This window comes from Conger conger, chromosome 3, assembly GCF_963514075.1.
Source record: "Conger conger chromosome 3, fConCon1.1, whole genome shotgun sequence".
Lineage (NCBI taxonomy): Eukaryota > Metazoa > Chordata > Actinopteri > Anguilliformes > Congridae > Conger > Conger conger.
Window position 1 is genome coordinate 55,040,819 of NC_083762.1, and position 72,089 is coordinate 55,112,907.

A 72,089-nucleotide genomic window follows, 5' to 3' on the forward strand; every position below is an offset into this window, starting at 1 on the left:
GATAATTACAAACAATCATTTCAGTTGGGTCGTGGCATGTGCATTCTAAGATGCCTCGTCTGCTTCTCTACTTTGAAACTGAATGTACAGTATATTCTGATAAATTAAACACTGGACACATTGTCCACAGACAAGCACTCCAATTCCAGAAAAGGGTTTCCATTTTATTTGAAGAATCCAAAAATCGAGGCCTGATCTGAATCGGGTTTTGACAATAAACATTCTCCCTTTCTTTAAAGATTGAGCCCATTGTGTCTGCAGTCTCATTAAATGCACGTACAGCTACTTTCCTACAATGCAGTTTTGAAATGGTGTGTATTTTAGTCATCAACTCATCTGAAAGCACTGCAGAGCATTCACATAATGCCTGTCAGATGTAACAAAGGGAAACATTCTGTTTTCATTCATCTCCTGACATGCAGTAAAATGGCTCAGCATGTGTCATTTTGTAACATTGCCTTTCAGCGCAGTTATACAAATACATGCAAGGCACATGGACACAACCATGTACACACTTTCACTACCTCGCTCATGGATGGCACGCACAAAACAAAAACACTTTTCTTTCCAATTCTCCTGCACCTGCTTTTCTACTCTGGCTCCCCCATTCTTCATTTTTCTACTCTTCAGTCTTCAGGATTCCAGCTGTTGTCCAGCCAAATGTCAGATTGGGGAAAAAAGTGCTGATCTCCTGGGATTTTCACAGATTTTCTCTGGAGTGCAGAGAATGGTGTGAAAAACCAAAAACATCCTGTGAGTAGCAGTTCTCTGGGCAAAAATGCATTGTTAATGAGAGAGGTCAGAGGAGACGGGCGAGACTGGTCGAAGCTGACAGGAAGGTGACCGTAATGCGAATAACCACACTTTGGTATGCAGAAGAGCATCTCTGAACAGACAGGCCGACATTGGCTCAGGTGGTAAAAGCAGTCATCCGGCAATCGGAGGTTTGCCGGTTTGATTGCCGCCCTGTGTCACAATGTGTCACAATGTGTCAAACCATTTAAGTGGCTAGGCTACAGCAGCAGAAGACCAATAATTCTAATAAATAAAAAATTTTGTCCAAACAAAACACAAAATCAATGACACTAATGTGTTCTCGCAATGGCAACCATTGAGCATATAAGAGTTAGGTAAAGATTAGAAGTCACCCCTGATGTTCACATCTTCCCAAAGCTTCCAGTCTTTAGTGTGCTGTGTACTGACAGGTGTGATGGGGATCAGAGTACATTGCACATTCCTCACATCTTACTGGCTTTGTGCTTCTGTGAAGCATGAAGAAAACATTGAAACCACGTCTGTTTTAAATCAACTCTAATGGTGTTTATATGAGTCAAGTAGGGATCACATTTACAGTTCAAGTAAAATGTACTGTAAAATAATTGATTTTACACTGAAATGTTAGATGTGTGGACACAGAAACGAGTAAGAGTATTGTGACCAGAATTTCTGTCATTTACACTTTCAATTATGACTGAATACTGTCAAATGCAATGTGTTCCAAAAATTGTTCATGTAAGTGCTTCCATGTGATTTTGTTCAAATGTAAAATTTGACCAATAGCTCCCCCTGTTGCATTTCAAGTGAAATTTGCTTCAACCTACAGGTGCTGCACAGCAAGCTATGTAAAATGTTTTATTTGCCCCCAAACACATGTTCCAGGAAAAGCTGATTCTGGATTCCAGCTCATTTCCCTTGTAGAACTACTGTTCAAAAACCATAGCACACAGGTAATGAGCAAAAAAGGTAATGTTGTATTCAGGGCAGAAGCTACCGCACAGGCTCATCTGCATCTGTTAATCCAGCCAATAACAGTCCAGCATGCATAGTCTTATACAGTCCGCTCCAAGAGTATTATAACAGCAAGGCGAATTCCTTTGTTTTTGCAATAAACTGAATACATTTGGGGTTGAGAAAAAAAGATGAACAAGAGACAAGAGTTCAGAATTTCAGCTTTTATTTCCTGCTATTTACACCTAGAAATGCTCAACTACTCAAAACATTGCACCTTTAGGATCAGAACACGCAATTGTAGGCTTTTGTAGTGACTGTACATGTAACTGCCTTAGGAAAGAGGATTATGAATTGTGCAGAATGCAAGATGGTTAATTTCTTTTCTTCTTTTTTTTTTTTCTTTTTGTCCAAATTTCTTCTGAACTTTGGGTAACCTGTTTTCTGTTGTCTGATTGGTTGAACATTTCAGTTTGTTACATTGTTTAAATTAATGTCTGGGTTTCAGTTTTTTGGGGGGTGTGGAAGAGTGTGGGGTTTCAGTTAGTTTTTTGTTAGTCATGAAGAAAGTTGGAGAGCGGACTGCAGATACAGAACCAGCAGGTGAGTTTGCAGCTGAAAATTCTAGAACTGGGGGGATCAGGAGGGGGAATTGTGTTGTGATTTTGTACAGCAGGCAAGTTTGCAGCTGGGGGAAGTTCTGCCAGAAAACCTGGAGAGAATCTAGGCCTACCGAAAATTATCTGCAGGGGCTGTGATTGCACTGTCCACTGGGCTCCAAGGTTATTTAAAATTATATTTTATTTAGGACATTTCTTTTTATGTGCATTTGTCTAGATACAAAATGCAGTATTCTTAATTTGGAAAACTTAGTTTGAGCTGTTAATGTATGTATATGGCAGCTCTTCTATTGTTTTAATATCCGCAGGTTTATTTAGTACTGAAGAGTAGCTGGCTAACAGCCATCTACATTGCTGCTTATTTTACCATCTGCATTGCTTCCGAGGCCCCTAGATATGAGTCATAAACGGCATACAGTTTGGATGTTGCTGCCTGGGTTTGTTATCCGGGCAATAATTAAATTTAATATGAGTTAAAATGCAATCTTTCTTCTGCTGGTTCCCATCGAGACAGGTGTTACATAAAATGCTGGGCAGGCCTGCATGGTTTCCTGTAATTACAGTTACAGGGCTCCAGACTAACTTTTTACTTTGGTTGCACCTAACTTTTTCATTTATGTGTGCCAGCACATAATTTAGGTGCAAGCCAAAATCTTTCACTGCAGCTTTTGGCACTGCAATAATACATTTTACCCGTTACCTTTTTTATTGGTCATTTCTTAACACATTATGTAAATAATTGTCAACATGAATTATTCTACAAAATTTTATTGTGCTAATGTGTTCTGATTAATAAAAATGTAACCATTTTGAGCCCCCAAATAAATTATATTTCTTATTACTTGAACACACTTGTCTTTCATTTCGTTGAAAGCCTGTGTGTGCAGAACCCTGATATTAGGTCTACCATACCTATTGCTCCTGAGGTCAAGGACCAACTATTTAAAAAATAATAATTTCTCAGTGGTTCAATTTCTGTTCTTTTGGCTCTGTAGTCGAGGAAATTGGATTTGAAATGCAACAATGAATATGGGGTTAGACTGTCACCTTTAATTTGAGGTTATCTATATTGGGTGATCCATGTTTTACAAAGAGAATTACATCCCTTTGTACACATAGTCACTTCATTTTAGGGGACAAAAAGTGACTGGACAGAATTCCACACATCCACCTCATTATTGTTATTGACATATTCATGGAACCACTTTGGGAGGATGAAAATGGATGCACGTGGCCCAAAACAATGCTTTGGTATGTTCACACTCAAATGCTCCATGCTCAAGTTGTGTTAAGGGGCCTGATGACTGGCATGAAAACATTCCATTACACCACTGCCAGCAGCCTGCACCGTCAACACAAGTCAGGGTGGATCCATGCTCTTTATGGCAGATTCTGACCCTACCATCTGAATTTCGTAGCAGAAATCAAGATTCTTCAGACCACGTGATGTTTCTTCAATCATCCGGTTTTGGTGATCACATGCTGTTTGCCTCATTACATTATTGGCATCCAGAGCAACGTACAGTTGATTAGAATAAGCAGGAGACAATCCTCCCCTGGAGCAATGCAGGGTTAAGGGCCTTGCTCAAGGGCCCAACAGCTGTGCTGATCTTATTGTGGCTACACCGGGATTAGAACCACCGACCTTGCATGTCCCAGTCATTTACCTTAACCACTACGCTACAGGCCACCCCATGTCTCATGGGGTGGCCTCATGTTCTTGTACTTAGCTGACAGGAGTGAAATGCATGTGGTCTTCTGCTGCTGTCAAATGCCCATCCGCTTCAAGGCTCGAGGTGTTGTGTGTTTAGAGATGCTCTTCGGCATGCCTCTGTTGCAAACTGCTGTTATTTGTGACCTTTCTGTTAGCTTGAACAAGTCTTCCCACTCTCCTTTGACCTCTCTTATTAAGAAAGTGTTTTTGCCCACATAACGACAGAATATCCTCCTAAAACCTGGTCTCAATCCCAAATAAAATTATATTCTACTTTGCTGAAACTACAAGGGAGTGTCAATAAAAATAACATATCTCAAAATATTTTCACTACATGTCTGTGTTGTCCAAAACACTAGTTACACATTATGTCAAAAATATTAAAATATTGAACCTTTTTTCCGCATTGAAGTAAGAGAATTTTAAACACTGCTCTTTGTGAAACAGGGTCTATTTACACAGCAGTGTCGAAAATAATTCCAATACTTCTTACATTCAAACAGGCAGATTTAACAAAGTGTTCAATGCTATGACACAAGCAACCTAGTCATCCCACATCACAATGTTTTTGGTCTCGCTCCTTTTCTATCCAGTAGAGGGCACTCTAAGCCTCCATAACAGAGGTGTCACTGCTAAACTCCATGTCTGAATGTATCTTCTGTTATTTCCTTTCAATCTTCGAGTGTACTGCATTTGAGTGTACTTACATTTAATTTTACATGCAGGATAAAATAAGTAATTGTACAGAGAAAAAATGTTGTGCTGCTAAACCTGGGGTGGGCAAAATAGGGGTGTGCTCTCCAAAAATTGGGGCATGACACTCCCCTCCACTACCAATCCTTGTCCAGTATTTTAAATTTAATTTTTAATACAATATAGAAAAAAAAATACATATTTGTTTTCTTAATGTAAAGTTTGCTTTCGTTGAGAGTGCATGGCAGTTTGACCCTATACCCTATATACACCCAATATCCAGGGAGTTCCTGTTGGTCTGGTGTGTATGCTGTCTTCTGTATGAATCAATTATCCTGTTAGCTAATTTAGCTGTATACACCACTGGCAGTTCATGTTGAGTAAAATACATGAATGTGTTAGCCCAAAACGTTTAATAAGGTACACAAGAATAGCATTCAGCTGTTGTTTCATCACCTTCACGACAGCACTTTAACATTTAACATTTAATTAAATGTAAGGACGTAAATGTCTGGCTGTCCTAAAGCCATAGTTTCCCAGTACTAACCCTGACCTTTGGACAATCTGAGTGGGTAATCTGATTTGATTCATGCTTACAATCAGTAAAAGCATTACAATAATTCCCATTTTCAGTTTAGGCACCAGTAGCCTACCAAAATAAATCAACTGTATAATTGTAAGTTAGAGAATAAAACATATTTCACAGCTGCCCTCCGGGCACCATCATTATCAGATTTCCGTTAACGTTTGGAAGGCTGAAAAAGCAGGGGATGATGTCTTCACTGATGTTTTCTTTTTTTGCATAATTCCTAGATGATAGGAGAAGCAATTACTTGAACATGGATGAAGTCGTGGATTAAGTAGCGATCTCAAGACATCGGGAAAGTCAGAGTACAAAGCGAAGGCGGAGCTCTGAAGTGGGGTTGTCTCTGTGCTTCCTTCAGTTACAAATACGCCGACTCACACGTTTCTCTTCCAAGCGAGTGAGTGAGCGAGCGAGCGAGCAAACAGCGGACTGGGAAGTGAAAGGGAGTACAAAAAATGACTACGAACCATTACGACGTAATTGTCATCGGAGCAGGCATCTCAGGTTAGTGCAATAGAGAAGACTTAAATTACCTTTATATTGTGCTGTGACGAATTGCAATATTGTACTAGAATATTATGTTTTACTGCATTATTTTCAATGATTAAGCCGAAGACAGGGCTCTACCCGGTGGGTGGTCAGCGGCTTTACATAAGTAGACTAGCAAACCGATGTAAAGGCGACATAAACTGCTATATGATACTGTACCGCATTGCTATCATTAGCTTATAAATATTAAAACACGCGTATAGAACCTAATGGGCACTTGACCTTACAATGACAAAATGTGCAGTTGAAGTTACTTCATGCAGTAATACTTGTACATTCCACTCCAGTATACCATGAAGTAGCCTATCATGTATCACGTGATCCCCAAGTAGTCGGAGCGTCTGTCAAGAAACAGAATCTTGATGGGAAATAACAAGTCCCATGTGAATTGTGAATAAAATAAATTCGCTACGCTCTGTCGGGCCCATTTGCAATTAGTACAATTCTGCTCTGAGGTTACCTTTGAACATGATTACTGTTTTATTTGGGAAAAAAGTTCCTTGCATCAGCTGTAATATTGTAACGTATATCAGATAACTGTATTTGCATTTTAGCCTGTAGAACATTTCATGAAATTGAATCAGGTGGATGTTGCTTTACCACTAAGGTAATCAGCTGAAATGAAGACAAAGGGAAGAGAGTAGCCCTGAACACATATTCCTCCAGAATGTGTTGTTTTGGGTGTTCTTTGTGAACTGTGCTTGTCTCAGTCCACCATGCATGTCCCTGTTTGGCCAAGGATTCAATGTTGTGTGTTGAACCATGACTGAAATGAATTGTATGTGCACTGCCCAATTAGTTCCTAACCGAACATTGGACGACACTCCAGCCAATGAGAACAGTTTGGCTCTACAGGCAGCAGTTGCCATATACAGTATATAGAATGTGTTACATTCTCCAAAAAAAATAGAATAAAAAAATAAATAAAATACATGACCAAAAAGACCGAAAGTGTAAGCCACAAAATTCAGTGTGAGAGATATTGTTGATAAAAATGTTCTCCTTTGAGGTCTCCAACAATTGAGGTTGATATATATATTTAAATAGAAGAACTGCCGTTTTTTCATTATTCCCCTGACAAAAAGTAACTGCAGTTCTACTGTAGTGGCTATGATTGTACTTATTGCAATATTATGCAATTTTTGGAGATACTTGTTTATATTACTTGTAAATATTACTGCAGTTATAATGCAGTTTCACTGCACTCACATACTCATGAAGGAGAACTCTTGTACTGCACTTTAAATGCATTGTATCACACTTGTACCACAGTTAAACTACAGTATTATTTCACAGTAGTTGCAGACAATTTTTGTAAGGGTCAGCTTATGAAGACAATTGGAGCTGCTGAAGTTAACGAGAGCAGTTATGAACATTCAGCTTTAAATGATTACTGTAAAGTCGCTTACTTCAGCAGTGATAAGAGAGCAGGTTTGTTCAAAGTCTACCCTGAAAGCAGGCTCAATCTGAGCCTAAGGTTAGCTTCAGCCCCAGTGTCTGTGTAGAAGGGGCGACATGGCTCAGGCAGTAAGAGCAGTCGTCTGGCAGTCGGAGGGTTGCCGGTTCGATCCCCCGCCCGAGCTGTGTCGAAGTGTCCCTGAGCAAGACACCTAACCCCCAAATGCTCCTGACAAGCTGGTTGGTGCCTTGCATGGCAGACAATCACCGTTGGTGTGATTGTGTGTATGAATGGGTGAATGAGAAGCATCAATTGTACAGTGCTTTGGATAAAGGCGCTATATAAATGCCAAACATTTACCATTTACCATAGAAGACATGCTGTCCCCTCCTCTGCCCTTAGAATATACTACAATGTTTAGGAAACATACTGGCATTGTGAAAAAATTAATATTTGTATTTTGCAGCAATTTGACATTTTCTGAAAACTATATTGCAATATCTAAGAGTGGCCATAATTATTATATCTATATATATTGCCACATATCCCATATTCAGCATATTCCATATTGTAAGGGAAAGCAGTGACTATCTGTATGTATACAAATAAATTAATTTATCTTTATCTGATATTTTACCCCCAATTAGACACCAGGGCTATGCCTGTAGTCAAAGGGGTTCAAGAATAGTAACCATTTAATTTTGGATATGTCATTTTCAAGCTTATGTCAAGAAAAGGGGTGATACTTAAGGGGTTACATACTGAAGTGCTCTCAATATAGCTTGTTAGAATGGAGTATCAACCCCCATTTCAAGTCTGGGAAATAATGAAAACTGCCTCACGTCTGCTAATCAGAAGTGCCTGATCGAACACCTAGCATCAACAGTAGTAGTGCTCACTGCCTGGCTTAGCAGGTCTCCTTCACAACTAAATGAACAAGGTGACACAGAGGAAGTCGAGGTATATGTATTTGCTAACACATACAGATTAGAACCTTAACCTCACTGTAAAGGTTCATATGGACTGGAGAATTGGGTGTGAAATATTGAAGGACAAATTTAAAACTTGAGATGGGTGGACTATTGTTGCTACTGCTAATACTAGGTGGTTTCTAGGGTATTGCAAGGTGGTTGCAAAGGTGTGTTAGATGGTTGCTATGGTTTGCTAGGTTGTTCCTCTGTGGTTGCTAGGGGGTACTAGGAAGTTGCTAGGTGGTTGCTATGGGGTGCTACGTGGTTGCTAAGATGTTGCTGTGTGGTTACTAGAGAGTTGCTAGGTGGTTGCTAAGGTGTTGCTAGCTGGTTGCTCGATGTTGACATTTTTAGACGGTTGTCAGGATGTTATTGATGGCAGGATACAGAAAGGTATTTTTAGAAATAGAATACTTAATCTCTGAACAGAAAAATCCATGAACAGATTTCAATAAAGTAATTGCCAAAAGATATCAAGCTTATTTGCAGTCTTGCGTCTGGGCTGACTAGCACATGATACTGCAGTTTTGTACTCTCAATGTAATCACGGTATATTTTCAGGTGACTTAATAAAATGGAGATCTGCACTGAGTGAAATTCGAAAATCTAAGGGCTGAAGTAAAAATGGCTGTCCTGGGTTTTACTCAGCAGAGTCATCAAGATAAAATCCTGCTAATCCTGCTTCCAGAAATACTCCAGAGGCCTTTCCTCTCTATCTTTTTCCATTTTTGGCAATGCAACCAGGTGAAGTTGTTGCTTATACAGGACAGCCATGCAACAGAGATCCCCCAATGAATTTACGCAACAATAATTAGTTCAAGGCAACATTTGCTGAGGTATTGTCCCGGCAAAAATATAGTATTGTCCCGGCAAAATAAATATAGTATATAAAAATATAATGGTTGAATAGATTACGAAATAAACTTCAACGTTAATCAGAAAACAGTCTTCATAAGTAGGTGAGATATACGTTACCTTACAAGAAGAGAAAGTAAGAGAGAGAGTGTTACCAGGAGAGAGAGAGGGAAGGAGAGAGAGAGATGACATTTTACCAGGACAAAGACAGTGAGGCAAATCATGAGGGGTAATCCCTCTGTGCTTGTCCGTTGCCATGACGCACTCCGTAGGGTCTGAAGAAATATCTCAAAAGGGGAGCCATTCTGGCTTAAACTGACTTCTGCTTTGTTATTTTGTGGTTAAACAAATGTTCATATTTAGGCAAAAGATAGCAAGGCAACAAGACAAGGTTTGTCAAAACCTGGTTTGAGCTGTTTTTTTGTTTTCAACAGAGTAGGCAGCTGAAATGACATGTCAAACAATTAAAATTGCTCAGCTATTAATTTGAGCTATTAAGAGCTATTAACCACCCTGAAGTGCTATATATTTTTGTATATGCATAAAATAAAATAGTATTTGAAAAACTTTTAATCAAGTACAAAAAGAAAACCATTATTTACACATCCATCAAGTATAGTTAAAAATATAGACGTGATAGACGTGATCAATAATGTTAGCTATGTCACGTTTCAGGTCTGTCTTGCCTTGTTTTATGTTTAATCATTTTGTCTTAGTCACGTATTGTCTTATCATGTATTATGTTAGTCTAGGTTCGTCATGTTGTTTAGTTTATTTCTTGTTATGATAAATTGTCTTGTCATGTCTAGTTATGTTTTCGTTACGATTATTATACCTTGTTATGTTTGAGTGGTTATCGTCTTAGTTCGTTTAGTGTTATGTTTTGATTTATGTTTATTGTTACGCAAACTGGTCGTTGTTTAAACATACACTTTTACATGTCTTTCCGCACACCTTGCATTTCCGGCTTTCTCTCTCTCCCTTATTGTCACATTCACACCCTAATTGTTCCTATTTGTCTATTTACTAAAACTACTAATGCTAGATCAGGATTGGGTAGAACTAACAAACTAATCATGTGTTCCCTAATTGTTTCCACTGATAAACCTTGAGATGTTTCTACAGCTTAATTGGAGTCCACCTGTGGCAAATTCAGTTGATTGGACATGATTTGGAAAGGCACACACCTGTCTATATAAGGTCCCACAGTTGACAGTGCATGTCGGAGCACAAACCAAGCATGAAGTCAAAGGAATTGTCTGTAGACCTCCGAGACAGGATTGTCTCGAGGCACAAATCTGGGGAAGGGTACAGAAAAATTTCTGCTGCTTTGAAGGTCCCAATGAGCACAGTGGCCTCCATCATCTGTAAATGAAAGAAGTTTGGAACCACCAGGACTCTTCCTAGAGCTGGCCGCCTGTTTAAACTGAGCAATCAGGGGAGAAGGGCCTTAGTCAGGGAGGTGACCAAGAACCCGATGGTCACTCTGTCAGAGCTCCAGCATTCCTCTGTGGAGAGAGGAGAACCTTCCAGAAGGACAACCATCTCTGCAGCAATCCACCAATCAGGCCTGTATGGTAGAGTGGCCAAACGGAAGCCACTCCTTAGTAAAAGGCACATGGCAGCCCGCCTGGAGTTTGCCAAAAGGCACCTGAAGGACTCTCAGACCATGAGAAACAAAATTCTCTGCTCTGATGACACAAAGATTGAACTCTTTGGCGTGAATGCCAGGCGTCATGTTTGGAGGAAACCAGGCACCGCTCATCACCTGGCCAATACCATCCCTTCAGTGAAGCATTGTGGTGGCAGCATCATGCTGTGGGGATGTTTTTCAGCGGCAGGAACTGGGAGACTAGTCAGGATTAAGGGAAAGATGAATGCAGCAATGTACAGAGACATCCTGGATGAAAACCTGCTCCAGAGCGCTCTTGACCTCAGACTAGGGCGACAGTTCATCTTTCAGCAGGACAATGACCCTAAGCACATTTGAAATATTGTATATATATTTGAAAAAGCCACCGTTTGCATTGATCTTGGTAGACTGTACTGTACCTTTATGTGTGATTTGTGGATTACTGATTGCTTCGTTGACATTCCTGTTTGACCCACAAGAAACATAAAATGCCAAAACAAAGAAACACAGAGAGAAGCACAGACACACAGATAAAGGGGAAAAACTATTGGTTCGTCACCAAAAAAAACAAACATAAAATGACACCTTCATATCAACAAACTCTGGGATGAAGACAGCCCTTACTGAGCACAATAAACAAAACCAAGCATCTGGAGTTTGTGAAACCTCTTTGGAACTATGACTTGAAGAGAGTGCTATGGTCAGATGAGGTAAAAATATAACGTTTTGGCAATACACACAACCAACATATTTGGCAGCAAATATGAATGCATGCTAGGAGAAGCACCTCATACCTGTACCTACTGAAAAACTATTGAACCAGGGGTGCCCATAATTGTTAAAACTGTTTTTTGGGGGGAACTACATTTTTTATTTACAAATGTAAGGCTTTGGTTGATTCCACTGAATCATTAATAAAGCACACTACTTTACACATATTGTAAAATAATGTGTGCATTCTTTTCATAGTTAGTTTACAGTATGTTTTGCACATTAATTTATGAAGATTGCCAATAATATTGGAGCCCACTATATTCACTATTGACAAATCACCCCAGGAAAGGTCAAGTGTCAGTGTAATTTTATTGCATATTTGAAATAACTCTGACTGATTTACTAAGCACTGCTTGGCCTTGCTTAACTTGCTTATTTTAATTTGTTGGATAGACACAGTGGCTGACCTATTAATATTGTATTTTTGGCAAATATGATGTTAGATCAGAAAATCATTTTGGATTCTTGTTCCAGATTTAATGGTTTCTGTGAGCAGTGACTGTTTGTGAATGTGTGATTCTGGGTTGTTACACAGCAGGGTGTTGAGATTGGTTGGCAACCCATCTTGTTTCCCTGTGCAGCGCTGTATTCTGAAAAGAGGTTCTGGCATTCACGGCCTGGACAAGAGCCAGGACAAACACAGAAGCACAGAAAGAGATTTTAGAAGGGCTGCACAGTTCACACTTTCAGTAACCTCTATTAAATATTACCGTGTTACTGAAGACGCACCTGCAGTTTGACAATGAGCCTTGGTCAGTGTGTTCATTTTGTCACATCTTTTTTATATTTGGAGTGCCTGATCATATTCATAGACCTGTCTCATTGCTGAGACATTGCGCATTTCAGAGCGCAAGACAGTGTCAGCTGCCAAGCTGCACAGCCGTTACATGGGGTAATTACTTTTTGGTTGCAGCAAGTGCAGGCAGAACGCAGAACCTGAGAGCCAATGAGATGAGGACTGGCTGGCTGACTGCCTTATTTTCTTGGCCTACTTAAGGATATATGTACTGTCAACCCAATTAATTTCAATAAGGTATCTGGAACCTGTTTTTGGACACTATTCATTTGTAAATGTATATGCCAGTGACTTATAATGTGAGAAAATATTGATCAGACTGGGACCTGACACAGAAAAAACATGATTGCAGGGGGACTTTCCTCTCACTACAGTAGACTGCCCACACCACACTGCATGTTATTCAGCAAAATGTGACTGTATCGCACTTAAGTCTCACATACACAGACTCCAGACTCGACTCAGACTCGTCCAAAAATGACTTGAGACTCCACAATAAGAGTCTGCCAAAATGCCATCATGAAAATGAACAACCAATGATTATTTTTCAATTATTTATATGAAGAACAATCCTTCAAAACACATAGTTGTTTTACAAGCCACACTGTCTTTCAGTTGCAACTATAGCACTATATTTCTTGCAGCATAGCTAGCGTCACAGTTCCACATGTTGTGGCCTTTGGGTTTAAAGAATTCAGGCTCATCAACTTGCAACAAAATTTGGGGCAGTAAAATAAAATATGCGGAAGCAACCATGTACATTTTCAGCAGACATTTGAAAACGAATCCCGAAAGGTCAGGCAGTTTACCAGCACCGGAGCAAATGTCACCACTGTTCACTGTTGCCTAGTTAATGTAACTTAGCTAAACTGTTGGCCAGCATCCCGGAAGTGAGACATTACTTGTTTTGTTGACACAAGTTGTAGCAATGTTGGCTTGCATTAGAAATCGTTGATGTTGAAAAACTATGCAAAGCCATACCTCCAATCTCGTTTCATTGATTGGACTTGGTTGGTTTCCAACTCCTGACTCTAATTAGCTTTTGTTGAAGTCATTAGAATTGGGGTTCACATACTTTTTCCAACCTATACTGAATATTTGAATGAGGTATTTAATATTTAAATTCAAATATTTGTGGGTTATTACTTAAAACTGATTGTGTTTGTTCATTATTGTAACTTCAATGAAGGTCTGCGGACAGTAGTCACTGACACATTCATGCCTTCTGCAGAGTATTTCTGATCTGTTGGACAGGTGTTTGGGGTTTTTTCTTCATTATGGTGAGAATTCTTTGGTCACGGTCGAGGTCTTCCTTGGCCTACCAGTCCCTATGCTCACCAATGCTCTCTTTCTCCTTAATGATGCTCCAAACAGTTTATTTTGATAAGCGTAAGGATGTGTCTTTTTTTCTCTTATTTCTAAGTCTCATTGCTTCCTTGACTTTCATTTTCACTCTGGTCCTCATGTTGCCAATGACTCCAAAGGCAATCAAAAGTCTAGAATCAAGACTAGATGAAGAAAGATCTCTAAGGCTTCCATAAAGGAAGCAATTGAACACATTTGATTAATCGGAAACACCTGTGAAGCCATTTGTCCCAAATATAATGGTGCCCTAAAATGGGGGACAATGTATAAAAAGTGCTATTTACATGTGGGGCGATCCGTGAAGGAATTACAGCCCTTTTTATCCATAGTCACCCCATTTTACAGTTATAAGGCAATAACCTTCTTTTTGTGGACATAATAACCCTCCGTTGAGGTTTTGGGGAGACAGGTTTTTCATGAAATCCTTCTGAGCTCCGACATTGGGAGTATAGTTATATAGTACCTGTTGTACCAGCCTGAACTATTTTTATTCTGGCTAGTATGGTCTGACCCAGAATCTCTAACCTATTGTCCAAAGTTGTATTACAAGTATTATATATGGAATGAAGTGTATGCAGTGTGCTGGAGTAATGTTTCCCAGGAGACTGCAGCATTTATCCACCCCTCACCCACAGCCAAGAACAGGCCAAATGAAATTACATGCCATACATGTGTCCAAACTCCATGGCTAAAAATGTGTTTTTAACTTATCAGAGAAGTACCAAGTTTGGTTTGTTATCTATCTTATCAAATGTCTATCTCAAAATGTATACTTGTCAGTATTTCCAAGAAAGTTTTTGTGTGTCAATTTGCTGCTTTGTACTGTAAATCCATTGGAGGCAAAAAACACTTTCAAATTGAACCGCAGTATTGAAGTTAGCATTATTTATGACAATTACAGTGATGACTGTCCCATTACATTGGTCTTGAATTTGTGCACTGCCATAATTCATCTCAATTCACTGGTAAATTAAGGTACATTTTTAAGATGAACGAACAACTTGCAACTTTAGACTTTAGACTTTAGGGGCAAGAATGTGGGCCTGAGCTATGTATAGCAACAAAATCTAATCAGTGTATCCTTAAAAAATTCTAATATAGTTCAGCTTTGCAGTCTAAGTTGTTAATCATTACTGGTAAGGCGAACACACAGCTGCCAATCAGGAACTGTGGCTCAGGGTAGGGGGGTTCATACACGGATTCTTTATCTAAATCTGGACAGAATACATCTTCCTCAGTAGTGGGGTGGTTCATGAGGAGGTCAATGACTGTGTTTTTAGACTTTGGAACAATTTTGAAAAGAAGGGTCCGCCCTTAGCTGAGCTGGCACAGTTGAATAGTATTGTGGTTATTTCTGTGGCGTAGCTGGTATCATGTCCATTTTTCATGTGATTGTGTCCTACAAGTTTAGACAAGATCCAACATCTTAAACATGTCTCAACTCAAGTTTTTTAAGTTAATTTATCTATTTGAACTTAAATTCTGTCCATAGACGGGAAAAGAAAAAAACAAGATCCACATGATGTATCCTCTCCATAAACAAATGCCTCCATACCACCATTGTTAAGCTAGCTGGTCCTTCTGTAAACAAGTATTTGAGAAAGATGTTAAATAAGGCAGGCTGTTTAACCAGTTTTATTGCTATAAGTCCAAGCTACTGTTTGGGGAACTCAGAAGCCCTGTCTGTAGAAGTGCAAAAAGTAAATCTGCAAGACTGTCCTTTGGTAGAAGTATGAGTATGCCTCAAAGCAGGAAGCAAGTCAAAAGCATTATTTTGTAACTCTGGCTCTGGGGCACCAATTGTGTGAACTAATTTTAATTCCCGCTGCGTTCAAATAGCAAAAAAATATATAAGGTGTTTTGCTGTTGCTTTAAACGTGCTTACTTTGAAAATGCATGTTTGCTCAAACCAGTTTCTTGAATGAATTATGGACATTTGCCTTATTTTTTTCTCAACTTGACAAGACGAGGCTGGAGTCGATAACTGTGAACCCGAACAAATATTAACAGCATTCCAAACTAGGAAGAAATATGGGTCAAAGAAATAAGGGAATTATCAAAAATATATCTAAGAAGGGGAAAAGCTAGCACTCTGACATTTTGCCTTGACACGTATTCTGTCATGAATCTCTCACTTTACTTGGTCATACAGCCAGCAGCTGTCGAAGCCAGGATATGTCCCGAGGCACATCACACCAAATGGGTTACATGGTGAGATGTCAAGTCATCCATAACCATAATGTAGTCAGTGGAAAGTGGCCATTGATAATAAGCCACAGAAACTACCCATGGATTTGAGATATTCATGCTCGGCATTCAATTTTGGGAGCAGGTGAAAATTCACAGTCTTCATTCCATGGCTTATTGTCCTTGTGGCATTTTAGATCTGTGAGATCCCTGTAGAGTCAAACAACAACACCCAGTTGCAGCCCTTTCAAAGAGCTCACAGCAAGTGTTGCATGTTCTTGTTCTGTAAATCTGTGTCTGTAAATCCATTCTCGGCTGACCTCACAGTATCCCAGCAACATTCTGCATAGATGTTTTGGGTTGCCAGTACCAGCAAGCCTGCTTTTTGTTTCTTCCCAAAGTCAATACTCATTTTGCATTATCAGAAATGAGACAGTGCAGAGAGATGGGGAGAAAGGGAAAGAAAGGATTTATTGAAAACCGTTATTTTTCAAAGTGTCTGCTCTGTATTCTGCTGCTGTACTGTAGAATTATACAGATAAATGTAGGTCAGTCTAAGAATCTGAGCATGAGATCCTTTGTGTTATGTCAATTATTTTAAAGACAGGTAACAAAAACAGAATATTTTTCTTCTAATGAGAAGCGGAAAGGCAATTAGATGGCAATTGTTGCTTTCACTTCTGCCCAGTGACCCCATCTTCATATGTGCGGTTCCACAGAAACCGCCACAATCCCCTGTGTAGTTTTCTACTGGCAGGCTCCGCGTATTGAGATCAGGGGCGGCATTTAATTTGTTTTCCGTGATGACTATGTATGGCTATTTGTCTGACACTGATTGGTGTTATGATTTTCTGCCGTGGTCTGCGTTATGTGTTGAAATTGCAGGGGTCTCTCTCACTGTAAACATTTGGCCTCAACCCAACACTGTGTTTGCCTCTTCATATGTGTGTATGCGACCAGCAGAACCTCTGTCCATAGTATAGATCCAGTTTGGATTGCAAACTGAGGGTTATATATGAATTATATACACACAATTATACTTTCATTATTGAATACAAAATAAATATATTGCAATACATGATGAATAATTACATAATAAATAGAGACGTCATACTGCATATAAAAGCATCTCAATTCAGTTCTGCTTACGAACTAACAATGGTGTAATGTTTGTAAAGCTAAGCTAAGTGATTACAGATAAAATAGGTAAAATAGGTCTTTAATACAGCATGATCATTTATATTTATGTAGGTCCAATAAGTTTTAAGTAATTTTTGTGTGCTTCTAAGTGAAAGATGAAACATGCTTAAATAAGTACATTTTTACATTTACATTTTAGTCATTTGGCAGACACTTTTAATCCAAAGCGACTTACAAGTGCATAGGTTCTACCATAAGTCAGAGCATCACATCCAGAAACTAGCAAAATACACAGGAAATGCTGTTCTAAACATAGTTGTCATCAGAATTTTTTTTTTTTGGGGGGGGGGGGGTTAGACAAGGATAGGGATTTTTGAAGAAAGAAAATAAATGAAAAAGGCAATGCAATCAGGATCAGCCTGGGCTGAAAGACACCTTTGAGAATGAAAAAGAGAGAGGGAAAGCAAGGAGAGCAAGAGAGACACAGAGAAAGAGCTGCATGAACGTGGAGGCAATTACGTTCTATCAGTGAGGTCCTTTGATCTTGCAACATTTTATGTGAAGAAACCCTTACATTCCCAGTGGTATGGCAATCTGGCTAACACAGATATAGGTAAATCCTCCTTTGGCTAAAAAGTAAATCTTTGACTGCTTGAGGATACTGGATGGTCCGCTTATCCTGCATTCTAATTATATACCACATATATATTTCAACCAAATGAAAGACAAGCAGAATGTTCAAGTAATAAATATACCCATGGGGCTGTGCGCTCAAAATGGTTGCATTTTTATTAATCAGATGACATTAGCACAATAAAATGTAGTAGAATAATTCCTGTTTACAGTCATTTACATAATGTGTAAAAAAATGACCAATGTGTATGGGAACTGATAAAAAAAGCTAACGCTTAAAATGTATTATTGCGGCACCAAAAGGTGCGTAAAAATGTTGGGTGCACCTAAATTGAAACATTATGCGCACCGGTGCAACCAATGTAAAAAGTTAGTCTGTAGCCATATATGTGTTTCAAATTATGAATGTGAAACTAATGTGAATGGTTGGGTCAGAAGAAATCTGTGAAGCAGGAATGTGAGGCATATGCACTGGATTCACAGGTATGTCCTGGTACACAACCACATGCAAAGGATTCTTAACTGACTTTGGCCCCTGTGAGGTTTGTTCAGACATGTTCGCTTGATGAAATGTCAGCACAGTATCTGTATCTGGTTTGTAAAGTTCCATTCGACGTATAGAAGTGCACATATGTCAAAACCTTTGTTTATAGGTACAGTTACTGTGATTCCAGGGAAGCTACCATATCCTCTGCTGTCATAATACGCTTCACCATAAAAATGTCAGATGCAAAACCATGCCTCTCGGGGACAATATGCAGTATTCAAATGCCAGTTGTCATTCTAGTGCTTTCCTTGAGGAAGCTTATATTAATAAGACTTTCCTACTGCAAATCAGGCCAAAATAGTGTGCTCACACTCACACTGACATGTTAACAGAACCGTCTATGCTAGGGAAAGTGTTTTTGTAGAACAGAAATAAGGCAATCATTCATTACACTGCAGTCTGTACATTCAGTAGTTACAGAGAGACTCCGTCGACCAAATGCTGGCTGCTGTTAGCACTTGACTGACAAAAACCAGGGCTCCTTCTTTCCTCTTGTATCTAATGCTTGTGATAATGTATGTCAGTATTTAGTATTTATACATTCTAAAGAAGAACTGTGGTTTCATGCTCTCCAATTTATAATGCATATTTTTTTCAAGAAGAGAGGGGGAAGGGGGAAGGCTAGGTCTGTGTTTGACCATTGCCTGCCTGACCTGCCAATCTTCTCAGAAAGATTTAAATTACATTGTGTTGACTACTGGTTTCAGTGTGACACCTTCCCTAACTTAAGTTGTGTCTTTGTTAAAGACCCTTTTGTGCGTTTTACTTGTGTCTTGTAAACCAGTCTTTGATGGCATTCTATGACTACATGTAGGCACTAATACTGTTGACATTCATATTTGAATAGAATGATAGATTGCCCACAAGGACAATTGAGCTTAAAAAATGAACATTTAAGGAAACATGCTCGAAATCAAGGAATATGCTACAAAATGCCAAAGCAAATGTAAAAAGAAAACTTGCGGCATCTTATATTTCATATAAAACATGAATTTGTTGTATAAATACAACCATTTATACAACAGCTTACCAACAAAAAGCATATTTGTATTCAAAACATGCATTTTAAAATACAACCAATGACCACTTTATTCAGTATTTTTTATACTTCTTCTTAAAAAGTAGTTATTTCCCATCAGACCTCTCTCATTAAACAAGCCATTTTCACCCATATAACTATTGCTCACTGGATGACTTTTGTTTTTCTCACCATTCTCTGTAAACACTGGATACTGTTGAGGATGAAAATAAATTGATTGCCCTGGTGAGATACATATGGCTATGTGTTTATTTATATTTGTGGATGCTTTTAAAACAAATATGATCAGGACAGTAGAAGTTCTGGTTGAGCAAAATAAGGAAGCCCTGCTTCTCAAACTAGGTTTGGAAGCTTTCCTCATTTTGTTTCCCTTGACATGCCTGCGATAGTTTCAGACATTCAAGTTCTCAAATAACTGCTGAGGGAAGGAGAAGTCTCACCATCTTCCCTTTTTGGAACCACCCTCGTAGACCATTTGAAGTGGAGGCTGTATTTGATGCACAAGTAGCCATTTTCTGTTAGCTAGCCAAAACTTCCTCGTGCTGATTCAGCAAGGATGTGATGGTGGTTTCCATACAGTCCATCTGTGTGGTGTTAAAGCCACACTCTAACCTGGCAATCCCTTCAGATATTGTTTTGAACTTGGTGACTGCCTAAACAGAACAGGAGAGGTGGAATATGCTGCTTGTGTTATCAAGCTGACATAGCGGGCACCACTATGAACTAGGGCTAGTGGTTGCTGTTTCCTTATAAGTGCCTGTGCACTGTAAACGTGACTTCTGTGTTTTCCAAGCACTTTTCACAAGCCCATGGATTGTCAGTGGATGATGTGACAGGGACATGGCCCATATTTTTTTACAGTCTAGACACACCATAAAGACCAATAAATTCTTCATGTGGTACAAGGTCATGGTCAATAAACCGTAAACAAATGGACTATTGTTCCTTACCAGAGATGTCCTATGTAACATCCATTATGATCGAGAATTAAAGGAGTGGAAGTGACCTGATTGTGTTGCCCTGAGCCCCAAAAGTTGGTACAGATTCCCACTGTCCCCATCATGAGCTCTCAAGGCTTGGTCAAACACTGCACCAAATTTCAGAAGACAATGCCTTAACTGGTCCTGTTCTTAGACTGCTGCACATACATTATAAGCATGGGTCAATGATTTCTCAAGAGCCTTCTTCCAGTTCCTAAAGCCTAAACTGATAAAAGCAATAATGGCTTTTTGGTAAACAGTGACTTCCTTTGTGACACTGAAAGCACAAACCCCCTTTTACAAGGGACTGTAATGCAGCCATGGAAATTCAACAAATCATCTCTCTTGAAAGGACGACACCTTGTTTGACAGTCTCTGAAACTTAATGGATTCGGGGTGTGTTTGATATGGATATGGATCATCTGACTCAATTTCATCCATGGGTCTGTTCCTGTCTCTGTCATAATAATGTCCATTGTGGACATGTGGCTGAATATTCTCAGACAAACATAATACAAAATGACTCATCTGACACTATGAAACTCTACCACTGTGCTGTTCTAATTTGATTGTCTATGACAGGACTGTCTGCTGCCAAGCTGTTGTTGGAGTCAGGCCTGAGCCCTGTGGTTCTTGAGGCTCGGGACCGTGTAGGGGGAAGAACCTTTACAGTGCGGGTAAGATATTTTAACACACAGTTACTCTACATTTTGAAATTCCAGAAAAAAACAATGAGAAAACAATACAAACAAAGCCCTGATTCTTGATTTAAAAAACACCCCCCCCCCCCCCCCCCCATGGTCAAAAATCAAATGCTAACATTACCAGTATAGTCTGTTGCTGCATTCACATAAACAGCCCAACAAAGTCGTAATTACCAGTGCTCCCCCAATGGTCCCCTAGTTCCCAGGTGGGAGGTGTGTCCTCAGAACAAAATGGCCCAAGAGACATTCAGATAATCCTTACTGACATGTTTTTTGAGCTTTAGTTTCTATTTTATTACCGCAAAAGTAGGGGTTAATCCAGTCTGGGATTTCCTCGGCAGCACTACATTTGCAAGTTTGCAAAGCATTTAAGGAGTGTGACATCACATGGTTACTGACCATTGCCTGCATTACAAGTGTCAATTTCCTGTCACAAGTGAGACAGATACTGTATGTAAAAATCTACCAAATTATCTTGTAAAATATACATACATATTTTACTTTACCAGTTTGACCCTGAATATTCTTCAAGCAAAGAAATGGAATATGAGTCTACATATTAGCAATAGTTATAGTATTTATAAATACTGAGCAAAAAGAAACCATAAGATACAAGCTATTTACAGTGATATCCCATTGGAGATTATTAATTTAGATATAGGCAATTAGTAATACTCTGCCAGTGGTGTAATGTGTGATGTGCTACATTAATTAATCAATAAAATACTAGCCACAGAAAACTTGTTGTTAGTGCATTCATATTTTTTGTTTATTTCCGACCAAAAGCACTTGAATGTGTGATGTTGGAATTAGGACTTCTGAACTCGGAAGTGGGAGCTTCCGTGGAGCATATAAAAGCAGTATACGGCTGGGAGGATTGTTTTCCTGGAGTTTCTCTCATTGACTCTTCTCGTTTCTGCCAAACCAATTACAGAATAAGGAGACAAATTATGTAGACCTGGGGGGAGCTTACATCGGCCCCACCCAGAACCGGATCTTGCGGCTGGCCAAGGAGTTTGGAGTGGAAACATACAAGGTGAACGAAGAGGAGAATCTGGTGCACCATGTTAAGGTGGGTGGACTGGTTTCCACATGCTGTATGTCCTACAAGCTGACTGAGGTCTGGAATATCCCTCCCTCATTCACCACTATCTCGCAACCACCTTATTGTAAACAACTGTATGCATGATATATACTGGCAGTCAATTTTTAAATCAGTCAAAATGAGTCAATAATCAAGAATAAAGTAGTCAATAGTTGATCAAAATGATACTTTGCTTCAGTGGACTTCAATCTTGAGATATTGGCATGTATTGAACATATCTTTGCAATGCCTCCATCTGTTTAAAAATATTATTGAAAAGGGTTGGGACGGTATAAAAATTTCATGCCAGGATTATTAGTATCTTGATTTACGGTATTATCTTGGTATAATTCATATATGCTGGAAGTTTTAAAAGTACCAAAATAAACAAATCATTTCACCACATATCAGCAAAATATCTCATTTAATATACATAAGCTCCAGTATGGTATAATTTGCCAGTCCGTTCTGGAACTTCCCATTTTTGAACCAAGCTAATGTTAAATAAACACGTTCTTAGGAAACATCTTAGCATACAGCAGCTACCAATGTTTAGAGAATTATAGTGTTAAAAAAGTAAATATAACTAAAAAAGAATACAGTTCTTGACATGATTTTTATTTACCAGCATGTGTAAAGTAGTGTGCTTTAATAATGATTCAATTTAGGTTTTTCATGGGATTTAAGTCTGGAGACTGAAATGGCTTTGCAGAACACGGTTGTTGTTTTTACTTAACCATGTCTGTGTGGATTTTGATGTATACTTGGAATCATTGTCCTGCTGGAGAATCTACCTATGAGGAAGACTCAGCTTCCTAGCAGATGCCACCAGATTTTCTGCCAAGATTTTATTGAATTCATTTCATAAGAGGTGCTTCTCCTAGTATGCATTCCATTTTTCCGGCAAACATGTTGATTGTGTGCATGGTCAAAACATTACATTTTGATCTCATCTGACCATAGCACTCTCTTCCAGTTATAATTCCAATGAGGTTTGGTAAACTGAATATGCTTGGTTTTTTTATTGTGCCCAATAAGGGCTGTCTTCATGTCACCCTTCCAAAGACTTGGAGGTGCCATTTTATATAGTTTCTAGTCTATACCCAGTCGGGTAATGGGCAAAGAAAATACATAACCGGGTAACACACCACTTAGCACTGTTAGACCAATAATTAAAAGGTATAAAACATGTGGAATGGTTGCCCATTTGCCAGGAAGAGGATTTAAGTGCATATTATCTCCATGGACAGCAAGGAAGATAGTGAGGGAGGCCATGTAACTCAATGATCTCAGTTTAAGAATTGCAGAGATCGGTCTGTCTTGGGGTCACAAAAAATAAAATGTAATAAAATAAAATGACACATCCATACCATTAAACTCTTTGGATGGGTGGTGCGAAGAAGGTCCTTACTGAGCACAATAAATAAGACCAAGCATCCTCAGATAGTCAAACCTCATTGGGATTATGACTGGAGGGCTATAGTAAATTGAGACAAAAATGGAATGTTTTGTCCATACACATCATCAACATGTTTGGCGGCAAAATGGAATGCATACAAGGAGAAGCACCAGATACCTACTGTAAAATATGGTGGTGGGTCATTGATGTTTTGAAGATGTTTTGCTGCCAGTGATCCAGGATTCTTAACAGTTCTGAATGGAGGAACGGTAATAAGAATCTGTTCAAATGTGCTCTCTTAATTTATCACAAATGATAGGAAAAGACTCATAGTTTTGTGTTTGCGCAAAGTATTAAATCAGGGGTGCCAATAATTGTGGAACCTGTTTTTCTGGGAAATAATGTTTGGATGATTCCATTGAATCGTAAAGCCATTACTCGGCAGGTAATTTCTTCTATTCTAAAATTAGCATCACATATCCCAGTTAGTATTTAGGAGATATGTAATCACTGCAATTTAGCTGTTAGCCGCAGAATCGTTGTGTATTTGATGATTCCATGTCCATGTGATCCAATAAGGAAACACATACTGTTTGTCTGTCTCCTCATTTGAGGTAATATTGCATACAATTTGCTTTTATATGATCAAATCTAAAGGCCAGAACAAATTCTCCAATCAACAAACAATAAACAAAATATCTTGTGGGCACAAGATTAACCATGGTGATCTGCATTACTTGTGCAATTATTTCCGAGAGTAGTATGCTTTCCTCACAGCTCAGTGTTGTGGATAGCACCTTTCTGCTGTTCCGTCTGCTGTTGTTTGCATCCTCCTATACATCAGATAGAAGATATAATGAACACTACTGATGAGGAAGGTCATGTTTCATGAGTCAGGGGTGAAACTGCCGGTCACATTTGAACCAATCAAAACACACTGTTCTCCAAGCCATAATGAATGATTGGTTTGGATTCAGTGCATGATAGTGATGCGCATTGATTGTCTTGTGTATTCTCATTCTCCTTTCACTACCAAATGTGCCACAAGCCTCCAATGAAAGCAGCTTTGTGCAGATTTTGCTTTATGCACTTTGTTGTACGTCGCTCTGGATAAGAGCGTCTGCCAAATGCCAATAAGGTAATGTAATAATGTAATATGTGAGTTAAATGGTGAAAAAAAAATGATGTTCTTTTCTAAATGCTTGGCACAAACCATGTCCCGATTTGCACTCCTGTGTTGAGTGAGAGGAATGAATGGTGTTTTTTTCTGCAGAGGCGCTGCGCTGCTAAGTTACTCCCTCTCATGTCTGATCCAGGAAAAGCAGCACACCGGGGAATCCTAGCCATTTATAGTCTGCTGAGTCCCTTGCATACTCTGTTTGTTTTGCACATGTTTTTCCACAATTAACCTGTGTAATTTCTATTATACAGTGTACTCTTTAAGGTTATCTTAGTTGTGGCTCTGAAACAGGTTTGATGAAGATATAACATGCTATATAAATGTAATGTCACTGTTAGAAATAGGTATGCCACATTTCTAATGCAGAAGCAATAGAGGAGAAGTTAATGTTGAAAAAGATAAATAAATTTAATAGGCTTTGGGCATTTATGAAGGAGACTAGGATCACAATTATCTTCTGTCCTTTGCAAATAACATATCATAATACTTAACTTAATCTTTCATTGGTAATTAAAATAATTCATACATGAGCTCTATTTAGGCAAAGGCATCAATTTATTCTGAATGCACAGTACTTGCCTTTTAATCAAATTGTCGCAGATCATTAAATGTTTTTTAAAAAATCATGAAATCTTCCATCCAAAGAAATATTTGGGAAAGAGAAAGTGTGTATTTGTCCTTAACAATAAGTATTGCATTTGCTTAGCTATTCTGCCTGTGTGATTACCGTTGATTTCCTTCCAGTCTGCTCCAATTTGGCCATGTCTGTCTCCAGTTCCTCGTTTAAAAAAGCCGCCATTTGGCATTCACCAGTAGAGACTAGCTCCTTGAACTTTGCTTGTGGATTGAGATTTGTTGACTTTGCCTGTTTGACCTTATTTTGTTTGAATTTAAATTATCATCTAGCCCCTTTTGATTTGTTTGCTTATTGGATTTTGTGTTTGACCACTGCCTCATTCTGTTTGACTCTGATTCTTGCCTTAGCCCTTTGGTCTGTTTGTCCCAATGAATTGTGTGAGTGTTTGATCCTAATGTCTCACCCAGATTTGGACTTTTACCCCACTGCTTCCATCAGGACCCTAATTTGTTATTTTGCTTTACTATTTTTCCTTTATTATGTTTGAAGGTGACAATTTAAATCTCTGTTTGGGGTAAGTTATTCTCCTGGTTGATAGCCAGGTTAGTTTGTAGGGACCAGAGTTACTCAGTCTGCAGGTTCATTTCCATGAGGCCTACCTATTCCCCTCCCATTTCCCCTATCCTTTGTCCTGTTGCAGTCTGACATAGGCCACGTCATAGAAGTGTATTGTCCTTAACTCATTTTGTGACATTTTGCCTTCTGGGTTTTAGGGGAAATCTTATGCATTCAAGGGGCCTTTCCCACCCATGTGGAACCCTCTGGCCTTAATGGACTACAACAACCTATGGAGGAAGATGGATGAAATGGGAATGGAGGTATGTAGATTTTTGAGTAGGCTTTGAGTGTTCCCAGGAGCACATTGGCCTCAAAAATGTAATTGTGAAATGAAAGAAGCACCAGGACTCTTCCTAGAGTTAGCCATCCAACCAAACTGAGTAACCAGGCAAGAACATGACCAAGAACCAAACGGTCACTCTTAACAGAGCTTAAAAAGTCCTCTGCAGAGATGGGAGAACCTGCCGGAAGGACGACCATCTCAGCAGCACTCAATCAATCAGGTCTTTATGGTAGTGGCTAGATGGAAGCCACTCTTGAGTAAAATGCATTTGACAGCCCGCTTGGAGTTTGAGAGCATGAGGGAAAAGATTATCTGATCTGATAAGATAAAAACTTTACTCTTTGGGCAGAACTCCAAGGACTATGGCAGTGCTCATCACTTGGCTAATACAATTCCTACAGTGAAGCATGGTGGTGGCAGCATCATTCTATAGGGGTGCTTCTCAGCAGCAAGGACAGGGAGACTGGTTATAATTCAGAGAAGGATGGATGCAGCCGAATGCACAGTCCCTTGACGAAAACCTGCTCCAGAATGCATGCGACCTCAGACTGTGCCGATGGTTCATCTTTCAGCATGACAGTGACTCAAAACATACAGCCAATGCTGGAGTGGCTTTGGGACAAGTCTCTGACTGAGTGGCCCAGGCAAAGCCCTGACTTAAACGCCATAGAGCATCTGTGGAGAGTCCTGAAGATGGCATTTCACAGATGTTTCCTATCCAATCTAATAGAGCTTGAGAGGATCTGAGAGGTGTCAGGAATGTAATTTATTTGCAGGGAGAATAATGCTTATCTGACTCCATTCATTTCTAATCCTGTAATATGATGATGCTTGTCCAGGTATTAAATACAACTGCTGAACCAGTGAGCTCAAACTAAGGTTACTCCTGATGAGAGAAGATTGAAATATCCTGGGCTGTACCCTTCTATTATTTATGTAAAATAACACTAATACAGTGGGGCTGGTGGTGATACTGGATGGGGGTGATACAATAGCTCACACTCCTGAATTGCATGTGAAAATATTCCATTTGAATATATGTAATATATATATGCCATTTGAATATATGTAATATATGGCTTAATTATAACAGTATGATGTCAGTGATTGGCTGAATGAGTGAATAGCTGACAGTGAGTGTATCTCATGCAGATTCCACGAGAAGCCCCTTGGAAGGCTCCCCATGCGGAAGAATGGGATCAGATGACCATGAAGCAGCTCTTCGACAAGCTATGTTGGACATGGTACCCAGTCAAGCTAGCTCCTGCCTTCTATGTGCTGGTATTTTCACAGCTAGATCCCACCATTTCATGCTAGCTTTTTGGAGTTAACTGCACCACAGACTTCTGTTGCATTTACTTGTTTTCATTTATAACCTTCAACAAATATTGTCAGCTGAGAAGCTATTTTCTTATGGAAAGGGAGGAACTTGTTTGTCCCCATGTGGTGGTGACACCAAAATAGAAAGTGTGTTGCTCTTTCTAAAAAATTCAGCATTTGAGACCATTTTTGCAGTGTCTGTCGAGGACTTGTTCTTCCCATCCCCGCTTTCTTCTCTCCCCAGTGGTGCCCGCCGGTTCGCCACTCTCTTTGTCAATGTGAATGTAACATCTGAACCGCATGAGGTATCCGCTCTCTGGTTCCTGTGGTACATCAAGCAGTGCGGTGGCACCATGAGGATCTTCTCCACCTCCAATGGAGGACAGGTAAGCCAGATATACTGGATAGAGACCACTCAGTGTTTTCCACACATTCCACAACCTTACATTTTATTGAAAAAATAAATATTGAGACGAAACTACCAAACCTGCTCTTAAAACTAAATAAAGCTAAATTTAAATTGAAAGGTCTGTAACTACTTCTGGCAACCGTCACCCATTTTTTCAGTGTTCAACTTTGAGGCTTTATAACTCCAGAGGTGAGCATCACAGAGACTTGATAAATGGCTTAAATGAAGCAAGATTGCGAGAAGGGGCTAATTATCACACTATGTTCACCATTCACCATCACTCACTTCACTCACGTGATTTGTTTGTGTCCACAGGGCATGATGGGATAGCTTTTACAGATAGTATAGAACCAGGACACTGGGTCAGACAATGAAGTCATTGCATTGTTGTATTTAAAACTTAATCACAGCTAGTTTACTTTGTTACTGATGATGAGATTAGTATGAAAAAAGACAGGACTCAGGAGTCTGATGAATGGTAATTGATAGGTCATTCATGTGGGAAGTTAATGTAGAAACAGTTTATTTCCATCTGTGCATCATATTTATGTGTGTGATTCAATCAACAGCTGTAGGAGGAGGTAGATACAGGGTGTGACAGCAGGAATCTGTTTACCACAGATTCCTTTGACTCAGACTTCTATCTTTTCTGCTTCTCATCCTTTCTGGTTGCTGTATTACAGTACACAACAGAGCTTTTAAGCACAAGAGATTTAAGAAGATCAAACTGGAATGATTTGGTTTGGTTAAGGTTTATAATAATAATAATAATAAGAATAATAATTATAATCATCATCATCATAATAATAATAATCAACATCATTTTCGTCATCACCATAATGATGATAAGAATAACTTTCATGTATATAGTAAGGAGGTTCTAACTTATTTTGCACACGTTTTCTTCTGGGCAAGTGTTACAAACATAATAAAGCACACTGGTGCCCTGTTCGGAGGAGAGGTAGGAACTGTAAAGAACATCTATTTGAGAGGGAAAAGTAGATGCCTGGTAGTGACAGTTTCCAGACTGGTGCTTTGGGATTTGCTTTGGCACTGCACGCAGGACTGATTTGTTTGGGTGAAGCCCAGTTTTGTTTGGTGTATTTTTTATTGCAAAGGGATTAAGTGGACCAGAGGGCTGCATCTTTTAATAAACCCTTTTAGAGCAGATCAAGAGGCTTGTCAGAGATGGCAATCTAATATTTTGTGCATTCTCGTTTTTTTTTTTTTTTTAGTTCATTTTGTTCTACTTTACATTTTCACATTTTCACACCTTTTTAATACAACCCACCACAATCTGAACTACTACTTTAAAATGTTGGAAAACAAAAGCATCAGGCTAGGCTGCCTGAAGGCTTGGCTACCATGGGTCAACGACAAGCTTCCTATATCTACATCCGAATCTGTTTCCCAGATGTGGAAGTTGTCTTGCCCTGGTTTTTATCTTATGTCACATTCCTGACATCACACACATTTCTTTGCCTTTTCCCTTTTTTTATGGCACACGTTGTTTTGGGAACGTTGTAATAACAGCATTTTTTATAAGTAGAGCATAGCGCAGTTCTGGCGGCCATGAGGGTCAAGCTACTCCAGCTGAATCAACTGACGGCTCAGCTGCTTAGCGATGTTCGCCTATCACAGTTATTCACATATCAGGGCAGTCTATTTAAATGCCTCTCCTTACTCATTGGCGCTTTCAGAAAATAGTAAAACCGAACAAAGATGTGGAAGCAGTTAAGAGTTAAGAATGCAGAGCTGAATATCTTGTGGGTTTTTAGAATCTATGGTGCATTGTGGCTCGGAGTTGGAGAGGTAGGGGCAAGCTAAGAGAAGCCAGGGCATAGGGACTGAGCTGCCAATGCAAATCAGTCCAATCCACCTTCTCTAATTCAGGTAATCAAACTTTCCCCTGGAGCCTTTCTGTGATCAGTCAGAATCCTGAATGATCACCTGCCATGGAAACGGAATAAGAGGGATTCTGGGTAATTAGAGGACTTTCTCTCTTCCCCCAACAGACCCCTCCCCTCAGATGGACATGATAATGGTAGCTTAGATGATCTCAAGTGGTGGGTTAGAAGCAAGCCTCACACTGTCTTGCTGTGCTTTTCCCAATAGTGCAATAAGCACCACAGCCTTTGCAGATTTTAATGTTTAATCACAGTGATGGTATGCTACAGTTCATGAGTTTCTACACCTTCTCAAGAGGAATTTTAGTTGTGTTTTGACATTTTATCTCAAGGGGCAGTATACAGTTTATGATAAATGGCCTGTGCTTCTGCTGTGGATAAGTAGAAAGTGCCCTGAGGGACTTGTCATCCTGAGCTCTATTTATAGAAAATAATAAAAATACAACATATCATAACGGATGGTCATGATATTGATCAGAATTAGACAATTGCAATAGTAATGAAGAAAACTGCCAAATGCAGTTGACATCTGTGGGTATGTAACTGAATTGCACCTTGCAGGAAGTGAACATAATGATAAGCAAAGCGCATGATTCTGGTGATATCCTCTGCCCTCTGCGCGTGTCCAACCTAATAGGCTAATTCTGTGCGAACACACCACAGAATGACCCAATAGGCTCTTCTGTAGAGTAGAGCAAGGACATCTAATTCCAGTCCTAGAGGGTTGTAGTATGTGCTGGTATTTGGTGTGTTTTATCACATAAGTGATCAATCGATTCAGGACTCCTTCCTGTGCTCAACTGTGTCAGGCTCATTGCTGCAACTCCTGCTATCAGTTAAGGACAGTACAGACAAACATGTACTCTCCACTGAAATGCATGCTGCTCCTGTTCACACCATGGTCCACAAATTGCACTCAGACATGAGTCATTGGAATGAAGCCACATTGTCTTTGGATACAAAGTGTCACACTTCACTTATCACTGGTGAGTGCTTCACACAATCAAACAGCAGTGTAAGCCAACCAGCAGCCCCTAAATGCTTATTTACAGAAAGTCAGGCAGTGGCTAGTGTGCAAATAATTGGTTTCCTATGCCTAGATTGACTGCAAATTGGAAGTTAGCCACTAAACAGACCTGAGTCCTTGAAATTGCTTGTGTACCGTACAGGGTGGCAATACAGTCACTGAGCGGTGATTGGTGGTTTTGGGCAATCGGATGTTACCCTCACGCTCTTCCTCCTGCAAGGTGCTGGTCTTTGTGATCCCCACAGGAGCGGAAATTTGTGGGTGGGTCGGGGCAGATCAGCGAGCACATGGCCAGGAGGCTTGGAGACAGGGTAAAGCTGGAGAGAGCGGTCTACAGCATAGACCAGACTGGCGACGGCGTGGTGGTCAAGACACTCAACCAGGAGACGTACCAAGTAAGATTCCCACCCTCTGACCCTCTTTCCTCACCTCGACCCCAAATGCTGTACTGCTACAGGAGACATGGTGGAGCTCGCAATGAGGAGGCTCTGGGCTCTGAATGGATTTTACAGGGGTTTCCTCCAGGTACTCCGGTTTCCTCCCACCGTCCAAAGACATGTGTAGGGACTACAACTTCCACATTCCCACAGGAAAATTCCGCGACGTCCACCACGAATGACGTCTAACTTGGTTCAGCCAATCCCGTAATGGCGGGAGCAATAAACGGTCCTGTATAAGAGCAAGACACGTTCTTGGGATCTTTTTTCTGCTTCTTCTCTTCGACGCACCCTTTTTGGCCATTCGCTTCAGCTCATCTGCTCCGAGACTCGGACAGAGGCTGAATGCTGCACATCGCACTACCAGGCCTACGGACACACCCAGTTACGCGGTAACTTCGTGGCCTATAGCGAGTGGAAACTGGTGTACGCGGAACGCTACATCAGTTTACCCCTGCAAAGCTCACCAAAGAACAACAGCAACAAACTTTTCCACCCGGAAAAGGGACCAACGAACATCCTTCCAGCAACCGAGCGGACCAGACGACAACGCGCGGCTAAGACGCCCCAGCCTGCGCATCTCTTCGGGACACACATTCACAGCACCATCGCGGCTCCTACAAGGACAGCACGTCTTTTGGATCCAATGCGTATGGACTCAGTAAGAGAACAAACATTCAGGCATAGCCAGTGTTTAGTTTAGTCTTAACTGTTTTTGTGAATCTGTGTTTCCATATTTGCCGTCTTATCATTGGAATGTATTTTGTTAGCTATATATGTACGTGAATTGATTCGCCGTCTTTTGCGCATATATAGAGTAAACTACGCAAGTAGTCTTCTCACAGCTAACAATAACTAACACACCCAGAACTCTAGCTTACCCAAGCTAGCTACTCCCACTTTTACCTTTCCTTTGTTCAAGCGACACGCACGCTTGCGCGCGCCACACACACGCACACACACATACCCAATTAAATTTCCTTACTGACTTCCTGTTAGTTTATCTGTTCTGTGTTTTACGTTTGTTTAATAAATATATTTTATTAAACCCCGGTGTCCGTTTTGGAATCACATAGACATGAGAGCCGAGTTAAAGCAGTCTTTCGAAGAACTTCCAACCTTCAGGTTATCGGTATGTTTAATCATTAATATTGGTTATTTTAATTATTCATTAAAATACTAAATTTGTGGTTAGATATTTCTGATAATAGTAATTTTATGAGACTGATTACTTTTTGCAGTTATACTGCTACACAACGTTTAACTGGCGCCCCGGTTTCGTAGAGAGTAAAATCCCTGCGTTATTTGGCGGCCCGTGCGAGGACCCCTACACATGTATGCTCCAGAGCTCACTTACAAAAGAGATGTCAAACTCGATTTGAGTACCCTGGTTAAATCAATAACAAAGTAAAATACAATTCTGAATCTAGCTGACTCATCATGAGATGTACAGCAGCAAATATAAGAACACCCAGATTGGATGGTCCAATACATTATGGTGAAGGATGCTGGTTTGGGATAATCTAATTAAGTCCCTCCTTCTGTTGTTGAATTTCAGGCCAAATATATCATCATTGCCACAGCACCGGGGCTGAACCTAAAAATGCACTTCAACCCCCCACTACCGCCCATGAGGAATCAGCTTATCCATCGTGTTCCTGTTGGCTCTGTCATCAAGTGCATGGTCTACTACAAGGAGAACTTTTGGAGGAAAAAAGGTAGTTGTCAGTGAAGTATGAAGCCAATCTTTTGTAGCCTTGATACATTTGGCCAGATTTACTTACATGAAACTCACAGCACAAAATGTGGCCTGACAAGTATGTTGGTGCGGTCGCACTCTGCCTGAAATTAATGTCTTATTTACGAAGGCTATGCTCATTACACAATCAGCAAAAGGGACTGCCTACAAACAGCATTTTGGGAGAAACCACAGATTTCTCGCAAAATTTGAGTGCGAGAAGCCCACTCTCTGCCCACTACACAATTTTAAAAGTGATTTGGAACAAGGCAGCGGTGTCAGGTTCAACAGCAGGGGAGAGATAAACAGTGTTGTGGTTTGAGGGTGTTCGTTCGTTCCTCTCTCAACCATTGGAAGTTCGAAATTACCTATTGTACCTTTAACAAGCTACTGTACAGGTCAACATGATAAATTGTGTACTGCCAGACTTTCCCCCTCAGGGTGTGTGCCTGGAGAGATTGATGTTTGTGTGGGCATGTCTGCTCTTGCCGACTGAAAGACCCGTCTCCAGCCCCTGGGGCGCTTCTGTCCCAAGACCCGTATCCGGCCCCCGTGCCGCCTCTGGCTCCTGCTCTGCCTACACTGCAGGCTCTGGCCCAGTCTCAGGCGCCATCTTGAACTCTGGGTCCCTCCAGGTCCAGAAAGAGGGACCTCCATGTTTTTTAGTTGAATGAGCTGTCTGCCCCGTATATACCTGTTTGCCTGGATTTTGACCATTGCCTGTTTGTGGATCACGTTTTGGATCTGCCCTCTCGCAGTAAAGCCTGCCTTTTTCACGTTATTCCTGAGTGTGCTATTGGTTCCCTCTGCCCGATCCTTGACAGGGAAGGTTGTGTCGGAGGTTCCATTACATATTTTATTTCTCCCAGAAGTGCAATTATTTCCGTGGCTGGTTGTTTGTCACAGAAGTCTTATTTTCCCCGTTTATTTTCCACAGTTGTTTTGGCTGTTGTCACATGATCTCTTGGCTGTGAACTTGCACTGAATAAAGACAACGTTTTTGGATTATCCTCTGGTCTGCTTTTGGGTCCTCAGTACCGTACATAACACTCTGTGGCTATGGTATCTAAAAAAGCAACGATTATTTATATGAATCAGGCCTTCAGAGTAGAAGTTGATATTAGCATTCCAGAAGAGGCTATTGAAGAAAACTTGCACCACTTTTGATCCTTATCAAACTCGGGCACAATACTTTCAATACAAGCTGTTGGTCATGTGTGTTTTTCACAAAGTAAGGTGGTTGTATAGTGTGTAGTTTTGCCAGGTTATTGCCCTAGTGTGCTAATATCTGGTTTCTCTATGGTCATGTGCGGTTTTCTCAGGTTTCTGTGCATTGTCATTATTTTTGGTGCTCAGGTTCCAGAATGGTTGTGTGTGGTTTCCTAAGGCTTGTATCTGGTCATGTATGGATTCTCAGGTTACTGTATGGTCATATGCTATTTCTTTCAGATTGTTGTATAGTCATATGTGCTTTTCTTAGGTTACTGTGGAAGCATGGTGATTGAAGAGGAAGAGTCTCCCATTGGCCTGACCCTGGATGACACCAAACCTGATGGAAACTTTCCTGCAATCATGGGGTAAATGATACATTGCAAATGAGGGCAAACGGAGCATTAAACACATGCTGCAAAAATGGCATCATGCTGACTTCACAGTAGCCATGTGATATCACAGTCTAAGGGAACTGAAATGGCCTGTTCCTGTGTTGTAGTTTCATCCTCTCCAGAAAGGCCAGGAAGCTAGTATCACTGACTAAGGAACAAAGGTGAGTCCATCTCCTTTGGCTTCTCTGTACTTCCAGTATCATATAATGAATTGTGCTGGTGGTTGAAAGATTGTAAAAAGGGAGGGGGTCTGAGGGAGGGATTCTGTAGATTTGAGCAAGTGCAATACTGGAGTGGAGCACAGGTGAGAAATGACAAAACAATTAGAGCCCTAAATTGAGTTTCTTACAGAAAATGTATGTGCCGTTTTCTCAGACATGGATTAAGCATAGTCCTGGACAAAAAGAAAAAGGTTGAGGTTGAGGTCTAGGCTTGATCCATGGCTGCTCATGTGCTTGGGTCGGTTTGTTTCTGCTTTGGCTTACAGCGGTTTTTCTGGTTCCCAGATTTTCCATTTCTTTATGAAGGGTTTTTCTTGTCCGTTCACAAGTTGCATTTGACTACAAACGGCAAATTCCTCATACGAGCCGTTAGAAGGTTGTCAAGAGGTCGGGTGAGGTTAGGAAGCCAGGAGGTTGTCAAAAATATGTAAAACATCCTCCACTGCTCACAAAATCTGTCTAGACCAATTGAAAACCCGTATTAATAGAAGGTTTAAGTTATCGCTTTAAAGTAGGCCAACTTTTCAGCACAGTGGTGACATATAATTGCATACTGTCAGAGCATTTGCTCTGCTTGTGGGACTAAAGTGGCATGGAGGCAAGAGTGAGAAAACTGTCACTCTGACATCATTCACATTCACTCCATGAGAAATTAAATGAAAACTGATTGATTGGTGTATTTTGCAACTGATTTCAAGGTAATGAAACTTTTTTGTTCCCTCAGGAAAAGGATGATCTGTGAGATTTACGCACGGGTCCTGGAAACAGAGGAGGCCTTGCACGTATGGGTGTTATCTCTGTAGAAAAATCATGGCACAGCATATTATTAGCGCTCACAGTGGGACCAGCTGATTTTAGAACAGCTTCTTAGCCACTCAGTCAAGCGATTGATCAGATTCCAAATTTGAAATCCCAAATTGGAAAGACAAAAAGGGACAGTGTTAACTGGCTAAATCTTTCAACTTTCGACAAATTTCCAATTGTGTATAATAATATATATAATATATACTGTATATATATGTATATATATATTATAGTGATAATACTATAATAATATATACTGTGTATATATATATATATATATATATATATTATAGTGATAGTGATATATAGGGATTTCCTTGATCACTCCCTACTCCCCAGCTAGACCACTCCGGTCTGCCAGCTCTGGTCGCCTTATGGTTCCCTCTCCACGTGCACCTGGCGGTCGAGCTGCACGTTCACGCCTGTTTTCCGTTCTGGTTCCTCAGTGGTGGAATGACTTGCCTACCACTGTCAGAACAGCAGAATTCCTCCCCCTATTTCGATGCAGACTCAAAACCCACATTTTCAAACTCTACCTTAGTCCTCCCTCCTGATTTCCCCTGCCCCTCCTTTCTGATATCCCTCTCCTTGTCTAACCCCCCCCCCCAAAAAATAAAATAAATAAAAATAATAATTTTTACTTATGATGACGACTATGTTTAGAACAGCATTTCATGTGTATTTTGCTAGTTCTGGATGTGATGCTTTGACTTATGGTAGAACCTATGCACTTGTAAGTCGCTTTGGATTAAAAGCGTCTGCCAAATGACTAAAATGTAAAATGTAAATATAATTAAAAACTGATTTCTTTGGAGGTTGATTTTACATGTAAAAGTAAATAGTAAAACCTGCTCAAGACTATCTCTCTCTCTCTCTTTCTCTTCTCTCTGCAGCCTGCACATTATGAGGAGAAGAACTGGTGTGAAGAACAGTACTCTGGGGGCTGCTACACTGCATACTATCCCCCCGGCATCCTCACACAGTACGGAAAGTGAGTTCAACCTGCTTTATTAATGAGCCAGGCTGCTACATGCTGTCAGGCACATTCATTGTATAGTCCTGTTCAATTTATAGCTTTCATTTGGCTATAGGTTTGCATGGCCCTGTCCACAGTTGGATATTCTGTTCAATAATTTGAATTCTGCAATACAGGTCAGACCTGTGTCAGATACTTTTTTTCCTTAATTTAATTTAACACTTTAGCTTCTGAAAAAAAAAAGAAAAAAAAAGAAACTGTAAACTAGCCATGAAAATGTATCTTGATTAGTCTTTCAAGATTCAGTTATCTGAAGGAATTTTGCCATTGTTTGCCATGAGTCCATTGTTGTTTGTTCCTTGTCTGCATCTATAGAGCTTTTGTAATGTCCAGTCCTAATAATTAACAGATGACATAGTTGCTTCCTCTAATAAGGGCATATTGCTTCTTTTGTATGGAAAATGATGGTTGACCCAGTTCTGCTACAAATTATGTCTGGTGATACCACCCTGTTACATCCTACCCTTGGTGACCACCCTTTTGCACATGTCCTTTGACCTCTGACCTCAGGGTTCTGCGGGAGCCATTGGGTAAACTGTACTTTGCAGGCACTGAGACAGCTACTGAGTGGAGCGGGTACATGGAAGGGGCAGTGCAGGCGGGCGAGAGGGCTGCCCGAGAGGTGAGAGGTCACACCGCAACACACTGATTGGCTGACTAGGTAGCCAAACTAAACAGTCCTTTCATTGTCTTATTTCGCAAATGGGCATCCTTTCACATAGTAAATACTACTGACTCCCACTGCACCGTTAAGATGAAAGCAAGCTGCAGGCTGTGAAAGAGGTGAGAGATCATGCCACAACACTCTGATTGACTGCCTTGGCACACTCACAACATCCATTTGTAATAGTCCTACATGGTCTCTGAGAGCAAACAATCTTGCGTAGTATAAATTTACACGTTGGACCACAGGGGTCAAAGCCACATGCTGTGAACACAGTATGACAGCTTATTCTCTGAAACACTTGCCTGCTTTGTGCCTTTCAGATTCTCTATACAATGGGCCAAATCAGCCAGGCTGAAGTCTGGCAAACAGAGCCCGAGTCGCTGGTGAGTCTATGGCTGTTTGTCACTATTTGGCACCCTGACCTCCTTGATTAATCGGCTGAGATGGCATTCATGATGTAAAAAGGGCTCAGCATCTTGCACTGTAATACAGACACTGTATATAAAGCACGGTAACTGTTGGGACACCTTGTGTTATTTATTCTCAGCCAGGAAAAGTAACTGCTGTCAACTGTAATCAGCCAGTAGCAAGAGTATCTCTGTTAGCATTCATTCATTAGGGGGCAGCCTGTAATAAAAGGCTAAGGTATGTGACTGGGATCTGGAAAGTTAGATGGTTCAAGCCCCGGTGTAGCCACAATAAGATCCACACAGCTGTTGGGCCCTTGAGCAAGGTCCTTAACCCCACATTGCTCCAGGGAGGATTGTCCCCTGCTTTGTCTAATCAACTGTAAGTCGCTTTGGATAAAACTGTTGGCGAAGTGACTAATTCAAATTCATGTAAATAGCAAAAGTGACCTTGGTAGCACCACTGGAAATAGCAAGAGTGACCCTATTAACTGCCATGGAAATAGCAAGAAAGCAGTTCCAGTGAAGAATAGTATAGACTATGTTTAAAGGGAAACTGTGTATATAGTGCGTTTCGCTAGGAAGTAACTGCTTGCTGTATGCCATTTCCAGGATGTCCCAGCACTACCCTTTGTCACCTCATTTTGGGAGAGGAATCTGCCATCTGTCCCAGGGTTTTTGAAGTTCATGAGTCTGACCTCCTTCCTAGCAGTGGCCACTGTGTTTGGCTTCATGGCCCACAAGAAAGGCCTCCTTCTCCGGATCTGAAAGTTGCACCCATCTACTGCTGACCTTCACCAGCAAGACTCTGCCTTCCCCTTACAATCTCCTTATCAGTTATAAAGCTGGCTGGGAAGGGGAAAGATTAAGACCTACTGTACATTAATCATAACAGCCTACAGGAAACAAGCACATCCGTAGCTCCACAATGTTAGGTCACACTTAGGATACATTCATCATTGCAGAAGTTGTTCAGAAAAGGAAACTTTGTGCAAGTAAGAAAGGGTTTCGCATCAAATGAATCAAATCTACCGAACTGAACCAATGAGGGACTAATGTGAATAGGCCAGGCCAGAATCATTCCATCCACTGTCTGTATTTTACAAAATGCAACTTAAATCGACTATTCAAACAATTGTAATGCACTACTCACAAGTCAGTGATTCACTATTCCAATCCTATCCATTTTAGGTGCTGTATTCTTGTGTGACTGACATGACAAGTCATGAGGCAATAAGGTGCAACATATCTGAGAAATTCTTATACTATGTCTATGTTCGTGAAGACTGGAAAAATGAAAACACATTTTCTCCTCTCAATGATGCTTTATATTGGTGAAGCAAATTATACTGTATTTAAAGTCTTAGTTTCATGGCTGATGCTAATGAAAGCATTTTGAATGTAATAACTGATATATTTGATCAAATCTTTGCATAGTACTACCTACACTTGAATATGTATTTAAATGTATTTTATTGTATGAATACAAATATGTCAATGTTGGCTCTTTATAAAAGTATATAATTCGCACCTGTGACATCAGAAACCACAGATTGAAATAGATTTTTACTTTCCTTTAAAATAGCGTTTCCTGTAATTAAACTCTCAAATTTGACTCTCGGGTGCATTTCCCGAGCAATGACAAAAGTCACTGCTTAACCACCACAGCACGATGGAGCATTATAGAAACTACCAACATAGCCACGGACCTCAAAACCATAGTGTATAGGTTGCAAATGGGCCCCACCATTGTTAGACTACAATGCTTTTAGGAAGTGCTCCCCTGGTCAGGAGTGGACATTAGGATGCAGAGTTATTTTCTCACCAGTAGATGGCGCATAGTCCATTCACACTCTTCAAATCCTGCCAAATGGCATTTTCTGCCGCACACCATTACGTCATTGTTATTGCGGTGGAAATGGTGGAAATAAGGGGAAGTATTTGTCCATGATTTATTTTTCAGTGCAACATACAAGCTTTTTGTATTGGTGATTTGTTTTACATTTTGTATCAGATAATGCTATTAAGCTAGATAATGCAATTAAAATAATTATACATAATTCTGGTCTATGAAAAGGGAACTCAAAATGCAAATAATTCAGCTCTGTTGTCCTGTTGTTATGCTGTTGTGTTATAAAAAATAAAAGATTTTCCCATCAAAAAAGAAAAGAGTTGATATATACAGTACTATTTAACAGTGAGTAAACAATGTTGTTGTTTTTTTAAATTTCTGTTATATATGAAAATTCCATTGATTTAGGGTATTTATGGAGGTGTGTATATTGTCATTAGATAAATATATTATGGAATAAATAAGTGGAAATGTGTCAAATGAATCTCTATGGAAACTAACAGGATTGTTGTCTTTCGAAAGACAAGTGCTGTACAGTCTGTGAATGAAGTTTGAGTGACAGGCAGGGGTTTGTACCCTGTGATGTCACCCTGTGCTCTCTCACTCTTACGCACATCCCCCCTGCTTTTATGGGACCCTAGGCACAGAACTGGCAAGTTCTTCTGCCACAGCTTCCACTGTTGGTTGTCAATTCCATTTTTACTTGTCCAGGCTTGATGTAGTGCTTGGTACTAGCTAGTAGTAATGGGAGATTGATAGATCATGGCACCAGTGGAATTACCACTTGCTACTAGTAACTTTTTTAGGCATTCATTGTGGGGTTTTTTTGTTTTGTTTTTTTGTGAAGACCAAAACCTCGTCACACTTTACAGTAAGGGTACATTAATTGCTATTGACTAATGTAATTGTTAACATGAATTAATTGATGTACAAGCATATTAATTACGCATGATGTTAACTTTTCATTAGTTAATGTATTTGTTAACTACTAACTAGTTACTAACTAATGTATTAGTTACATGACTATTTATACATGAACAAAACATAGGATAACCTTTTAGGGCCAGCTTCACAGAAGCAGATGACGCCTAATCTGAGACTAAATTCAATTTAGTATTTTTGTCTCCATGCAAAACTCAATTTAGTCTCGGACTAAGCTCAATCTACACTCATTTAGCACTTGATTAGGGTAGGGACTCCCTGCTCTCAAAGCAGCTTCAATTCTTTGTGGCATGGATTCCACACAATGTTGAAAATATTCCTTTGAGATTCTGTTTCATGTTGACATGATTGCATCATGCAATTTCTGCGGATTTGTCAGCTGCACATTCATGCTGTTACTCACCCCATCCCAAAGGTGTTCTCTTGGATCCAGATCCAGTCACTGGGAAGGCCACTGCCATTAGAAGATGGTTAGATTGTGGTCATGAAGCCATGCACATGGTCAGCAACAACATTCAAATAGGCTGTGGCATTCAAACAACGTTTGATTGGTATTAACGGGCCCAAATGGCAAGAACGCATTCCCCACACCATTACACCACCGCCACCAGCCTGGACTGTTGTCACAAGGCAGGTTGGGTCCAAGGATTCATGCTGTGCCAGATTTTTACCCTACCATCTGTATGCCTCGGCAGATTCATCAGACCAGGCTACGTTTTTCCAGTCTTCAACTGTCCAGTTTTGGAGAGCATGTGCCCAGTGCAGCCTCAGGATTCTGTTCTTGGATGACAGAAGTGGAACCCAACATGGTGGTTTACTGTTTACTCATATGCCTCGAGGTGCGAGGTGCTGTGCATTCTGAGATGCCTTTCTGTTCACTACAATTGTACAGAGTGGTTATCGGAGTTACCATAGCATTTCTGTCAGCTCTAACCAGTCTGGCCATATTCCGTTGACCTCTCTCATCAACAATGCGTTTCTGTCTGCAGAACTGCCGCTCGCTGGATGTTTTTTGTTTTTCACACCATTCTGAGTAAACTGCAGAGGCTGTTGTGCATGGAAATCCCAGGAGATCAGCAGTTACAGAAATACTCAAACCAGTCCATCTGGCACCAACACTCAAGCCATAGCTGAAATCACTGATAGCTGAAACAGATGAATACCAGCACTTTACATCTCCCTTAACAGAGATGTGTTGTATTTGATCATATGACTGTTTTTCAAGACACATTGAAATGACTGTTGAAATGCATTGTGATTCCTAGGCCTTTCTATGGGTTTTGTATAGGGTGCCTTAGTCCATAAAGAGGTCATCTAAAGTGTCCTGATGCATAATGAGCATAGTTTAACACATTTCTCAGACTGGATGGAACCAAATTAGATTTTTAGTTTTATTTTCAGCTAGTATTTTTGCCACTTCTTGGATAGCTTTGTCTAGATGGTGCAGGAAGATTCAAACTGTGTCCTACTTATGACTAACATACATAATTGTCAGCCAATGTTTAACTGTTAGGAAAGGAATCTCTCTGTTAGTGTTCCAACTGCTTTTGCTATGAGTCTGCAAGCCTTAATTGTAGGCTCTGTGCATGTCTACACAATAAAGAATAGCCCCCCCTCAGAGGGAATCAAATGCATTCTGAAATGCGCTCAAATGCACTGTATCAGTCAAATCATCTCTACCAAAGTTTAATACTGAATTTGAATACAGCTAATCTGGCCATTGACCAAAGCAGGAGAGCTGATGCTGATTTTCAGAAAGGTTCTTTCTCCTTTTTTGAACAACTGTTCATGCCCCCATTTATTAGTCCACAGTTTAGATTGGCCAATCATAGTTTGTTCAATTGTCAGGGTTTTCTCTGTAAATTCTGGATAAGATGGGCTGGACTGCACCTCATTAGTAAGCAGTGCAGCCTTCCACCACCACTTTAAAATCTGCAGTCCACTGCCTGCTACCCAGTCCTTGTACAACAGAATAGCACTACCTATGATCTTGGAAGGAGCAGATGATCAACCATAGAGTTGCTATTGTGCAAAAGCAGGGAACATCCTGCTCATTTTAAACCCTCCGTCCCCGGCTAACACAAAGACTAATTATGCACCAAATGTTTAATTATGCCAGCCACAGTTAGCACTGGCACAATTAGGATACAATACCTCCTGGTGTATTACTGAAGCAAGAGCTATTCCTTTAGCTTTGGGGCCTGCAACCCTGGATCGTCTCCGACCCTGCTGATTTAGTTGTTGCTCAGTACTTCATAAGTTTAATCGCCTGAGACCCACCTGGATGCCAGCGGGCAATAATGCACTCCTAATATTCTCCTAATTAAATGTTAATAAAATTATAATTTCTTGGCCCATTTTTTATCAGTAAAATGCATTAAAAAGCTATTAAGCAAGCCAGTCCTTTACGCATGTAAATGGGGGTGGGGTTTACCATAAATCTACCAATGCAAAGCTGCATCGATCTATAACTTTGACCGACAACATAGTAGAGCCAATCGGAGCCAAAACCTTGGAGTGAGAGGACTATGTATAAAAAGCCTAGGAACACATTATGTGTTGGCTGTGTGTTATAAAATACAAGGAATTCACATATGTTTTTCTCTTTTTTTGGGTCTTTATTGGGACCGGTGCTACAAAGTGCCATCTGGGGATAGAAAAGGATGGAGTTGGTTATTGTCCTGTTCCGTGATTCTATGTACAAAAAAAAATAAAAAATGGAATTGATCATGGTTGAACTAAAATATTCCAGTTAACCATTTTGTAATGTTGTTATTGGTTTGTTTTAGATCATAAGATTGCAATGCACCAATTTAAACAAGCTTGTCTTCCCACATAGTCTATACTATTCCCCACTAACACGTAGCATTAGAGGACAGGACACCTGCTATTTTCTGTTAGTCTCAAATGTTTCCTGCTTGAGTCACTGAAGGCATATCTACAAACTCCTAACATACACCCAGATGGCATGCTTTTGCCCTTTTCATTTTTGCTTTTGTGGATTAGCGAAGCACCCTCTCCCCAGAGCTGAAACAGGAGAAAGAAGAAGCATTTTTCTCAGACTTACAGCTGACACAACGCCCCTCACACACTCTCAGCAGGACCCCTCTCCTCCGTGGCTCTGTCTGAGTTTGATGTCTCATCTGACCTGCACAGCCCCTGGGGGCATGCTTTGATTCTGGAAAAACACATTACGGATCGCTCTAATCAAACTGCACCGTGCAACATAGGGAGATTGGTTGTTTTGTTCCGAACTGCTCTAGTGATAACACCAGACAACACAGGCCATGTTTCCATTAGCACAAATGAGACAGTCCCGTTGTGCCTGAAATGGCTCAACGGGACTGTCTCATTCGTGTCGCAGTCTTTGAAAACCTCTTTAATCTTTCCCAGCACATCCCTTCCGGTCTTCCGGTTATTTCTCTTCAATCTCACACCTTCAGCAGACTGGCTGTGGTTCTTTCTAATAACGCCATTTTGATAGTTCCTCCAATAACCTGTGAGTGTTATTGTTTCATTTGCTGCTGTTCCTTTTATAATCTCCGCAATTTAAAATCTGTGTCACAATATTGCCAATTATGGAATTTCTCATTGAAAAATTGGTGGGGGTTTTTGTTTCACCACAATTGTCTACTATCAGCCTCACATTCACATTTCGGGAGATTCAGGTAAATAAGGCCTGATGCCTCCACAAAGAGTTCTTAGCTTTGGCTTGAGTTACTTAAGACACTTAAGTGTTACCATGAATCACTTTACAGTTGGAATACTTCTTAAAATGGCTGCTTCCGGCCACCTTCTTTTGAAGGTGGAAGTTCATCACTTGGTACAGGGCTGTAAATTTAAGCCTTTCCCATGTTCTAAGATATAGTCAGAACCGTGATTAATATTTCAAGCAATCGATAACAGCATTATTTCTGAATATTTTTTTCCTGGACTTTTTTTCCTGGTAAGTTTCCTGGAGGTAAGGATGTAGGCGACAAGCACTTTATCTCCAACAAACAGAAAAACTGTACATGTAATATATGCGCATATTCTGTGCTGAACTTAAGTTACTCCCTTTCTTCAGCTCAGATTGTCTTTAGCGATCAGTGTGATACGGCAAGGCATGTTTGCAGGGATGGCTGATTCTGTACTTTGGCTTCTATTACACAGCACAAAAAATATACACTCACCAAGCACTTTATTAGGAACTATTAATTACACCTACTTATTGATGTGATTATCTATCAGCCAATTGTGTGTCAGCAGTGCAATGCATACAATCATGTAGATATGGGTCAGGAGCTTCAGTTAATGCTCACATCAACCATCAAAATGGGGAAATATGAGATCAAAGTGACTTTGACCGTGGATTGATTGCTGGTGGCAGACAGGGTGGTTTGGGTATCTCAACTACTGATCTCTTGGGATTTTTACACACACCAGTCTCTAGAGCTCGCAAAGAATGGTACAAAAACCAGTGAGCAGCAGTTCTGCAGACATAAACCCCTTGTTAATGAGAGATGTCAGAGAATAGGGTACAGCAGTAGAAGTCTAAAAAAACAAGTGTAATAAATACCTGGGAAAAAGGTATATTGTAATTACCCTATGTGTCTGAGGTATATCTCCATTCCTCTTTCCTTAATTATCAGTAGAACAGGCATCTGGCTCTGGGCACTGAACAGTGACAAGCTTTGTCTCCTCATCACTGGTCCCAACAGAGGTCCTAATGGCAAGGTTCTTCTCAGTTGGTTGGATGGTCGCACCAAGGATGGCTGCTCAACGTTACATCAACAATTTGGGAGGCAGTACCCCTGCTTCATATGTGGATGGCAGCAGTGAGTCACTCTGAGCGTGCTTGTGACAAATTATTTTCTTCTGAACATGAGGAATTTGGGATTTTGAAATTACACCTGGGAGGATAGTCGCCTTAAAAAGCATTGGTTTATGGCAGCAAATCTATTTTCTGTCCTTTAGCCACAAAACTTGTAGAATGGTCATGTACTAATAATATGGAAGACATTTGGGTTAACTGGACATTGTGTGTGTTATTGGACATTTCAGTGTCTGCCCATAAAGCAACTTTGATTCAGACCAAAGCCTGTGGTTGGTGAAGCTTGGTTGCTTGTGAACATATTAAGGCAGCTGCATTTCTGTCAAGAGCTATCATCTTCTCGTCAAGGCCTTTGATGTGTCATGTCAAACTGTGGTCAACCTTCAAATTGAAACGGCAAGAGAATGCACAGATAAGGGAGCAGAGGCTAACATACTTTTAACCTATGTTTTCTAGTAACTACTGAAAAAGAGAGAAAAGGCACATGGTATTGAAAAAGTCACCTTGTCATGCTGGTCCATAAAGCCAGTTTTGTGGTCTTCTCTGGGTTTATTGATCGCCTCAAGGGGGTTAGGGTAGGGGGGGATTAGGGTAGGGGGTGGGGGGCATTACTTCCTTCGCCTCTGTGGAGTGCCTTTCAAGTCAGATAAGTCACAGTTTGCATTAGACAAGTTCTATTTCTGTTCCCTTCCCTCTGTATATTCCCAAATTCAGAGTGTCTGAGGTTCTCTGCATGGGGGCTGGCATTTCATTAACTTATCGGCATTATTGCTCTCGTGTTGAGGGCTATTTCATATTTCCTTTTCTGCCAGTGGCTGACCTCAAATAATCTGCTTACCTTCATTGTCTCTAATTTCTCATTACAGCCAACAAGGTCAAAATGAAATGCGTTTAATTCTACTCTCTATTCTATTATTACATTTTCTCCGATTAAACTACAGTACATGATGCACACAGAGACACGCTAACCGTAACCACAGCAACACTAAGCCAGCAACTGGCTGGACTGCAATTGAAAGATTGAGGGCTCTGCTTATAGACAATTGGGCTGAATGGCCCGTCATTATGTTATGTTTTGTAATGAAAAATAACAAACAAAATACTGTGCAGTGTTACATGTGCTCTGGGTGACAATGGAATCATTCATATATGTGAGATATGTGTTGTTGTTGTTGTTGAAATTTCTTCCCATATTCTCAGAGTTTGGTTGTAGTCCACTTATTCCAATCGCCCATGTTAGTCGAGGAAACACCGCTATGACCCTGTCCTCCGGCAGCCAGACAGAGATCGACAAGCCATATCGGACCGTGATTCCAGGGCAGTCCGGCGGGGTGCTCCACCCTGCCGAGTCCCTCCCCCCACCGTCGGAGCGGCAGATCAATTATGCCCCTCCCTCGTGTGCTGGCCGTACTCGGCTTTGGTAGGACTGTGGCGCAAACCCGGATCCTTGTTTTGCAACTGCAACATGCCTTAGCTGTGCACCACTGCGGGACTCTGAGCTCTTAGTTTCCAAAGGACTTCTCTTTGTAAATTCATCGTCAATGGTAAATGGACTGCATTTATATAGCGCTTTTATCCAAAGGGCTTTGCAATTCATGCCTCTCATTCCCATTCACACACACACACACTCACACACCAACTAGGCTGCCATGCAACGTACCAGTCATTTGGTGGTGGGAGCATTTGGTGGTTAGGTGTCTTCCTGAGGGGAGCTTCAACACACTCAAGGCAGGGGATCGAACCGGCAACCTTCCGACTGCCCATTACACGGCATAAACTGGCACATAAGCATGTTGCATGTGATACACCAGAAGCTTCCGGAATTTCTGAATGCAGGCAATGATTTGGGAGAAGGCGTATGCACTCACAGACACGTACTGTAACACAATCCAGTATACCATGAATTATGAATGGACATTAGGAATTCCCATATTTAGTCCTCCAGAAACTACCAAGCATAAATATGTAAATGATTATATTTGCATATATTTCAAAAATATAATCACTGGAGATTAATAAATAATAATAAAACATCCAATACCCTTGGACATAGATGCTGTATAATTCTCATAGACCTACATGTTGTGACTTAACTTAATCATTAAAGCGGAGAAGTTCTAAAGGACTGCTTGAATCTCTTCTTTCAGCTGGAAAATATGAACAGATTAGCAACAGGAATGATGACTTTCAATAAAACAAGGATGTGGCCACAGAAGGCATCGATATTTGACAGGCTTAATTATGGAATTCAGCCCTCAGTGAAGCATGCATTAAATTAATTTGATTCAGCTCCACGAGTTGACACAATATCAATTGAAGGCAGTTGTCTCAGGTGATTGCACTCATCAGTTTAACTCTCGCATGCCCTGAGTAATGACACGAAAAAATCAGGCACGCCAAATGCCAGAATTGCAGATGAGCACGGATGACAGGCACATCTCTGCACTGTAGCACATACCACTGCCAGATTTTTATTTATTTTTAAGTGATTGACTTGCTCTCTGGTCCTGAAGGAGGAGCCATTTTGTCCTTGGGTGTCACTTTGGGCTTTGAGAGGCAGTTCTTCCCAACACCCAAGGAACTGGCGCACTGATGCAATCCACTGCTGTACCTCCCTCTGGATAAGAGCATCTACAATTGTAATGATTGTATTGTAATGTGATATACGTATGTACACTAACTGAGCACTTAATTAGGAACACCTGTACACCTCCGTATTCATGCGATTATCTCATCAGCCAATCATGAGGCAGCATTGCAATGCATAACATCATGCAGATACGGGCCAGGTGCTTTGGGTAATGTTTACATCAACCATCATAATGGGGAAAAAATGTGCTCTAAGTGACTTTGACTGTAGAATGATTGTTGGTGCCAGACAAGGTGGTTTGAGTATCTCAGAAACTACTGATCTTCTGGGATTTTCATCCAGTGAGCAGTAGTTCTGTGGGCAGAAATGGGTTGTTAAATGTCAAAGGAGAATGGGCAGACTGGTCAAAGCTAACAGGAAGGTGACAGTAACGCAAATAACCACACATTAGTGGTATGCAGAAGAGCATCTCCAGAACACACAACGCATCAAACCTCTGAATGGATAGGCTACAGCTGCAGAAGACTTAATAAGTCTAAAAAATAAGTGTAATAAATACCTAATTAAGTGCTCACTGAGTGTATATACGGGTACACAGGTATTTTTGCCAGCTAGTTATTCACTGTAAATAATTTAATGAGGATTTTACAGTAACTTACACATTTTTCAAATACCCAGTACCAGACACTCTTTCTTGCAGCAGCCGCCAGTAGTGTGGGAGGATCCTGATGAAGATAGTGACATTAGGCTACAGTATCATTAACTATACCATAACTATTACAGCATTTATCAAACCACTGCACTGGACATTTATAGTAACATTTTCAATACTGAATAATTTTCCTGCTCAATGATCATTTTCTCACAATTCATTTTAATGTAAAGAAGCAGACATTGCTACTGCAATAGGCAAAAACAGTTAGTTACTGGCTCTGTGTTTTTCATTGTCTAGTTTTGCTCTAAGTTCTTAGCATTTCAGTGTATTGTTACCCTCTGTGCACACCATAGTCTGTTTCCTGGTTTGTTCCATTCATTCATTTCATCTGTGTCTCGTTTAATGTGTCTGCCTTCCCATTCCTTATATGTACTTCCTTCCTGTATACTATCATTATTTTCACCTGTGTCTAGTTTGAATTCTAATTAGTTACTTGTATTTAAACCCCTTTAATCTTTCTTTCATTGCCAGACTGTTATGTGTCCCGACCACACTGTCCAGTGTTATTTCCTGACTGATTTCTGTTACGACCCATTTTGTCTTTGACTTCTGCCTCTTGCTTCACCCGTCTGTCTTGTTTTGAACCATTTCTGGATACTCTGCCGCTGAGTTTATAATAAACTGAACTAAATTCTGTGGTCTTGCTACTGGGTCTGTTGTTCTGAGCCCTGACAACTGCCCACAAACATGTTTGCTACAATGTACAGTATGTATGGTATAGATGTACTGTATACAGTGCCCTCCATGGGACAAAGACCTATCATTTAAAAACTTGGAAAACTTGAAACTTTGGGCACCCCTGGTTTAAATTTCTGTTAAAATGAATCTGTACGTGGTCAAAAGCAAACCTTAACTATACTTGGGACAGAGTTAAACATGAGACCATTCCACAAATGTTTTTATTTTCATTTTTTAGTGTTTATAAATTATAAAAAAGGAAAAGGTCTTTTGCAAAAGTTTGGGAACCCTTTAGGATTATTCCCTGTTACTTTGACAAATGTTCCTGTTGAACTCAATAGATCAAGAGAAACAATTATTTTAGTATCTTCTGGCAGCAACACGGTGGTTTGAGGCTCATTTGATACCTTGGACCCTTGATGACTTAAAGCCATTTTGCGAAAAAATGTGTTCTGTAGTGTATCAACATAATTTACAGCTGAATCTAGTCTAGTTTGTCAGACAACCTGAAAATAAGATATCAAGACAGATGATGTTGCTAGCCGTGCACCACTGTGGAACTCTGGCACAGACACCAGGAAGTCGTGGCATGCAAACGATATGCAACGAAATACTAAACATGACAGCTTTAATTTACATAACATTTCTATGTCCAAAACATTATGGTGCCCTGAAATGGGGGGACTATGTATAAACCCTGCTGTAATTTCTACAAGGTGAAACCCAAATGTATAAAAAATGCCCTGTATTAAAATATGACAATGTGCACCTTAACCACATGTTTTTTTTATTTATTACAAATCTCAAATTGAGGAGTACAGATGCAAATAAATAAATGATGAGTCTTCATACATTATAGAGGGCACTGTATGTGTCTGCCAAAAACTATATCACAAGGTTTTTAAGGATGTCTGTCTCTCTTTTAAGTCCATGCAGCTGAAGGCAATGTCCACACCAGCCCTGCAGTGTGTAAACCATTCAGCTATGGAGTAAGGGCAGGCAGCCGTAGATCTGATGTCGACCACACGCACATACCGGCATTTCTAATACGTCTTATAACATTTCACAGGGTGCTAGTGGTATGCACGACCCAGATAAAAGTACACAGGGTTTTATCTATGTGGAGAGCTTGCTTTGCATTGCTTTCCATAATTGTGGAAGCCTGCTTGTCCATTGGCAGCAGCCTTTGGATCCCAGAACACAGGCACCTGCTTTTCCTGGAAGTTCCTCGCGGAAATCAATATCAAAATCAATATTCATAATCGTTTATATCGAATGAAAGAAGGAAAGATTGGACTGATCGAAAAAATGATTGAATAAATGAATTAGTTAACTAATAAACTAATGCATTGATTAATATATTAATAAATTAATGAATTAATAAACATATTTTATCCATTAAGCCAGATGGGACTTTTCTGAGCACAATGCAAAAATTTGAATGTAAGAACTTACAATAATTGCCTTTATCTATGTGAATAATTCCCAAGGCATTTATTCTACAGAGCTTGAGGTTAACGGTGTGCAGTATTATAAATACATCTGAATCTTGCATTCTGTAGCAAGGTTCAATGCACGTTTCATCATTCCAGCTTGTGTTTTCATGTTGGGGGTGTGGGGTCGACAAAATGGTTGTTTCTCTTGCGTCAAACAACACCTCCCACTGAATAAGGATGAGGAGATGGTGAGGCTTGCGGTGGAGCAGAAGACTGTGGGGAACACGCAATCTGTTTGAGCCTGAACGCCGTGAAAACAACAGGAACCTTGCTGAGCCGAGGCTCGGAGGGGTCGAAACAGGCGAGTGAAGAGTTATGCTCTGGCAGTGTGGAGGAGAGACAGTTGAGCTGTCCGTTTCACCCTCCAGCAAAATCTCACAGTTCCAAGTGTCTGGGGGATTCCTCATCACTTCCTGTTAGAATCTGGCTGAAAGATGCTACAGGCTGAGACAGTATAGGGGGGGTAATGAAGTTTGGAGAAGAATGGCTTCATTTGCATGCATTTGTGAATAATACAAACACTCACAAGTTATAGCACTGAGAGAAATACTGAGAGCCGTTCAGATTAGAATAAAATTCATGGACATGTACACACACACACACACACACACACACACACACACAAACACACACACACACACACACACAAACACACCATAATTCTAAGCAGTGGGAATATATTGAAATATTTCATTGTGCCTGATATTACTAAAAAGATGTTCTGAAGATCAAATTTAGTTCAGCACTGTATTTAACCAGAACTGAAAATGATGGGTCTGATGTTGTGACCCAGATGTCTCCATCCCATTACATTTGGAAAACAGAATTGCAGTAGAAAACATTTCCCAGGTGTGTGCTGATAACATTTTTTGAAGACACATCCATTTTCACCAATATTCAGAACCAGCCATAGTATTTCAATATATATTTGACCTAGGTCTGATAGTCCCACTCACATGCACATGCACATACACACACACAGAGGGAGAGAGAGAGGGAGTTTCTGTTCCTCTAATTATCCAACTTGTTCCCTCTTCTCCTACCAAGATATCTGCCCCAGAACACATCCCATTCCCTTGGTTCTGTTGCTTCACAAACAATGAAAAAGGTCCATGTTTCATTTGCTCTTTCGTCTTCCACTTTGTCTTCTCTGTAGCCAGAAATCGATTATTCAAAACCCATTTAATTGGGAGAAAGGTGCCAAAATATGCTGTCCATTTGTTAAGCCCCTTATTACTCAGGGTTTCAGTTCACACCACTGAACAGTAGTTACCCAATTACAAGTGACAAGTGGCAGTGTGACTTTTTGCTTGTGAGTAAATTTGTGGATCTCAATGTCCCACAACTTCCCTGCGCTGACTCCCTGCGCTGAGAGCTAGCCAAACATGGCCAATGGAACCATTATGGATAGGGACCTGACATGTTAATAACATTTAGCAGGCTCTATTCCCAGGGGGACATTGCTGTTGCACCACTAAACAGTGTTGATAACTGCTTTACTGCTGTAGGAATCATTTGTACTTCTGAAGCTATGGTTAATGATTCTTTATTATTTATTCATTAATTTGTATTCTGGATGTGTAAAATGTCGGTCATTAGACATTCATTAAAGTAGAAAGACAGTATGACATTCGCCGACCCTCAGACTAGAAGCTTCCAGGTGTTCCCACAGTGCACCTGACACACCTCATTAGCAGAGCTGTGGACTGTGTCACGAAAGGTTTTCATCACAGGTGTGCGAGCCTGTCTTGTTAAAAAGGCTTACAATTGTTGAGTAACCCCATCAAAGACCAATGCCCTGCCATATACTTTTCTTATAATATCTCAACTTCCTGTTGAAAGAACATCATACAGTCTAAAAGTGACACATTGTGAAAAAAAGATTTTTACTACAAATTTTGTAGTAGTAGAAGTAGTAGTAGTGTATGTTTTTTGGGGGGGTTTCCTCCCTCAGAAATTGGTGCTCTCCCACTGAAGAACAGAGCCAGACCCTGGGATTATGAACAAAAAGGACCAAATCCTCAAAGGTAAAAGGAGCAGGCTTTTTCAAAAGCATATTGTCACTTCCCAGTTACCCCATTACTCTTACTTTATAGGAAAGTTCTGTTAGGTGGTACTTGATTGGAAAACAGAATTAGTAGGTGAAAAGTAATGTTGATAATTCAACTGACATGTTGCCCACCAGAGTCTGTGTAGGTAAGCATAGATTCATTTGATTAATACAATTGGCAACCAGAGGATGTGTCCCTCTGAAAGTGAAGCAGTGGCCCCCAAACTGCAGGTGAAGTCACAAAGTATAGGGTTTCTCTATAAAAATAATTTTTTTTGTCACTAATGTCATTTAAACAAAATGAAACAGGCTACAAGCAGAACTTTGATAAACTGTAAAGCAAATTTGGGAAAGTTGACTTTGTAATATTTTATTTGGCCAATAATCACATGTCTGTGGCATGACATGGCAATTTATGGCAATTTCTTTTTACTCACTGCAACATGTAACATGCACTGCACATGCTACAGTCTACATGCAGTTGGTTTAATATTTGAAATATCTGAATTCCACAATTGAACACACATTTAAGCCACAATATAAATCAATAGGTCATTATCTTCATGGTTTGTATTCCCAGCCATTACTATAGTAGAGATGAGAGAGCGAGATTTCTTGAACCTGATAACAGGTGAAGCCATGACCTGTCAACCTATGTATGACCAGTCTGAACCAATAAAAATACTTTGCTCTCCACCACAAACTGCAATGTTTTAATCATTGAGTCAATAATGGAATGCATGGTAGCTCCACCCTTTCTCTTTGTCATGACGGCACACACACCGATCACTACCCTTACAGCTCTCTCTGCAGCTGAGTACTGCCTTCCTCAATGACAGGGCAAATTTCCATACAGTGTGAAATGTGACACTGACAGCTTGCCTCCCAATTCGTCAGGCGTCGATTGGATTTGTGAGCCTTGCCAGCGTGCTCTCCTATCCTGTCTGCAGAGCTCTTACCCTTTGCATTCAGGTCTCTAAGCCTCCCGGCAATTTCACGCTAACACCTTTCAACCTTTCAGCTCTGAAGCGAAACATTGGGTTGGAAGTTCTGTCACCCACAGGTAGGGCTCCCATGGGATGATTACTGTGCTGCAGGCTCAGCACAGACTTACTAAGGGGAGCTTTCTGGGGGAATAGTTCCAGGCGCATATGTCAACAGTGGAGCAGAGGTTCCCAACCCTGGTCCTGGGGATCCCATGTGTTTGTTGGTTTTTGTTCCAGCCAATCTCTCAATCAGTTAAGATGACGAAAAATGCATATTAAAATCAATAATTTTGCGCTTAAACAGGCATAATGTAGGTTTTGCTCAGTCTTTGAACTCTTAATTTCCCACAAATGTCTTCAAGTTGCATCACCCTGCCAGGGTTTATTTTGAAACAATTTACATCATGTACGTTATAGGAAAACTCCTGCAAAACCAATGACAATGGACCAGAGGGGAGGTGGATGCATGAAATATTTTTAAAAATGTAGTCAAAAAATAATTCTCTCAACATAACATTTCCCCCTATTTTTTCTACTTCTCAGCATGGTAAAGATAAGCAATAAGTTGCAGAGTGACAGAGGTTAAGTAGTCTACACTCACTTAAAAGCTGGGACTTAACCATTCTGTCAATCTCACTTAGAAATTGACATAAACATTTAGAAGAGGGCGTTGGATAATCCGCTAGGTCGCTTATGTGGGAGGTGGTTATACGGGAGGTTACTGCATACCGTCTCCCACAGCCGGCAGTGACATATTTGTATTCTGATTCTGCAGCAGGGATCATCAACTGTGCCTGGGAATCCAAGTCCAGGCCTGGTTTTCAATTAGTGCTTCTGACTCCCAGGTAAAGGGAGGGTGGGGAAAAGAAGCAGTTCTTGGCCCTCGAGTTGCTGATCTTTGTTCTTCAGTATGTCTGGAAATATTAGTATCTGACTATTGTGGATCAAAAAAATATTCATGGGATTAAGGGATAATGGCCACATCTAAAAGTAAAAAAAATTTACAGTAAACTTAATCTCATACTGTCTATTCTATATGCAGTCTATAACCTGTTCTGCAGTGATGAAGCAGCCAGTAGCACTTCAGGTCAAGTAACAAAATCAATAAAACACTGTGACCATGAGAGACCCAGGTCAGATTCATGCCCGACTCTGTGAAGGCCAGACTCATTAAACACTTAAATTCTATATGTCAAGGCGTTGGGGACAGAATGTTTCTCCAGAGCCTTAGTTCTTAGCTCTGTACTCTACAGAGTGCCAGTTTAGACCACAAACAGATATAGGCCACAAACAATACATTGCATCCAAATTATCTGAACTGAATTCATATGAATTAGGGGATGGAAAATAATCTCCCCAGACACAATTATTTAAATAGCTGATTCTTCACAACCTCCATCTTAGCATTCAGCCTAACTTTAACCAATTACACTCGGTGGAATATCATGTTCCTTGGTTCTCTGTGGCTGTTTCTCCCTCTTGTGCTACTTTTCTGGGAGTTCAGGTCTGTATATTTCCTAATTTACTTTCTTATTTTTTTAATTTTCTGTAAAGTGTCTTTGAGAAGTGTCTTCTGTAAAGTTCAGTTATATACAAATACAATTGTACTGAAACAAATTTAATTGAGAAGATAGTGGATTGAAAGCCATTCAACCATTCAGCATTTGGTTCATTTTCCAACGAGAATTGGCATCTTGAGATTCAGAGATTGGTCAGTCCAAGACTGGGAGCATCCCCAAATGTATTTTCCAATGTAGGCTACTGTCTGATCCCCAAGCAACTTGACAGAACAAGTAGCTTCTCTCCATTTCCAATGTAATTCCCACTGAAACCCTTGCTAAGGTAGACAGCTGGAAGATTTCCTGGAGTGCAGTGGGACTGCGTGCATGTGTATTACAACTGAGTGTTCAGCTTTATTGCACTGTGCTGCTGGGATCTACACAGTAATGCCTTTTAGTGCTCAAATCAATTAAAATGTCTTGATCCATTAAATGTAACCTCAGATTAACCCTGAAAGAAAGCAACACAACTTAATCTATACCGTGGGCTCCAGAATTATTGGTACCCTTGATAAATATGCACAAGAAATGCTGTCAACTAAAAAATAATGCAGCTATTGACATAAGCTTTATTTTCCAACATGTGTAAAGTAGTGTGCTTTATTAATGATTCAATGGAATCAACCAAAGTCTCAAGTTTTTCAAATAAGGAATATATATAACCCCAAAAACAGGTTTCACAATTATTGGCACCCCTGGTTTAATATTTTATGTTGGCTGATGGCAACAAGTATTTTCCTATAATTTGTGACACAGTTAGAGAACACATATGGAGGGAATTTGGAGCATTCCTCCATGCAGAGCTTTTCAGAATCATTGACATCCTTGGGTTTGCACTTATGGACCCCCTCTTCCATTCAGACCACAGGTATTTGATGGAGACTCAAATGGCTGTTGCAGAACATGGATATTATTTACACTTAACAATTTCTGCGTGGCTCTTGTTTGGAGTCATTGTCCAGCACGACATTCTACCCTGTCATGATCTGTGTTTTCTGTTATGTTTTCTGTAAGCGTTTGGCCTTTTCTTACCCTCTGTGTTATCTGTAGTCTGTCCATCTTCCCATTGATTCCCATTTATTAGTTTCACCTGTTTTCACTTCCAGGTTATCGTGCACACCTGATTATCATTTCCCCCTCGTTATCTGTCTATATAAATCTGTCTGTTTTGTTAAGTCTTTGCCAGATTGTAATGTGCTCCTGCCATTCTCTCCAGCGGTTTTCTTGTCTGATCTGTTTGTGTATCGCCCTGTTTTGTTTTTGACTTTCGCCTTTTGGATTTCCCTTCTGTTCATGTATGACCTGCTGTTCTTGTACACTGTAAGGACTATTATCTGTTTGTGCTTTTGGATTTCGCTTCTCTTAATCTGCCTGTTTGCACTGCCTTATCATTATCGACCCTCTGCCTGTGACCGCGACTATGTTTCTGATTTTCTTTGTATCTGTTTGCCTGGCTACCGAACCCCTGTGTGGATTATTGTTTATGAACTGTCTAGTCTTCAATATACCTGTTTGCCTGTCATTGACCTTCGCCTGTGTGACCAGCACAAAAGTTGATAAAGACTTTGACCTTGTATGCATTCCTCTTTTGGGAATTTTTGAGGCGGCAATCATTTTTTCTCTGATATAAATTAATCTTCATCTCATCTGTCCACAAGACCTTAATAATTGTTCTCTTTGCGTTTTCCCAATCAGCAGCCATTTTTGTTCATCACACACTACCTTCTCAAACTATTAGCTAAGGTTAGCTAACATTTGTGGCAAACAGAAAAAGCATGTACTTCAAGATGGCAAACATTAGCAAATGTTGGCAGAACAATTCTAATTTCTTCTGTTCGCCACAAACGTTAGCTAATGTTGGCTAACTGTGGTGATGTTTTCAGTCTGGAAAGTGCTGTGGTATGTTCAACGGTTCTGTATTTGCATTTATTTGCACAAATTGCGTCCAGCACAGCCAACTGGCTCAAACTTTCAAACTCAGTGCTGTAGATAAAATAGGAATCAAGATTCAGCAACTTTATTGCTTATTTATCACCTCAAATGTTTTCAGAAACATCTTTTAGTGGACTGTTTAGGAGGAATAAGAAAAAAGTTTATAAAAGGTCTGCCATATCGTTCTGTTTCGCTAAAACATAATTAATCCCAGTAATCTTCAACATCTCCGTCACTACTGCCCATTGCAATGAATGTATTTTGAGTGATTTTTTTGATTTTATGTGCAAAATTACTTTCGATCTATCTATTTCATGATTTACGGGGGGGAACGGCTAAAGGTGATGGCGTACATGGACGACATTGCCATCGTCACCACAGATAGTCGTTCTATCGCTTGTGCCACCAAGGTGTTGGACGACTTCTGTGTGGCCACTGGCGCCCTGGTCAACAGGGACAAGAGTGAAATGTTTCTGTCTCCACATTGGAGTGAGGAGCTGACCTTCCTTCCCTGTGCGTAGGAATACCATCAAGCTCCTGGGGGTGACCTTCCAGGCTGACGGAGGAGGGAGAACCAGCTGGGAGGGAGCCCTCCGCCACGTCCAAAATAAAATCAGGAGCTGGAGTGTACGGCCCTTGACCATGGTAAGATCCTTGTCCTGAAGGCAATTGTCCTACCCATTCTGTTCTATGTGGGGAGGGTGTTTCCCCCAGACAAAGCCACCGGGAAGTTAATCACCCGGATGGCTTTCCGCTTTGTCTAGGGGAGCACTATGGAAAAACTGAAACGTGTCACCCTCCTCAAGGAGGAGCGGAATGGGGGGCGGGGGGTCCCAGACATTGTAACCATCATTATGGTGCAGGGTCTGGCCACCCTTGTCCAGAACGTAGGGAAGGTGGTTAAGGCCTCTGGTACCTTTGCCAGGTACTATGCCACCCCCTTCCTCAGAGCAATGGGCTTGGGTGTGCTGGACCTCACCAGACCCTATAGCTGGGACCCCCCCTATGTCTACCGAGCCCTGAAGGACTTGCCTGCAGGACGGGTCTGCCCAGGGCTGGCCTAACCTCGTGGAGCTACAAAATGATCATGGCTCATTTAAGATCTGGCCAAATTGTAACGCTCCCGAGGGGGGGGCCAGACCTGGACCCGCAAGTCATCTGGGCAAATGTAACACACAAATGTCTTACAAACAAGCAAAAAGACATTGCCTGGATGACAGCCCATAGGTGTCTCCCCACAAGAACCTTTATGTATCGCCGGCACTTAGCCCTGACTGAACGCTGCCCCCACGGATGCACTGACTCAGAACACATTCACCACCTGTTCTGGGAGTGCTCCGTGGCCAGGCGGGTCTGGGGCCTTGTTTGTTCCTCTGTCTCCCTAAGCAGGTTCCTGCCAAGGTCCTCCCTGATGGCTGAGGGCATCCTCTACGGTCCGCCAGGGGGATGCAAGACCATCAAGCTCCAGCGTCAGTGGAGGATCATCAACATCGTGAAGCAGGTCCTGTGGGAGGCGAGGAACATCAAGGTCTACCAAAAAACAACTGTAGACCTGATCACTCTCCGGAGGAGGATACAAAACCTCCTCCAAGACGGCGTGATCTTGGACTTTCATGTCAACAAGACCCTGGCAAGAGAGAAATGGGGGGTGGACCACTGGAAAGAACTGGTTATATAGTCCACCCCCCCAAGAGGGGCAAGAGGTCCTCAACACCTGCTGAACCCGAGCAAGATGGACCCCATTTTTAAACAGCCTTGCCCGCTTTGGGTTTTCTTAAAAACTCACTTTGTTGCTTTCCTTTTGTTTTGATATGATTTCTAGAGACTTGTTTTGTTTTGTTGTCTACCTTTGAAAGTAGTGCTTGCTATCTATTGATAGCTAATCTATTTTATGTTAGAATTTTTTTTTTTTTTCTGGCTATTTGCCGACATAAATGGCCTGGAAGAGGAGAAGCAGTGCTTTAAATCCAGCAGTCCAGCAAGGTCTTCAATTAATTTATCCTTAATTTCCAACATCGGTGTGCTTTTGGGCACCACTGACTTTTTACTTGTCACATCTTCAGAAATAAACAACGTATCAAACTTACTCTCTGACCTGATTTGGTGAGCGATATTTTCGCTATCTTCATGTTACCCAGCTTTCTTGTAATCTGGCCTCTGAGGGGCCAGAACCACTACTCAAGTCATGTGATCAGGAAGTTGTTCAGACCATCCTGAACTCTTGTGTATCCTCCACCTGTTGATTGTATGCAAACAAGTGGAAACTGTTTGTGGCCTGGTGTGAGTCATATGGAGAAGTTCCAGAGCTCTGTTCAGTGCCAGTAATGCAGTACCTGCAGTGCCTGCTGGATGCTGGCAACTCCGCTTAAGGCTGCTTTTCTTTTGCCCATTGTATCAGGGAAATGCATTGGGGAGCTTCACACCCTCTCAATTAGCCTAAGATGCATGCATTGGAACCCTAATGGCTCAGGGGTCACTTGTTTATCTTCTTTAGAAATAGAAGTACAACAGAATCTCAGAATTCCCCGAATGGCTGAATCTCAGAAATACTTGTTTCCATGCACTTTCTTGATCTGCGTCCTAGAATGACTCTTTATTTTTCAGTGAATCAATAGCCTGGAACAGAGCTGTCTGCAGTCTCTGCACAAGGTGGCAAGTCATTTAATTTCTCTGAACAGACAATTGTTTTAGCCTTCAGCCTGCATGACTGTGCTAAATGGTTTCTATCACTGTCCTGAATGATTTTCCCATTGAGCTTCAGTAAGCATATTGGTGCATTAAATTGGACTTATAACCTAAAGGTTCACTGATACAATTGTTGCACCCATTGAGTAAGATACTGACCTGACTTGTTTAAGTAAATGGCCATATGTATAAATAAATAATATGAAAATGGTAACTGTACCTGTAAGATCTGTAACCCTCGTCCTGGAGAGTAGCAGAGTCAGCCCAAGAAAGCAGGTAAAGCTAACAAAGCTGTCAACCACTTAAAATAAAAATAAAAACCACAGACCTTGTGGTTATTCAGAACCAGGTTTACAGACCCCTGCGATAGATTTATAATATTATAAATTATGCATATGCACCAGAAACCTAGAAAGTTTCAGCAAAAACTCAAATGGCCTGAATTAAAGGGAGGGATTTTTATTTATTTATTTACTTATTTATTATGTCTGATGCACATTTGAGCTATATGGCTCATTAGGCCAGCTGTGCCGCAGTGACAGTGACAGAGAGAGGGGACGAGACCATGTGACGAGGAGACGTCAGAAGCAGTTAATTAACTCCATTACTCAAAATGATGGATGATTCAATGCACCGCCCCTCTGGCCTTTCTGCTTTTACCGTTTACACATTACGGGATGGCCTTCACACCTTTCAGTCTTCCCACCAAAGCCTGACCATAAAAAGTTCAAAATGGAGGTGCTGGGGCATACCGTTCGACCGGCCAGCTACACTTGAAAGATCAGGAGGAGGATGTAGCTCTGTAGCAGAATGAAAGGGCTTGTTCAGGAGCCATTACTTCTCCTGGATCTGTTCACTTTGTCTGTGACAGTCTCACTTGCATTCTTTCCATGGTGGGTAACTTCTGGTTTCCAACCACAACACACATTTCCTGGATGAGTCTTGGAGAAAGTAGATCCTTGGGTAATTGATCGGTTATTGGCAAATAATAATAGTAATAAATACATTGGAAGTCTGTGTGTGTGTGCGTGCCTTTGTGCCCATGTGCGTGTGTGTGTGTAGGAATATTTGCGTGTGTGTGTATCTGTATGTGTTTGTATTTGACTTTGAATGTGTGCATGTGTTTATGCTCATACATGTGCCAGTGTGTGACCGTTTGCATTTCCTGGCTTTTCTCACAATACCATCTTTCCAAAGTTATAAACACCAACAATGTAATGCTTTCAAATTTTCCCCCTAGGAACTTCTCTCAGTCATTAGCAAAAGTAGATAATATATTATGTTAATCACTGAGAATGGCTGTTTTTCATGAGGCAAAACTGAGGTCACCCAAGGACCCACTCCAGAGTGCTACTTATGGACTGAGCTCCCTGAAGCTACAGGGTCAGGGGTTCAGTGTGGTTATATTGATGAATCTGCTCCAGGGGGTCATCAGATGCTCTGACCCTCTCCAAAACACAGTGCTCATACACACACACACTCATCAATTTAACATGATTTAATGCATGTGCCAAGTGGGGACTGAGAGAGTGTCTCCACTTGGTTTCTAAGTCCCCTCTTCATGGGTGTGTTTTTGGGAAGTTTTTGTGCCTTCGTCTGTGTGGACTGCCTTGTTGTTCTTGAACTCTGCCTGCCTGTTATCTGACTACTCTTCTGCGTGCATTTTATGTACCCGTCTGCCTGAATATTTGACCATTGCCTGTTGCTGTATTGCGTTTTGGATCTGCCCCCTGTCTTTTTCACCTTCTACCCAAGTCTGCTCTTGGTTCCTCTGTTCCACAACCCTGACAGACCCTGACAGTCAATTTATCTCTACTGAATTGACCGTGCATTGGCTTTTCCCATGCTGATGGATCACAAAGGGATTTTGTATGCTTGTTACCTAATTATTATACTCTAATGAAACAGGAAGTGATGGAATAAAACAATATTGTTCCTCTAGACTGAGATTAACTTAATTAACTAAAATGATATTGGCAATTTCACTTTGTTTGATTTTATTTACAATAATGTTTAGGGGTGCCAATCATTGTGACAACTATGATTTTAAGAAAGAAAATTACTTTTGAAAAAAGATTAAAACATGAGAGTATATATGTTTATGTGTTTATAAAAGTATGAATATAAGTTTGATTATTATCTGTGTTGTTTATCTTAATTTTCCAAAGGTGCCAATAATTCCGGACCTCACTGTAGGTGGCAATTAAAACTAAATGAAACTGCTTTATTCAAAGCACTGCTTCCTTCTACCCAGTTTTCTTGATGTTGTTACAGAATTTAAATTATTTCCTGTGGCTGCGGCTTCAACGGAGAGATCATTTTCAAGGGTTTCAGTAGGCTGGATAGTAGGTTATTGACAACAGTAGGCTATATACAAGCAAGGAAGAATACATTTTGTACATGCAGTTTTGCACAGACCAAAATATTTTAAAAGGAGAAAATATTTTAAAAGGTTAGAATAGAATAGTCAGAATTAACAGAATTAATTGTGGAATGACACATTGCAGCCCTTCTCTCCACCGTTCAGATGGAGAGAGAGATGTCACGTTCCACAAAATAACTCAAAGGTAGAAATGTTGTGCTACTGCTGAGCTCTGCCACCATTCTGTGCCAAGGACAACAATAGAGGGAAAACACCAGAGAACAGACAGGCCATATCAGTATCAACCACTGTGATTAAAAAAAACCCAATACATTTTATAAAGTGCTGGAGGCGGAACAACTTCCAGTTCAGCTAAATAGAGATTAATGTGTCCAAAGTCACAAATTCAGCTGGCACAGTGACGTCAAAGATTGAGGAGTGAGGTCAGGGTCGAGTAATTGCCTGCCTCAGTCTGATGTGTTTGGATGGGGATCAGGCATGGTTTCAGTCATCCTACCTCAGGAGAGTGTGTCCAACTTTAAGCCTGACAATCTGACTTTTCTACAGTAATTTCTCTTTAGGGATTAAGACCTCTTCCCTCCACCAGCGCCTTGCAGATTTGTTTGCTTCATTCCCGCTTGACGGATGTACGGCCGGCGATGTCAATGATGACAAACTGTCTGCTGAAAGTTAATTAAATTTCATGTTTTCAAATTCACTGTAATTACTTTCACATCCAAAGTCTGAAAAACACTCCCCTCCACACTAATCGCAATTATGATTTTCAGCATTTTTGCTGTATTTTAATAGTTTGTGAGTAAAAAAAAGGTTTATTAGTCAAATATGAAGTCTCACAAACATACTATCTCATCTAGAGATACATTCCTATGAAAATATTGGGAATTGACATGTCTACAAAGGCAGCACAGGAGCAACAGCAATGCCAACACGAGCAATGCAGCAGAAAGCAGCAGGCAGTGCGATGGCTTTAGCATGCCAAGTTTTTTGAGCTGCACCTGTATGTATAGCATTCTTTTTGTACACAATAATAAAAGCGCTGTTAATTGGTGATCTTACCTGCTGTTTCCACATATGCCAAGTGTCTGATCAACCTGTAAATAGAAATAAGAAACGCAATACATTTTTCGGTTTTATCATCCAAAATCATTCAAACTTATCATCCAAGTTCTGGGTTGTATCATGTAGGGTGCAATACTCAATTCCACGCCCTGCGGCCACAGTGTCTCCAGGCATTTGCTTCAACCGTGTGCTACACCACCTGATTTCACTAATTAGCTTATTATCTGAACCAAGCAAGTAAAATTATCAGTGAAATCAGGTAGTGTAACACACGTTAGGAGCAAATACTTGCAGACACTGCGGCCCACAGGATGTGGAGTTGAGTGACACTGCTGTAAAAACATGTACGGTGAGCAGATGTGATAGGAGAGGAATCCTTGATGGCCCTTAATGAGCACAGTTTCAGTTCAGTGCCTGTCCTCATGTAGAGCCTTGTTCTGGGGAAATGTCCCATCCATCTTTCCCCAAATCCCCAATCGGAGACACCTTCCTATCAAATATATTACGCTCTAAATGGCCCTTGAAGTCTTCTATTACTGGAAACTTCAGAGGGGACCGCACATCCCCTTTCTGTCCCAAGATAACCTGGAAAGCATAATTCGGGCATAATTTCAGAAAAATCTGAGCAGTATCACATACTTATTGATATAGTTCAGTGATTTGAATTACACGGCAGGAACAAAAACACACCTGTTTACACAGCACTAACAAGGCAATAACTGAATCCGGACCATGCCAGTGTCAACTGCGGCCATACAACACGTATTTGGTGATTGCCGCCCAGGGTTCGGGAGGGTTGTGTCCAGGGGTTCCAAATTAATTTCCTGCCTGGTCTACTCCCTCACTCCTCCCCCACTCAAAATGCAGACACAGGCTACTGTACATGAGAATCATTTATTTTGAACAGCTTGTCAATGTTTTTTTTGTTAGGCTACATCCAGTTCCAAATGAAACATCCAATAACCATTTTATTTTTTTTCAAATGAAGGAGCATCACATTTGCGCGACTATATCCTACTGCCGGAAAGATTTTAATGCAAGCTTGTTTATTTCATAATAAAAGACCTACGCACTCCAAATTTCATAGAAAATTGTAGGAGTAATGTTCATAGCATTTGTTTTTTCATGTTTGATTCATAGAATTTTGCTGGGCCAAATTAAAATGCCTTGTGCCTCGCACATTAGAGAAATTTCATGGCAATCTGCCCATTAAGTTTCAATCACAAATTGAAAGTTTTTCAGATATGTCTCTTGCCCTCCTGTCTCTTAGTCACTCCAAAATATTGAGATTCTTCTCTTCAGCTCAACCCAGGAAAAAACTCAAACTCGTAATTTTAATTTTCATATTACAACAGTAATGAATAAATGAAGAAATGGTTGATATGTCTGGGAGACAAAAGATAAAGCTGTGGTTATAAAATAATAACCAAAAAAGCACAAAAGCCTCCAAAAACACACGTTCACAGGTGAGCCAGGACAACATCCAAAAGCAAATCTAAATATCCCATCAAGGCCTTTATATTAGCTATTTTAATTGACTTTTCCCAGAATCCCCTTTTACCCCTCACTACTTTAACTGAGCATAAGAGATCATGATTATCTGTTAGTAATATTTAGCAGTTACTACACTGCATTCATAAATCCATTGCCACTGGGGAAATCTTCAGTATTTCATATGGATACGGTTGTAGCACCTTCATAATTGACACCGTGTGAGCTGAGCTGATAAGGAGCTAAAATTAGCTACAGCGCCTTAGAGCACCAGCTCGAAATAATGTGAGATTGAGAACAGGAGAGCAATATGAAACATGATTTGGCGCTAAAGACTCTTTCTTTGGAGAACAAGTACATTTGGTCAGTCGGTATTACTGGAGGGGGAAAAATAGATTTTGTCATTCTTTGTGTTCCTTTTTACTGTCAGTGTGACTTTACATTTACATCACTCTAAGAGATGAAACTGGCAATTACCAATCCAACAGGATAAAAATAGACTGTTATATTTTAGAGCACAGCTTGTTTGCTGAGTGCAAACACAGCCTCTGGATTCCAGTGTAGTTCCGCACTCATTCCAGCATTTTTTAGTGGAAAAAATTCATGTAGGTTTCCCCATGGGGCACACATCGATCAGTTTTCAATTGTGCAGAAAATGATAGCAAGCCAGACTAATAAGATATTCCATAAATGTAAGGTCATGTTTAAATTGATGTCTGTATGCTTAGCCAACAGTTACAAATGTATTTCCTCCCAACAATGCAATTTGAATTTGAATTTGATTGTGGTTGCGGTATTGTATTAATCCAGGGAAATAAACTCTTTGGGGCCCATTGTGTTCCCTATAGATGCTTAAACACCAGTCTCCACTCATGTTTCATTCATTGAAAGCATTATGAACTGCAATGATTATTCTTTAGTTCAGTGTAGCTACTTGATGAGCAAGTAAATAAATGCAATTCTTGATATGAAATCCATTGCCGTTTTTGCAGATGGTTTGAATTACCTTGCCATCATATCATTCTTCGAATGATGTTGTACTTTTGAATCATGAAATGCTGGAACTATTCAAATAATATTCAGTTATTTCCAATATGGAATATTGACATTTGTGAGATATTGTTATCTTATATATTACAGTCGATATTTTACTCATGGGATTTATTCTACTTCATAACAGCTTTTTAACTAATGTACAACTTAACATAACAGTGAGGACATGAACTACTATGCAATTATTTACTGTAGATAAAATGCAAACCATGTACAGCACGTGGCCAAATTATTATTTACCCTTTAAAATTGGCGTAATGAACTGGGTACATGTCGTCTGTGCATGAGACCAGTGGTTTCCCGAAAACATCTTAGTTAACAACTGTTTTATACGCCTCTTACAATCACTCTTCAAATAACAAGGGTTTCACATTCATAATACAAAAGTCTCTTTAGTTCACTCTTAAGTCACAAGCAGTCTCAATCACTCATTTGCAGCAAAGAACCCATTGAAGATCCCACTTGCAGCTATCCACATATGCTCAAACACAGTGCAAGTGGAAGCTTTTTTTCTCACTGAAAAGACTGTTTGTATTTCAGTAGATACCGATGCTCATGGCTGTGCCTGGTGGGCTTAGAAACACAATGGAACCACAGCAAAGATGCTGGACAAATTGATTTGTGTAGCCTGTGTATTGTTCCATGAAAAAAGGAATGAATGCAAAAAATCCCACTCTGACCCGAATGCGGGCCGGTGCAATTTAATGGGTTTAATTAAATTAAAAATAATATCACATTGATCATTTTTTGGCCAATTAAATGCCAATAATAAGCAATTGATTATCCAACATTTCATTAATAAAACATGAATGCTGCACATGTATAATTGTATAAATAAGGCCACCCTCTATTGTGGAAAACAAAGACGTTCAGATAATAAATGCAGTAAGCAGGGTCAACTTTCCTCCACTAGACCACTTCATATTATGGAAATTTTCCATAATTATTTAGCCTATTATTTTTTGGAATCAATTTCATATTTATGTATTTAGTTCAAAAAGACACTTGGAATTGAAATGGTAATAGTTAAATGATAACACATTAAATGTTCACATTTTGAACACATCATTTTTCAAACTCACTATTGCTTTATCAACTGCTCCTTTTTAGCAGGAGTGCGCTCTGCAAAGAAGCTCTTTGTTAAGTTCCTCATGAGTCTGTGTAACGATTGTGTCTGGGAAGTCCATGTAATAAGACAATGTTCCTAAAATCCAGCGTTATCAGGAAACCCACCCCAGTTCTGTTACCTTGGAGATGATGAGCAGTCCCAGGCAGTTTTGTCCAACAGTCAGGTAGGCCACCATTACAGTTTTCCATTGTTTCACAATTTATGAAGTGGGCTTAACTCTGTATCACCTATTCCAGTTGAAACAGCCATGCATAGTTGGGGGACTCCCAACAGAGTAAAAAATAAATATGCTAGTAAAAATAAATATGCTAGTAAAAATAAATATGCAAATCCTTCCACACAGTAAAAATGTATCATTATAATGATACACAATCTTTTTAGTTAATTACACTGGTGAAGGTTAATATTTGCAGATGTGACATTGATGTCAGAATACCCATATACAGTACATACAGTTGTGTTTATAAATATTCATATTCCAGTTTATATTACCTAACAGCTTGGAATCCGGTCACTATGGATGCCTCAATTGATGGATGTACAGTTCAAGTAAATAAATAAATCTATCTTGGCAGCAATGACCACTGTAAGGCAGTAGGCCTATTATAGAAAATTAGCAACAGCTGTCATGTATGCAGTACAAGGTAAACTCTGTCTGTTAGCCAGATGCTAAGCCATGTGGATATGGTGCTGAATTTATCTTTACTCTTTGAAGACAAGCCTTTTAATTAGAATTTCCCATAATTACATTGAAAGCAATTGTGCAAAAGTTATTTAATTTATTGCATTTTATTTAAACCGCCTGTTCTTATGTGTATTTCAGTACTCCCACATAACTGCCATGTAAGCTGTACAATTACCTGACTGCAAAGTGACAGATTGAGTGGAATTAAAATATGCAGCGGATAGCTGACACATAATCAAAGAACCCAGAAATAAATTTACACATCACTATTGAAAGGCATTTCTTGATGCGTGTCGTGTGTGGAAAGACTCAAAGATCATTAACGGAATGTGGTTTCACCACTTAAAAAACGTAGAACTGCTCTATTTAACCACTCAGATCTGCTGAGTATCACAGAGGCTCAAATGCCCATTTATTCACATAGGCTAAATGCAGATTCATGGTAAATATTTACTTTGGCTGATAACCCTTTAGCTCAGTGCTTACTGTGATAACAAACCTATTTTTCAAATATCACACTTTCCTCATTTTTGTGGATGTTCAAATCAAATGAACTTTACTATAGTGATTGCAAGCTTATGTGGTACATAAAATAACATACACTTACAAAAATATTGGCATATATGTAGTTACTTTAATAAGTGATCTGTACAATAATCAGTCCAGATATTGTCCAGACTGCTGATTTTAACATAATTGGAGTTCATATTTATACATATGTTGGCACACATGAGCAAATATTTGCTATTGAAAACAATTCTGTAAACCTCATTTTGTTGTATAAAAAAAATTATCTGAAAATCTGTTGTTGAATATTTCTCTTCTATTTTTCTTCTATTTATATTTTGTATATCTACGTGTGCATGTATGCATTTATTTTAAGAATCTCCTATGTAAACCTAAAGTACTGACAATATGCTGTTTTCTTTTAATTAATTTCAGATTTTTCCCCTTTTCTCCCAATTTGGTTGCTAATTGTACCCTATCTATACCAATTACCAATGTTATCTGGAATACACTGCATACATACGAGTTTGCCTAAAAACAACATTTATTTAGCATCATATCAAGCCTGGTCTTGAAAACCTCCAGTGTTTCGCCATCTACCCTTGTCCTGGCAAGCTGTTCCACAAACACTGACCACTCTCTGTGAAAAAATACTTCCTAATGCCTGTGCGGAATTGATCTTTTGTTAATTTCCATTCATTCCCCCTCGTTCTGCTAACCAAACTCACCCTGAAGAATCGCCTATGGTTAATTTTGTTAATCGCTTTAATAAAAGCCTCAATCAAATCAAAGTCTCCTTTTACTCCTTTTTATATATCAATCAATCTGGTTGCCGTTCTTTGAACCTTCTGCAGCACCTCTATATCCTTCTTGTAGTAAGGTCCCCAGCAATGCACACAATACTCTTAATTGCGGTCTATTCATAATATTCGATGATGTAACTGAAAATCACAAATGACAACCAGAACCAACCAATACCAACATCTAATATAAAGACACTTTAGATAAACTATCACAGAGATGATATGAAGAAAAACAGTCTTATCAATGGATTAGATCCATATGACACGACATTTGCTACTCCAGTTTGCCTAGGGAAATAGGGAAGGGAAGATATGAATGTAGCTGAGGTGGCTGATTAATCTTACAACACATTTATTGCAGCCACAGAGCTGTTTAGACAGATAGATCAAGATTACTTGCAGAGCGGCCAGTGTCGTCTCTGCTAACGTTAACCAGCCAACTAACGTCAATTAACTAGCCGGCTAATGTTATCCTGCTTTACCAACGTGATACTAACATTATCGTTAGTTGTCTGTCTAGATTCTACCTTGAATTAAGTGATCAGAAAACACACTCTTTACGGTTTATTCAAGAGGGCAGCTCCAACACCTCACAAACCTTCATTCAGGTGTGGGTTAACAGTCAGTTTACAACATAAAAGCAAAGCCGTACAGTTAGGTAATGCATTGAAATATAAACATGCTTTATTTGCAATGTAAATATTAACATCAATGACATTTATGCAGAGTCCTATTCTACTGACGATCATAGATTAATCACATGCTGTGATTCATAATGTTATGTGCATCAGTAATGTTTCCATCAGCATAACTAACGGTATTTCAGACACTGGCTGCCCCTGATACAATATCAACTTAGCTAATTACAATCACTGAAATGTATGATGAAGACTATTTGTTTATATCACCTAGTTACATAAACACTCAGCTAGCTAAGCAGTTTGGTGTTTGTTCCTATTCTACAGAAGATGATAGAAGACTCCGATCTTTGAATCAAGGCAGTAGGCTATGCTAAGTTAGCAAATGTTGCTAGGCTATCAGTATGATCACCATACTGATGTCTAAATTCATATGCTGGCTACCACTGATACAATATCAACTTGACTAACTAGCAGGAGGGCTTTGCAGTTGGGCAGTCCTACATAACCATTTCTAAGCAGTAATTGGTGGAATGCAGTGCCAGCCATACATTTACTAACGGTCAATTGCACAAATAATTGGAGGATTTATTTTCTTCTTCCATATGTCAAGGATTCACTTGTCGAACTCAAACATGGCAGAGCTATGGTTCAGTGATTTATGTCTCTGCCCCTTCCTGAGAGCCCATGCTGTCCAGGTGTCAGATCTGTATGACTCTCTGCTCTGAGTAGCCGCCATGGCTAACATGTTTACCAGCTGGAGCTCATCCTACTGAAGCTTGTCAGAGATGTAAAACCAGCACTGCTCTCTGCGGTACACACATTCTTGCCTCAGACATGTGAAGCTGTTCTTCCTCAAACAAAACAAACAAAAAACAAAATAGGAAGGTGCACAAGGTAATATGAGAGTAAATTTAATGTATAAACCCAGTAATAATTTATTTTAGCGATGATGGAAATCTATAGTCATGATAACTAGACTAACTTTCATTATCCGTGCTCTCCAAGTATAAGCACGGATGTTGCCAGTGCACAGATTTGAGACAAAGATGTGTTATTATTTTGCTTTAGCCTTACTGGCATTTTCCCCACAGAAAACCATGCCATTAGTACCCTTTCCTTGCTTCAAAGATGTGTGCTCTAAATAATTTAATGGTACCGAGTTAAAACAAAGACCAAGTGTGAGAGAACCAATTAAATCTCTGCAGAAACATTTATTTTCATGCTTCTGTGGTGGCTGCTGGCTGGAGGTACTGCTTGTACTGATTCCCTGGGAGGGGTGTTTGTTATTTCACGCCCCAATGTTGCACATGAGGATCTTTAATTATCTTCCTTGGTTTTAACAGAACAATCGCAGTGAGCATATGGCCCCACTATTGTTGTTTTGATACCAAAGAATTGACATAAGATTGCATACTACTGTACATTTGTAAAATAGGATTTCAGTGGAACAAATCTTATCCGGAATAATTCAAGTATAATTTGCTTTTCAAATCCACCTTCAAACCTGACTCGTATCAATAAAGCATATCTGTTATTATTATATATTTTGAAGAAGAAATAACTTTAGGATGCAGCAACACATCCAATAATTATTTTTTCAAAGATGGTGAACACAAATCCAACTTTTTCTGATCAAGGGGTTTTCTTGCCTTTCTCTTTGGCATTGGAATAGCACAATGTTTCAGCTGCCTGACAACTACAGATAAGCCATTTTGATTCCTGCCAAAAATCAGGGTCAGCACCATGTGGGACTAGCCTGGTTTGAAGCACCTGTAGCTTCAAACCGGGAATTGCCTGGAACTGCTCTGGGAATCACAGATGGTAATGCAAAAAATGGATCTGAACCACAAACAACGCAAAAAGCGTATGTGGGAAATTAAACTTAAAAAGTGACTGTAAAGGGGCTGGAAATAGTTGAAATGACCATACATTCAGTAACTATGTTATTCGGTAGACCTGTACACCAGCTTGTTAGTACAAATATTTAATCAGCCAATCACGTGGCAGAAACTGAATGGATAAAAGCATGCAGACATGGTCAAGAGGTTCAGGTGTTTTTCAGACCAAATGTCAGAATGGGGAAGAAATTGTCAGGTTCTGAGTTTAATGTTTTCTGTGGTCTAAGTTATTAGCATTTTCATTTCTTGTTACCCTTTGTGACCACCGTCTGTTTCCTGCTCCATTCACCTTCATGCATTTGTTTCATCTGTGTCCCATTTTGTGTCTCCGCCTTCAAACTCCTTATATATACGTCTCCTGTCATGGATTCCACCTGTATTTTGTTTTGTGTTTGTTTAGTGGTGTATTTAAACCCCTTTGTTTCTGTCTTTCATTGGCAGATTTATTTGTGTCCCGACCATACTCTCCAGCATTATTTTCTGATTGACTTCTGTTTCGACCTGTTTCTGA

At 40.1% G+C, this 72,089-nt stretch overlaps 2 protein-coding genes across 2 annotated transcripts in view; both read left to right on the plus strand.

Moving 5' to 3' along the window:
* LOC133125081 (norrin-like) overlaps positions 1-244 on the plus strand; it is a 21,739-nt gene extending 21,495 nt beyond the window's left edge. The window contains exon 3 of the mRNA XM_061236798.1: positions 1-244. This exon is cut by the window's left edge and continues 1,413 nt beyond it. The gene's annotated coding sequence lies outside the window, so the exon portion shown is untranslated.
* Positions 245-5,740: 5,496 nt separating this feature from the next.
* LOC133124441 (amine oxidase [flavin-containing]-like) lies at positions 5,741-39,794 on the plus strand. The gene is made up of 15 exons (XM_061235659.1): positions 5,741-5,845; positions 20,792-20,886; positions 21,848-21,985; positions 25,927-26,031; positions 27,207-27,298; positions 27,619-27,760; positions 30,963-31,112; positions 32,713-32,872; positions 34,373-34,469; positions 34,604-34,657; positions 35,442-35,499; positions 36,415-36,512; positions 37,068-37,179; positions 37,545-37,607; positions 38,244-39,794. Exons 1-15 carry the CDS (start codon positions 5,797-5,799, stop codon positions 38,397-38,399), a joined length of 1,569 nt encoding a protein of 522 aa, XP_061091643.1. The 5' UTR covers positions 5,741-5,796; the 3' UTR covers positions 38,400-39,794.
* The last annotated feature ends 32,295 nt before the right edge of the window (positions 39,795-72,089 follow it).

What these genes read in the sequence shown, in the direction of transcription:
- LOC133124441 (XM_061235659.1), top strand. Translation starts at nt 5,797, where the DNA reads ATGACTACGAACCATTACGACGTAATTGTCATCGGAGCAGGCATCTCA. An exon ending in GAAGAACCTTTACAGTGCGG is followed by an intron (nt 20,887 to 21,847) that starts GTAAGATATTTT and finishes AACCAATTACAG; the next exon opens with AATAAGGAGACAAATTATGT. An exon ending in GCGAGAGGGCTGCCCGAGAG is followed by an intron (nt 37,180 to 37,544) that starts GTGAGAGGTCAC and finishes TGTGCCTTTCAG; the next exon opens with ATTCTCTATACAATGGGCCA.